This window comes from Lissotriton vulgaris, chromosome 10 (genome assembly GCF_964263255.1).
Source record: "Lissotriton vulgaris chromosome 10, aLisVul1.2, whole genome shotgun sequence".
Classification (NCBI taxonomy): Eukaryota; Metazoa; Chordata; class Amphibia; order Caudata; family Salamandridae; genus Lissotriton; species Lissotriton vulgaris.
Window position 1 is genome coordinate 835107356 of NC_141698.1, and position 60948 is coordinate 835168303.

At 44.6% G+C, this 60948-nt stretch overlaps 1 protein-coding gene across 1 annotated transcript; it reads right to left on the reverse strand.

The window, feature by feature from the left end:
- Nucleotides 1-3911: 3911 nt before the first annotated feature.
- Nucleotides 3912-44023, reverse strand: LOC147688860 (protein QNR-71-like). Its single transcript, XM_086941763.1, has 11 exons — nucleotides 43766-44023; nucleotides 27736-27885; nucleotides 27460-27609; nucleotides 27096-27242; nucleotides 26837-26995; nucleotides 14939-15367; nucleotides 7426-7554; nucleotides 6242-6341; nucleotides 4632-4840; nucleotides 4334-4424; nucleotides 3912-4247 (listed from the first exon to the last, which is right to left on the reverse strand). The coding sequence occupies exons 1-11, from the start codon at nucleotides 43827-43829 to the stop codon at nucleotides 4097-4099; spliced, it is 1779 nt and encodes a 592-aa protein (XP_086797889.1). The 5' UTR covers nucleotides 43830-44023; the 3' UTR covers nucleotides 3912-4096.
- Between the last annotated feature and the right edge of the window lie 16925 nt (nucleotides 44024-60948).

Genomic DNA, 60948 nt, shown 5'->3' on the forward strand with positions numbered 1-60948 from the left:
TGTGGGGAGAGAGATGGTGGCCGGAGGAGTTGGGTCCTGCTCCCATCCCAGTCGCCGAGCTTAAGAACCTCGGGGTCTGGCTGGACCCTTCCCTTACATTTGCATGCCACACTAAATGCACGGCTGCATGCTGCTTCGGCATCTTGCGTGGGCTCCGTCCTGTGCTAAAGTTCTTCGATGCCCCCACCAGGCAACTCATGATCCAAGCTACCGTCATCTCCAGGCTGGATTATGCGAGTTCCTTGCTGGCCGGTTTGAATGTGGCAGAGATCGGACGCCTGCAAAGGATCCAGAACGCCGCAGCGAGAGCGGTGGTAGGCCTCCCAAGATTCTGTCCTACCTCCAGCACCATACGGGCGCTGCATTTATTTATTTATTTATGCAATTTTATATAGCGCGGACTTTACCCGAAGGTGTCAGAGCGCTTCACAATAGGAACAGAAAAGATACAAACTGAGAACGTTACACGAGCAACAGATTGCAGAGGCATTCGCTATGTTACATACGGTAAAGTGATAATTGTGAGCAACCAAGAATACATGAGGTAGTAAAAATTGTGAGAAACCAAAAATACATGAGGTAGACAAGGTAATTGTGACACTTGTGAGCAAACAAAATACATGAGGTAGTAAAAATGTGGGCTACCAAAAATACATGAGGTAGTAAAAAGTGCTCAGGAGGGAAAAGTGACAAGTGTGCAGGCTACAAGAGAAAACAGAGTATAATTTGTGGTATAATACTGCAGTATATGTTACACACTCAAGCACAAGAACAACCGATTACGTAGGCAAAAGTGGCACTTGTGCAAGAATCAAAGGTAAAAAACCTGTGAGAGGAAGCAAACCGTGTGTTACAGGGGCAAAGTGGTGAGTGCAAGTTGCAAGAGGGTACCAAACACAAGTACATGGATAATACTGCAATAAAAGGCAAACACTCTAACCGCAAGAACACACTGGGAAGGCACTTCCATGGACATGAGAAGTAGAAATTATCAGTAGTGGGAGATCTTCCTACAGACAGAAGAGAGTTACTTTTGGAGGTGTCTCTGGAGGAGGAGAGCTTTGAGGTCCCTTTTAAAGGCCTGGGAGGAGGCTGTGGTCCGGAGCTGAGGCGGCAATGAGTTCCAGATTCTCACTGCGTTGCCTGAAAATGATTGGGCCATCGTTCTTTCCTTCTTGAAAGTGGGAGGTTCAAGCAGTAGATTCTCCGCATTGCGTGAAGGTCTAGAACCTCCAGAGAGTTTCAGTTTATTCGCCAGGTAGAGAGGAGAAGAGGAGTGCAGGGCTTTGTGGGTGATACAAGCGGTCTTGTAGATAGCTCTAGCCTCCAAGGGAAGCCAGCGGAGGGTAGATAACATCGGTGTGATGTGATCGCTTCTTTTGGCCCCATAAATGAAACGAGTTGCTGAGTGGAAAACAGACTTAAGTGGGGACACGTGGGATTTGGGGAGGCCAGTAAGAAGAGAATTGCAGTAGTCGAGTCTGGAGAGGACCAGTGCTTGCACCAGGGTTATAAGGTCCCGCTCCGCGAAGAAGCGACGGATTCCCCAAAGAAGGCGCAGTTGGTATCGAGCTGATTTCGCAATGGAATTGATGTGGGGAATTAGATTAAGTTTTTTGTCTAGTATGACACCAAGGGATTTGGCGCTGTTGACAATGATGGGTTTATTGTTTAGTAGATTCATCTGATCCATCCATGATTGAACCGGGGAGGAGTGAGGAGGAGAAGAGGAGGAATTCAGTTGGAGGGATTCAGAATCAGTTGATGAGTTGACATCCAGTTTTGAATGGAGTCGAGAGTGGAGCTTAGGATGGAAAGATCGTGAGTAGAGGCAATCTTGAGGTAGAGTTGAGTGTCGTCAGCATAAAGATGATAGTGAATCCCGGATTTACTTAGGAGATTTCCCAGTGGTTCTAAATAGAGATTGAACAGTGTGGGAGCAAGTATCGAGCCTTGGGGAACACCTTGACCTACCGCCACAGGAGGTGAAAGACTGTTCGCTATTTTGATCATTTGGGATCTGCCAGAAAGGAAGGATGCAAACCATTTAAGCACAGTGCCCTCCATGCCCATTCTCTGTTGAAGAATATTGAGGAGGGTATTGTGATTGACAGTGTCAAAGGCTGCGGAAAGGTCAAGGAGAATTAGCAGACAGGACCCCCCTGAATCGAGTATCCTCAACGCGTCAACCACTTGCAGTAGGGCTGTTTCAGTGCTGCAGTTTTGGATGAAGCCGGACTGACAGTGGTCTAGAAGGTCATTGTCCTCGATATGACAGGAGAGTTGTTTTGCTACACATCTTTCTGTGATCTTCGCCAGAAAGGGAAGGTTAGTGATGGGGCGGAAGTTGTTGAGGTCATTCGCATCAGCAGTGGGTTTTTTCAGAAGAGGGGTGACCTGCCCAGTTTTGAAGGAGGCAGGAATGGAGCCTTGCCAGAGGGAGAGGTTGATCAGAGTGGTCCAATAGGAGAGGGAATGGGTATAGAAGTCAATGGCAATGGCACTGGCTTCCGGTGGCTCAGCGGATTCAGTTTAAGGTCCTCTGCGTCGCCTATAAGATCTTGAAGGGGTCCCCGGCAACTATCCTTACGACCCTCCTGGCCAACTACATCCCAGCACGACCCTTAAGATCGGCAGACCTCGAATTGGCCGTGGTGCCGCACTTTAAGCGAAGTAGGGCCGGTGGACGCTCATTTCGAGTGCGGGCCGCTGCTTTGTGGAACTCCTTACCCCCGGCAATTCGCGCTATGAGCGATTTGCTTTCCTTTCGTCGCGCTGTGAAAACGTTTTTATTCCCTTAGTTGTATGCTTGTGTTGTTTTATTTAGTTGTGTAGCTGCCTTGTCGGGCGCCAGGACGCTCCTTAGCTGGAGCATCTGTGCGCCAAATAAAAACCACATAACATAACATTTCCAAGGCATGGAACACCCTCCCTCACCACCACAAGTTCCTGAAGGACCTCAAGACCTTTCTTTGACGAATCACCAGTAACATCCAGGAGCTGCGCCCCCCAACCCACCCGCGCCCCCCAGCCCCCCCCCCGCGCCCCCCAGCTCCCCCTGCGCCCCCCCCCCCCCCAAGCCACCTTCCGGTTGCGTAGTTGTGCTTTATAAACCATTGATTGAGGTCATACACAAGTCAATCATCATGCACTTCAAGGCAGTCATTGGGCTTAGACTCACACAGCTACATCCTGGCACTTGTCATTCCATTATTCTAAAAAACGTTCCCTACCACTGTAAAAAAGAAAATGTAACTGCTTGATTCTTGCAGGCTTCATCCACCCATTAGTGGTGTCACTAGGACCCCAGTCCCCAGCTATGTGAAGCATCTTCCCCTGCTAGACCAGCAGTGACAAGTGCCTCCAAACCAGGCAGAAGAGCTTTTAAGAGGTAGAGGTAGAGGGGACCCCCCACACAGCCTTGCAAAAGGCCTAGCCAGAAGCACATACATGTACAGCTTTGTTTTTAGGGACTCCGCCTGTGCCTGTAAACACAGGCGAGCCACACCCCAGAGTCAACTTCCCAATGAAAACATCCAGGCTTTCAAGGAACGCCTACAAGGCATCAACGTCAAAGGACTAGCCGGGCCGGTTTTAAAAACCATGTCTTCAACCACGAGGTAGCAGCCACTATTTGTTATGTCACCATCATGGAGACGTACACTAAATAGTTACATGAATACTTCAGGGGCATCATCGCTCGACATTAGCTTTTTTGCAAGTTGAAGGGTTGTATTGGTTCTATACGTATGTAGGCTACTCCGCACGCTGACAGTTACAGCGTCATGACTTCCTGGCAACAGTTTGAGGCACAGTCCCCCACAGCTGTAAGCACTCACACCAAATGACCTTTCCACTCATACCCATTTCCACTATGGACACAAATTTAAGACAAAAAAAATAACCAAGACTTTAAGAAAAGGTTTTACTTTTAACCTCATGAACATTTGGTTCTTAGAGAACCAATTAAGAGTATTCAGTAGTGCAAGTGCTATAGATGCAGGCTGGTTAAGCAGCTTTTGTTTCACGCCAAGCTTGAATTACAGTGCTTCAGTCTGTCCCTCGGTGCTGCAAGTGCAGAATGTCTCCAGGTCTTTTATATGATTCCATCTTTGCCCTTCAGCAGGGGGCGGCTCTCGTTCTTCCGGTTTATGAAGACAGCCTTCATGTTGCTGAAATGCACCCCAAGGCCCTCACCGGGCGTGTTGTCACCAGCACTTTCAATGGGTTTGTATTGTTTGTATCGCCTGCAAGTAGAAAGGCACTTTTAATACCACAAATCAACCAGAAACCACACTGCCAAACGCTGTGAACGTGGATAAGCAACACTTACTTGATCAGTAGGACAGCTACTACTGCAACCAGAACCACCAAGATGGCTAGAGTCAAGAGAGCAGCCGTCGCTGTTCGTGCGCTTCCAGACCCTGAGACAGAATTACATTAGACATTAGTTCAATGCGGCAGTCACCCAGCTATTCCACTCCATGCTATTCACTAGTGAGGTTATTAAAGGAAGCAAAGCCCTCAACCCCACCTCTCAATAAGGCTGCACCTTGCATCACATGGAGTCCCAGCCACCACCGCCCACACTAGTCAAGAATACAATGAGATTGGTCATCTGGAGCACTCACCATCCTGCACAGACACCATTATACCTCCAAGGACCTGGCTCGCATCATCACTTAAGGTAACATTCACGCAGTAGGTGCCAGGTGCGCTGAATGACCGATGCAGAGTCAGCAGACACTCGTCGGTGGTGGGGGCTACCTGGTCACATACTGTTCCCTGAGGCACCATGCACGTGGAGTCCGAAATGACAGTGCAGGCATCCTTGGGAATGCTGAAAAAATATAAGCAAAAATTAAGCATTTGCAATGCAATAGGTCTCACATTTGCGAGAGTTTAAGCTATTGGCATTGTAAATGACAATACCTTTTTATCCATTTTGCTAATCAATACAAATATAAAGCATTGTCATTTACAAAGCCAATAGCTCAAACTCTTGTAAATGCGATACCTATTGAAATAAGCAGCTGCCATTGTCCCGGGCTGCTCAGAAAGCGTGCATGGTGCACTGAATGTTGCAGGAAAGCATGTTATGCCTGCAGTAGGAGAAACTCATTAAAGAAATGAGTGCTTACAGACTAAGACATACCATGTAACAATTGGAATAAAAGGGCAAGTCCTCATGGGAGGTTACAAATAGACGAGGCGGTACGAAGGAGGGACTCACAAGCTTAAGGAATCAGAAGCCAGCATTTACAAAGGCCCATGACAAATATGGCTAGAGCCAAAACAAAAGTGCGCCTTCTTAAGAGAAGAGCAAGGATGAAGAATCAACATTGATTCTTCAGAAAGCCCTCACTCATCAACCTGGTTGGTGACATGCTTCATCAGGCCCCACCAGGAAGGTTGAGTACCTCCCCAGTGTGCTTCAACAGAATTACTGCGGAACGGATTGGTAATGGTCTGAGTGGCAAGTGCAAGTGACTGAAGGGAGTTTAAGTGTCTGGGTTGTGACCCAAAATAATTGTATTAGTCGGCCCACCAGGCACGGATAAAAACAGAGTGAGCGATGTATGCAGTGGATAGATTGTTCAGTGAGACATTGCTGAACAATCTATCCAGCACATACATCGCTCACTGTTTTTATCCGTGCCTGATGGGCAGATAAAAATTTGACCCAACCCAGACACTTTTAAGCTCACTTCAGTCACTTGCCACTCAGAATTACCAACCAGTTCTGCAGTAATTCTGGTGTCCAAAGCACACTGGGGAGGTACTGAACCTTCCTGGTGGGGCCCGATGAAGCATGTCACCAACCAGGTTGGTGAGTGAGGGCTTTCTAAAAAACCAAATTTGATTCTTCATCCTTGCTCTTCTCCTAAGGCACACTCTTGTTTTGAGTACATCTGGGGGACCAAGATTGATCCTTAAAAAAAGTCCCTCACTTGTTTATTTAAATATGGTTGGAGCTTCAATTCTATACAGCATGCAGCAGGCTGGACCTAAATATAACCCTGAATTATAAGTGCTCCATATGTTCTCCATAGTTCTGACTGAGGAACCGCAATCTGCGACATACATCAGGATAAACAGACATGCAGCCCCACTGCCAAGTGACTCCATTAGCAACCAAAACCAGTCCAAGCAGGCAGCTAGTCTCTTGCCCAGGGCAGATGAGGCAGGATTAAGGTCCAGGACTTTACCCAGAGCAGGGCCGGTTTGAATCAGTACATACCTGCCTTGGCAGCGTACAATGAAGACAATATTCGAGTCAACCAGTGCTGTGGCCATCTCAGCTCCAGTGCTTTGAAGGATATTCATTTCCAGAATTCCCTCTACAACAGAAACAAGACAGTCATGAGCAGACACTACTGGCAGCACTACCATGCATCAGAATTCCAGCACCCCTGGTGAGAACAATCCTACAGATGCCTAAACAAGGCATGTGGTACAGTGTAATACAAGCCACAGTAGTACCCACATTGTGTACCACCACAATTTCACCCACCTTACTTTTGATTGGCAGGTAGCATTTTGTAACAGGTGTTACATGTACACTAGTGAGAAGGGCGTTAGTCTACTCTAACTCTTTAGAAAACAAAAGTTGCATCTTTAGAAAACAAGAGTTGCATAAAGACAATTTAGAGTTCACGCTCTAATGTAAATATGATAGTTGCGCCATTTTGAATATTTTTTATCATGCAGGAATGGGGTAGAAAACTATGGAGGGCTACTTGGTGACATACAAATCATGCAACCTTTGAACACATTCAAAATAGTCTATCAGCATCAAAAGGTGGACTATACAGAACTGGCAGCATTAGCCAGTGTCGACTGCTCATTTCATCTGAAGTTATAAACATGCAGAACATTTGATTTACCCTTAGTTAGGTTTTTTTTCTTTTCACAAATCAAAACAGTGAACAGGGCAAACAAGGAGGTAATGAGGCAAAGAATGCTTTTAGTGGATGTGCATAGCCCACCTTTGCCAAGGACACATATATCGTTCAGTCACTAGGCAATCTACTCTCCTTCAGGCCTCAATGGGAAGGGTCAGAATTCTCCCTTACTTAGTTTACCAACCTAAAAAAGCTGTGGTTTGGATGGCTAATTGATAACTTAGTATAAATTCAGTTTATATTAAACCAGTAAACCTAGACTAAAGTTAAAGAAATTAAAGCAGTCAGTACAACTTTAAGTCTTTCTTCCCAAGGTGCAGAATGGTCCATCTAAGAGTCCAGTTTATATTCTATAGCCAATGAAAGACTAGTGACTGCTTAGGGCGGCTCTCCAAGGTCTCCTAGTAGTATCATACCGGCCTCATGTAAACTTATCTGTGAATACTCTTGCTTGCAGCAGCTTGCACCGCTCCTCTAGTCTCAAAGTGCAACCATAACCCACAAGGTCCAGAAGTCGTACCTACAATGGTGATGTTGCTGGAATAATACCCATATCTGTAGATGACGCATTCAACAGCAGGAGTTGAAGGACTGGAGGTTCCAGCTGGTGCAATCTGGACTCTCTCGGGGTTGACCACTTCAAAGAGTTCTAAAATAAAGAGAAGAGCATGCTACCATCATCAACACAGGCAAGTGAGGCTCTTCCATAGGAAGCATGAATCAACAAAATCGCCAAATACCGCCTCCTGTATACAGATCTGAACGTTCAATAGGAGATGTTTGCAAAACAACCCTCCCAAAACGCAAGGAAAGAAATTCTCCCTACAAAAAAGGTACCAGACACCCGAGATCGAAGTATAAGCAAATACTCATTCAAATGAGCATTAGCTTCCAAGAGGGTTCGGTTTATTCCCCAAGTGATTACCCCAGAACACCCAATCCCACCATCCAAGCCCCACCCACTGGTAGGCCTCAGTACAGGATAGCCCAGCACTTACATTTCACCAGTCCACTTTACTTCTAGTGGGCATGATATGTCCTGAAGGTCAGTTACAAGAACATAACACATATGCGCTTATGCCCAATGACAGACGAAGTAGTCCTCACCCCTGAACTGTATCCAGAGTGGCATTCACCATTTCACACTTCTAGCCGAGGGATGCCAGTCACCCAGAGCAACAGGTGAGCAGCCCAATTAAGTTACCAATACTAGAGCTGTGTGGACCCACCAATGGCAATAGAGAAGCAAATCTCTGGTGCAACACAATGGTAGGCTATCACCAAAAGTCAAATGCCAATTATAGTGGTAGAATAAAGTATTATATTTGTAATCCACAGCATGACCCAGCAGCCACGAGTTCAATGCTTCACTCCTAAGGTAACCCCAAGATACAGGTGTGGCTCTTTGAAGCTGGAATCTAACATGACCAATGACACCAATCGGTAAAGTAGGCACATTGTTGCTAGAGAATTCACTACACTGCATGGATAGCAGCACCTACTGTTGGCAATGTAATAACAGGGTACACAAACACTACTGTACCTCAAATGTTACAAGTACCAGTTTGTACATATTTCAAATCTTGGTCTAGTGCAATGCTTGGTTATATATTGCACAAAGGTGTACTAATGCCATAAGGAGACGGGCTTCAAGACAAGGCAGAACAGTGTTGCATTTACACCACACATGCTCTCTACAGAAGCATCAATAGGTGAGTTAGGGTAGCAGGTTACTCTTATGGACATTCCTGAGAAACCCCTAAAAAAAAAACTGCACCTAGTGCCCCAGTGGTTTGCTTTTCCCATCACACCACGTGGAGTAGAATTAAGGGGCTCATCGGCCAAAGATTTAATCGAAGGTGAATGGGACTAAGCTGCCCCAGTGCAGTATCCTTCCTCATTCAGGAATCTCAACGGGTCAGGAGGGAGAGGGGGGTGGGAGGGTGGGAGGGGGGGGGGGGGGGGGGGGAGTAGCTCAGAGGCGCTGAACAAGGACCCAATTAGAAACCCTGGCGATGAGGCTTATAGGACAAGGAGAAAGGTCAGGCGTTTTGAACACATTGAAAAAAGGATCATTGAATGGTTATCAGCCTAATGAACTGCTCAGCAAGGTGTACAAAAGTGACAAAGTCAGGAGCCCAGTCAGTTTAGAAGGCAAGCTCTTTAGGAGCCGACCTTCCCAGGATAAGTCAGTCCTGCAATTTCCAAAGCAGGCTGCTCAAATCAAAGATGGTTCTGCTTTTGCCTGGTTAACGTGTAGCAGCTTAGTAAAATTGTGGGCAGTTGTCACTGTGGGCTCAGTCATATCATACAACAGAATCAGACACCTCGGCTAGATTGTTTTCTAGAGTGCAGCTAGGCAGTGGCATAGGAAGGGGGTGCGGTGGGAGAGGGCCACCCTGGATGTCAATGAGGGGGTGACAAAATTCCGTTCCCCCAGCTCTCACCTGCAGTCTTCAGTGTGGCACTGTCCCCGGGCAGCAATCAGCCTCCAATAACCCCCCCCCCCCCCCAAGGAGTCCCGACGCAGGGCAACAAACGCAGGTACCGCCCAGGGCTGTCTTTGGTCTATCTACGCCACTGCAGCTAGGACAGACCATTTGCACCACTGAACCAAACAGCTTACCACAACTGGGGAGATTTGTCCCAACTCCAGCTCACTCAAAGTGCTCCAAATAATAAAGCTTTAACGAAATAAACTGCAGCAGCTCACTCCTACATACAAACCACCTAGATTGTGCAGTTAGATGCATTCATGCTCAATATCAAGAAACCTTAGCATCAGGTCAGGTTGAATGAAGTTTGCTATATTGAAAAGCTGGTTTCAACAGTTAAGACATGTGCAGTGCTCCTGGATAACCTGTAAGTGTAGGAAAGTGCTCCTTTTTGTATAGTCACCCCCCCACTTTTTGCTCCAAATGCTGTTATGACTGATAGTACACTGAACCTGCTGTCCTGACGCTTGTGCCCACCCCTAAAACTTGTATGAGACGTTTAAATCCCCAAATTGGCAAAGACTTCACCCCCTTCTAAGTCCCTAGAATATGGTACCAGTGATGCCCAAGGCTGCAGCACGGTTTTGTAACACCTTTGGTGACCAAAGCAAACTATTGTCAGCAGGCCTGTCATTGCAGACTGTTGGAGCAGTGCTAACAGAACTAGACTGGCCTTACTATGTGGGGTACATACACAGCCTTTAATATATGTAAGGAACATAGAGGCTGGATGCAGTACATTAAAGGGGAGGACACAAAAGAGCCTATATGTCCCTATAGCGGTGTCAACCATTTGAAACTACTGTAAGTGTTAGCGGTCCATTCAACATGGAATGCCAATTGGTCACTTGATTGGCAGTTCTATTATGGCACCTCTAAAATAAGGCATTTGATACCAAGCAGGACATATCACTCCTGACAATTATGCCCTGGGTGACACCACCTTTGAAGTTGCCCACCTGGTTGTCCTCAGCTGTACTGTGCCCACCTTGTTGTCCTTAGCTGTACTGTGCTCAGAGTAATCAGCACATGCTTTCCCACATCTGCCGTCAAAGAATTGACCTCCTGCCAGGCAGTGTAATCACTCCCAGAAGTCAGACAAGACTTGGAAGGTTATACCCCCCCCTCCCCCCCAAGCAGGCCAGTGGCACAACAAGGAAGTGATCTTCAAAGGCTGCACTGCCTCCGATCTGCATCAGGGTGGCCCCTCAGTGGAAGACATAGCCTTCACCATGCCCTAGGTACATTTGCACCTGGGCAAAGCTTGAAAGGAGCAATGGAACAGTCATACCTCCAGGATGGCTGGCCACACCAAGGAGGGCAGCCGGTTCTATACACCTAAAATCGAATTCGGCCATTAGGAAGGATGAATTAGTGAGTTCTGGGTAGAAAAGGTGACCTACACCACTGGATGTGGTCACCTCGAGCAGATTAGCTGCAGCTTCGCTCCTAGTTCCCACATCGCTAAATCTAGACAGGTGGTCAAGTGCATTGTGGAATCAGTCTTGCCTGCCTCAAAGTTTCAGGCCAATATGTTACTTCCCTGGACCCTGTGACGTTCCAGAAAATGTGCTGTTCTTTTCACTAGAAATGAAAAGAAATCAAAATTGCACTTATATAGCGCGTAACTACCCGGAGGCCTCGCAGCACTTTAGACTGAATGCTAGTGGCGGGCTCAGGGTAGATCAGCACGTTTTTGCCAACAAGTGCGTTTTTAAAGCCTTTCTGAAGGACATGTGGTTATTGATTTCTCAAAGGGAGAGGGGGGGAGTTCCAAAGCTTGGCCGTGGTATGATAAAAGGAACATCCACCCCAACGGGCTTTGTTAATTTTGGTGGCGGTTACAAGTTGTAGAGAACTAGAGCGCAAGGCTCTGGACGGTGCATAGGGTGCAGAATTGCCGGGCCAGTGCGGTGAAAAGATTAGTGCACAACGCACATGGTCTTGAACTGCACTCTGGCCACTACTGGGAGCCAATAAAGTTCTTTCAGAGCTTTCTTAGCTGACTGCCAGCGGGGGATGTTGTACAGTAAACGGGCAGCACAGTTGTGTGACTTGAAGCCTATGGGTCACTGCTGCTGGGGCTCCCATATAAAGGGCATTCCCATAATCCAGGCGAGAGGACCAGGGCCTGGACCATGATCCTCCTAGCCTGGAATTGTAGCAGGGGAAGCACCTTACGGAGCATTTTCATCATCCCGATGCAAGTGGAGGCAGTTTTAGTGGCTTGGGCTGAGAAATCAAGCGCTTTGTCCAGCCAGATTCCCAGGCTCTTAATCTGGGGTTTGGGAGGAGGCGGGCCAAGAGATTGATGCTAGGGCAGATGGAGAGGGGTTGCCCATTGGCATAATATCGGTTTTCTCCCCTTTAAGCTTGAGGTATGAGGATTGCATCCATCTGGCAACAGCCTCTAGGCAGGGACATAAGGTGGAAGATGATCCTGCTGAGCGGTCAAGGGAGACCACCAGTTGGGTGTCATCTGCGTAGGTAACAATACGCACACCGAAGGGATGGACTATCCTCTCTAGCGGCTACATATAGGCGTTAAAAAGAGTGGGGCTCAGGGAGGAGCCCTGGGGTACCCCACAACTAAGGTTGCTTAGGGGAGACCGACTCGCCCTCAAACACCTGGAAGAATCTATCCTCCAGGAAGGAGGTAAGCCATTCCAAGGCTGCGCCCGACACGCCCAGACCACTCAGCCGATGTAATAGTGTAGAGTGGTTGACCGTGTCAAACGCGGCACTGAGGTCAAATAGTATGATGGCAGCCTTACCTCCCTGGTCCAGCACAGCTCTAGCTTCTTCCGTCACCGCCAAAAGAGCCAAAAACTAGCCAAGGATAGTTCTCAAATCTGGGAACCATCCCACACACTCCTCATATAAGCAGTAAAAAATAAATTACTGACTTGTGGCCGTGTCCTGGGGCCTACCTCACTAACTCCAAGGGTTCCAAATAACAGGATCTGCCAGTGACTGATTGTCACTCCGTAACATTGTGGCCGATGGCAAAATCAACTAGTCTATGCGTTTTACAGCATTGATTGAATACTGCTTCAAAAATCTACAACTCCTGTTATATGTAAACTATTCAATTCATTCTGGTGTTTAAAGAAGAGCAGACTATTTTTTTTATAAATGTGTGTCAGATTAAGTTGTGCCAATTACTTCTATTCCATGTTGGTACTCTGAAATGCTTAACAAACGTTACTCCCGTAAAGCGAGACTGCCTTTTGAAACTCCCTAATAAATCCTTAAAAACACTCCTAGGAATCAAAAGAGCATCTTTGGGGTATTGTAATATAACACAACAAGGCTACCTTGCCTTACCACTTTCCTACAGTATCTATGTGAACCCTACATATTTTTCTTGGTGTAAGCATCAGGCAGTGAGGAAAAATAAGAAATCTCAAATGGCCATAAAATATTGAACCAGGTCAGCCTATATAGCCAAACTCATTACTCCCCAGATTACCGCTTTGTGATCGGAGTTGTAATGCTTATGTGTTGAGAAAAAAAAGAAAGAAAAAAAAACAAAGAAATCAAGTGGAAGTTTTGGCTGACAATATACATAAAAAACATTATGGAATATTTGTTATGGCCTCCGTTTCCATCCGAGTAGTAAACGGTCCATAATTAAAAATGTTGACCCCCCCCAAAAAAACGCATTTATGAACAGTCCTCATCAAGAGTAGGGTCAGTGGACACTAACAGAGCACCCTATACCAGACCGCATCTGATACCTGAGGAATAAATAGATTGTAGCAGTTTCTACAGGTTTATTGGCCAACCAGGGTCAAAGGACAAACTAGCTTGAAAGGTTTATGGTATAGATCGGAATCTGGCATGGTGGAAATGCCAATGGAAGCAGCACCACAAATTGACACGTCAAACCACCAGCTCCCCTAATCGCTTGTTTGAACATACTACCATCCATCACCCCTCCAGGCCCTATTCTCAGTTTGGCAGTGTGTCAACTAGAGGATAAACAGGGCTCACTTTGTTCGTCTGTACAAAGAACAGGGGTTAAAGGCAGGGACCAGGGTATCAGCAGCACAAGCTGGAAAAGTGGTTACACAGGGAGTGGGCTAGTAGCTATAACAAGATGGCTCATTAGATACGGTTTCGGGATCCTGTGGCAATTCTGCACAGTAAAAATATATCTAGCAGGGTGAAGTAGAAGGACAACACTTCGTAGCAGGGGGTGGGAGGAACAGTAGTGGCTGCTGTGGAGAGGGGGTAAATGAAGAAAAACCCTAACTTCTCAATACGGTCTGCTTCCTCTGCTTCCTTTGGCGAGTCCAGGAGCAGGAAGGAAGTAGGAACTAGGAAGCTCCCAGGATCCTAGCCAATCAATGCTGTGCTGCAGGAGCATTGTGATTGGTCTGAGCCCAGTGGTTCGGGAGGCTGGGAATGTTCTCCACCCAGGTTGTGTATTACAGCTGGTGGAGAAAACGCAAATGGTGCCAGATTTTTGGCCGACCCAGAAGGCCTGTCATGCGTAGTTACGAGTGCCACCACTCCTCCCCCCCCCTGTTCCCGTGACGTCCAGCCCCGTCAGCCCAACCAGGATCAGAAGATGATAATGTTATTGCATTTCCTTTTTGAACTGCACAGAGCAGTGGGGCAATGCTCCCACTTTGTGGAGGGGTGCAAGGACAACCCTGCTTAGGAAAATTGGATGTGGTAGAGAGGCAAGTTGGACATTTGTTAGAGAACGCCACTACGACCTTCTCAAACTAGAGGGGTTATGTGACCACCCATTGTTAAAGGAAATTGTATTCATGAAAGGTAGATGCGGACACATTCTTTGTGGCTTCATAGCAACCGCCTTCCTTCTCCTCAAACTTAATTTCATGGTGAGATGGAAAGGTGGATAGGGCATAAAGCCAACAGAAAATGGTGGAAGCATTTGAAATCAGCAGGCTGTGCTGTTATTGTGTGGGGGGGGAATGCTAATCAACATAGCAGGGGTAGAGATGGAGTTAGAGAAAGTTAACTGAATAGATCACCGACAGAAATCAGCTGGAAGAGTGAAGAGAAGAATAGTTCAAGTAGGTGTTAAAGTCTCAATGTAGAGGCCTACAATTTACTTAAGCGGAGGTTCCCGATTTATGCACAAAACAAATCTCATGGGTGGACCGCACGCAAATATCCTCAAAAAGAAGGGCCAGCATGCCATGCAAGTAGCAGCACAGATGAACCTGGCATGGTGCATGTCACATTCATGACAGCTACACGAGCTGCGATCTAAATAGACGTCCTGCTCCTGAAATGCTATACAGCGCACACCTTTATGGACAAACATCGGACACCCCTGGACTTGCAGCAAACTGGATGAGGACTGAAATAAGGGGATGTATCATGACTAAGGAATTACCCTGGGCAAGTCACATCTTCACACCTCCAACAAGTGGGAGCTCAAGTTCCACGGGGGCTGTCTTGAGTAACTGCAGCAAGTAATAACTGTAAAACCCTGCACAAATAAAATTTAAGCTGAAGTTACATATGGCAACTCTGAATTCTATGAATATAACCTACCTTCCAGCTCTAGGGAGGATATATTGACAGTGGATGGCACAGGCCCAGAAGTGGTTAATGGTGGCCCAGTAGTGGTTGGCATAGCAGTGGTTGGTGGTGGCCCAGTAGTGGTTGTCGCAGTAGTGGTTGGAGGCGGCACAGTAGTGGTAGTCACAGGCACACATGGTCCTGGAACAGCAGCTTTGATGGTCAAGTTAAGGCTGAAATTCCCTGGAAGGGTGTAGGTGTGCATTGTAAGAGGACTATTTGAATCAAATGTCCCACTGCCATCTCCAAAGTTCCAGTCATAAGAGATAGCCGAAGCATTCAGGTAATGGCTCGGGTCATTGATGTACACAGTGAAGGATATCGGCAAGTCCTTAATAAATATGTTGTCTGTTGCATTACGATCATTCTTCTGAGAGAGACTCACATGGAAAGGAATTTTGTCTGTAACAGAAGAAAACAATGACAAAGTTTAGTTTGATCCAGAGCTAACTTGAAGTAGCAGTTAACTAGCATGGATTAGGAATTAAAACCAAGCACAACTACTAGCAAAACCCGTGGCAGGCCGTTTGATTGTTCCACTGCAGGCATTAGCCACATAAAACGCGAAGTTAGCCGTTGAATTTACATTGTAAAAGGGAACTGCTAGTGCTTTCTGGGAAGCAGACACGCTTAGAACATGTAGAGGCCTATTACTACAGCTATCACACTAACATAGTACTTCTATTGGCTATGACTCAATTTGCTTCCTGCATTGCCCTGGTGTAGTACTAGAGTTGTGCAAACCTCTGCGTTTCCTCCCTGAATCCATTGAAGACACTTACCTTCCACATTACGAAACTAGTGAGCTTGAACAGACAAGTTACAAGGTCGGGAAAAAACCCCTCTAGTCAATCACACAGTGGTGGCAGCCACAAAGAAAGCGGTGGGACGGGTGCAGGGAGCATGGGTGTTTACATTTATTTAATAAGGATCTTACCGTAAGCTGCCAGCCACCTCGGCGTTCTTCCTGGTCCCATCAGGCACTGGGGCAGACTTCCTGTGCAATCCCCACGCTGCCTTCATGCAAGGTTGACGCTCTGCTCAGGACAGTCAACGTTTCTCCAACCCAGCTGTTCAATACAGCCCAGTTGGAGAAACCTAAATGGGCATGTGTGCGTTTGGCCATCCCAAGACGGCTGGCCAAACAGGCGCAAAAAACACAAACCAGTCCTCCCTCCTCCCATGGTCTTGGCCCTCCCTCTGCATGCTGGCTCAGCCAGTGAAAATTAAACTGATGTTAGAACAGGTTTTTTTACCTGCTGGCTTAAGCCAGTGGGCTATGCTCCGCCATTGCGGAGGAGGCACCCCTAAAATCCCATTTTTCAAAAATGGAAAAATATACCAACAGGGCCCATGGATCATAGCTTGAAGTTTTAAGCAGCAGAACTCTACACGTCTTAATACTTTAAAGCCCAATTAGCAACTTTTAATGCTAGTACCTCAAAAACTACTGAATGATGGTTTACCCTCAAACAAAAGCAAGACCCTAGTAATGATCTACTTTCATGCAAAGTTTAGTGTAAATCCTTTTAGCAGTTTGGATTGTAGGAGAAATACATTTCCCATGGAAGCCAAAAATTAGATCATTTCAACCCTTCATGCACCTTTAACTCCCCCACCCCTCCCAATTCATTTCCCCCAAAATAATGGACTTCCAAGTTACACATAATTAGAACAAAATACATTCCAGTTTTTACCCACTGCAATTAAAATTCTACCTAAAGAACGTATATACAGCAAAACCAACCCATAGTGTTACACCACGTGCTCCAAATGCAATTGTTACTGCAAGGACAACCCCATGTCCGATAGATTGGTGGTTCCAATTTTTGACCACCATCTACTCTCGCTGGCTATTCTGATAATGTAGGTGGGACCGAAGTCATCCATGGCAATTCATCTTCAGGTGTACAGCAAGGCACTTGGGGGAGGTATCAGACAAGCTCTGCAAAGGTGGTAAGGCTTGTGGAGAGCAAGTCAAAGGTGTGTAGAAGGTTCCAGGGGACCCACCCATTACTCCCATTTCGGAATTGGGTGCACTGGCTTTGCAGGTGTGTACAAGCAAATCTAGATATTATGCAAAACCTCCTTCAGAGTAGAGATGCAGATTCTATCCCACAGACCAAAACCTTCCAGTCGCGCCATTGTGTTTGATGAAACTCACCCTATGACCAATGAGATCGCTCTAGTCTGTGAAGGGCCATTCACCAGTTTATAAGGACTGCTATAGTGAGATTGGTTCACCATAGAGCAGGACAGTTCCAGTATAGGAGAGAGTTCTAGTTATGCTGGGTCACCCCACGACAGCTTAATTGGGCAGCCCAGTAGTGCAACCGGAATGTTGGCCATGCCCAATCTTCCATCGTTAGTTTGTCAGAATTTGTTCCAGGCAACACTGAGGGAGGAACATCCTGGCCACAAAGCAGATGGCAGAAACTAGCTTCTGGAATCAGGGGGGGGGGGGGGGGGGGGGGGGGAGGAAAACTCGTCTGGGGTGAACGTTTGTAGTTCTGCCTAGTAGTTTCCTGGAAGGTTATCCACCGTTCGAAAATCTCATTTTGGCAAGAAGGTGGGCCAAGACTCCGTGTAAAGTCAGTGTCCTGCAAATTATATAGTCCTAAATATTCAAAGTTCAGACACTTAAGAGGTAGATTGGTTTGCAAGGCGGTAACCTCATTGTATCCCCACATCTGGTCATGAGGGGTATTGGACTATAGGCCCTGTACAGGTAATAGGCACCTGGTGTCAGAGGAACTAGCCAGATTACCACAGCCCTGTGTAAGGGGGCTCCGAAGCAGACCGCATGAGCAGCCAGTGAGGCAATCTGGGGAGGATATCACTGGTAAACCAACTCCAAGGCTGGTCAAGCAAGATTGATGAGCTGTGTTGCCAGTTAGCCCCTCCCTCCCAGTCTTGATCATACAGCGGCAGACCAGGACTCCATTTCCCTTGGTCCAGCCGGCCTTTAAACTCTAGCAGCCTAAAGCTAGCCCGTTGGGACCTCCTTATCAGAGGTGGCCCACCAGCCGTTGGATAGGATCACGAAGGTAGCAGATCCTTTGACGTGTCTGGGCTCGCAACACTGCTTGTTCCACTGTCCAATAGGTGGACTTCAAAACCCTGGGTCTGGAGAAACAAGGGGCTGCCTCTGCTGGGGCCCAGGGTTTGGTGTTGGCATGTCCCAGGGTCAACTGGCCTAGTCAATATAGGAGCCACTCACCACAGCTGCGCAAGTCTTTGCTGCAAGGCAGGGCGGAGGGTATAGCTGCAATACAGCAGGCAGCTTAGGCGACAGGATGAGCTGATTCAAAGTGCTGCCACAGCATTGGCCATTCATGCCAGGTCCCTCCCGTTTATGGATTTTAGTGTAGTCATAGCACTAAACAGTTATGCATAGATTTGCACAGGGTTAAACCAAAAACAAGTCAGCATTATTTAATACAGTTACAGGAGAGTAGCGGACTCCATGTTTAATGAAAGCCCATAATGTCGGGGTCTAAACATAAACATGCAATTAGAACGAAAGTCATTGGGGGTGGTCAGCGCATCTTTAGCAAGAAGTTTATTTGGTCCAGTACAGATACCAAATTGGAGTATCATAAGGTCTAGCTCTACAAGAATACAAATTCTCCTTGGCAGCCCAGCACAGGGGAGCATAGGTGAGATCGTGCGAGTGTGTGTGGGGGGTGAGAAGAGTGCAAGGACCTGGCACAGCAATCTAGCCAAGACAGCCCTTCAAGGAAGACAATTAGGAGAGGACACCGCTTTCTGGGCTTGTACAAGGGTGTCCCAAAGGTCAGACTGGAATACAGTGAAGGCTGCGCTTCTCATGTGCAGGGAGCAGTCTTCAACCTGCGCCAGGACAGCACAGATGGGGCGCAGAAGATGGCCAGCCTCAGGTAATAGTTCAGCACACCAGCTGAGTGGTCCAGGAACCTAGTAGTGAGTTTTGACCTTTCGGGTCAGGGTTTCTCCCCTTCCAAATAAAATAATTCTGCCTGGCCATTCAGCGAAAGCAGACCAGAAGCGGTGACCAGAGCGGTCACAAAGTTAAGCATTCCCAGACCATAGGAGTCAGATGGGCTGTGGTGGTATGGTGACGAGGGCACTCTGGGAAATCTTTTGTATTTTCAGAGGAGTAAATTATGCCCTTTGCAGAATGAAAGTTGGTAAAAAAAATAACTAAAAAAAAGTAAAACTGGTGTTGCGTGGAATCAGATGTCTATTAACCCCTTCCACGCTGATGACGAGCTGGGCTCGTCATGGCGTAGCCTCCTCGCACGCTGATGACGAGCCCAGCTCGTCACGTAAAGTGCGATTTACAAAAACTCATCGCAGGAGCGGAATTCCGCTAGCGCGCATGGAGTTAAAAGCATGACCGGTCATTCTTAGCCTAAGACAGTAGTGCCATCTCAAGGTATGTTTAGGGACGTACAAGGAAACCCTACATGGACCCTGGAGCCCTTTATATAGCAAATTGATTACAGTAGGAAATTGGAGTGTAAAGCAGCAGGCGTAAGAGGTGCTTTAGGTGGAGCCCGTCAGGTCTGCTGGATTGCAAGCTGAAACATCCATAAGAAATTCAAACTGATCACACAAGGCCAAGAAGTCTGAAAGAAAGCCTTCCTCAAGCAGATGTCAATTCAGCAGTCTCCCACTGGGTCAGTTCCTCTAGTGCCAAAAGTCATACTAATTTGTCCAAAGGGTCAAAAGTTTATTTATTATTTTTTTAAACTCCCTTTCAAAAGTGCTTCTGAATAGTGGTGAGCCCTTTGCAATACACAAGTAAATTATAAAGGTTAGATATGTTAAAATAAGTTACCAAATCAGATTTTATCCATCAAGGTGCTCTTAGTCTTTTGACTGGGTGTTTGATTGATTCAGATGCTCCGTCCATCACCACCCCCTTTCGTACCGCTTTTGGCCGTCATAAGTGTGGCAGGGTATGCTCCGACGTGAGTCCCTTGCTCACCTTGCCACTGGATTCAAGCAAGCCGGGCTGAAGACGGCTGGAATGCCAGAAACCGGTCCTCGGAAGCTTGTTTCCAGTCCAGGGAAGACATGGCTTGGCAGTTCGGGCTGGACTGTTCCCATGAGGCACAGGGTCAGACTGATTTGCATATGGCCATGTCTGAAATGGGGTGGCAGGGTGGGCTAAAGAATGGTGATGGATTAAACCCAGATCTTTTGACTGGGTATGAGTGATTGATTCAGATGCTCCGTCCATCAACACCCCCTTTTGTACCCCTCGTACATCAGTAGGCATCACAAGAGTTCAGCTTTAGGTGCTTTCCGTAACCTCGCCTCCAGATCACCTTTCACAAGAGCTTATTGGTTCATCTTCACTAGGGCTGTCAAACTGGACCACATGCACTTTAATCGTAAATATTTCAATTTTTGTTTTATCTGACGGCATATTCATTTAGGGCAATCAGCTTTAAGTAAACAGAAGTGGGCCACAAGTCACCACCCACATGTGGAACCCATGAACCTTTAAGCGGAACCCAAGACATGCCCCAACGGTGTCAAATTAAGTGGTTTTACATTTATCTAAATCCAATTAGCTACAATCGTGCCATGTTGCACCAAGCTTTAGCTGCTGACATTTCAGATTCATAAACGTGCAAACCAATTGCTTCAAATCATTTTTTTCAAAAAGCTAAAGGCTTCCTAGGATCTTTAAAATGCTCCTCCTGCTATTGTGCTTCCTCGCGCCTCCCTCAGTTTAAAGCTTCCATTACGTTGGTCACGATTAGCACTTGTGGCCTTCTGTTACCTTATCTGCCTCTGGTTGGTGGCGGGGAAAATGTGATCTCTTGATTTGAGCTTCAAAATGGTAGGTGTAAATGAGACATTTCATAGTTCATACTTAAGCAGGGCAAACAAAGTGGTCCAAATAATTATATTTTCATTCAAGCATGGCATTTTGAGTTAATCATGGATTTTCAGGTAGTCTACATAAAAAAGGTAGTAATCTCTTCCCTTTGAGAGTCTTAGTAAGATTGATAATTAAATCCAAGGGAAACTAGCCTACTCTTGGAAATGTGATTGGTGAGATGTTTAACTAAATGTGTTAACAAAAGGTGTTACTTGCACAGAACTAAGGAGTTAAAAAATCTCGCAATTAAAAAAAGGGGCTGTAATAGTGTGGTATATAAGGTTAATAAACAAGCATTTGCAATGCAATAGGTCTCATATTAGGATAGTTAGAGCTATTGGTATTGTAAATGACACATTTATTTGATTGTTTTTGAAAATTGCGAAATTAATAGCTTTGTCATTTACAATGCCAATAGTTATAACTCTCGCAAACGTGACACCTATAGCATTTGTAATGCAATATGTGTTGTATTTACATGACTTGCATGTATTGATATTACAAATAACAATGTTTAATAAATACATAAATAAAAGTTATTGTAATTTATAATGGCAATAGCTTAAACTTTTGTAAATAACATTTGTGAAGATTATGTTCAGTGTATTTTATTGTGACGAAAATCCAAGAACATATGTCAAATATTAACATCTTTGTTACATTTGTAATAAAGTTTGAAACATTGAGATAACATATTTGAACCAGTTGTTGAATGGTTGCACAGATTGATGCTGTGGTGGAGCTCAGTGATGTTGTGGTGCCACTGAGAGATGCTGTGGTGGTGCTGTATTGTCCAAACTAGTGGTCAATATTGGAGACTTCAGGTCATGGTGGCTAGTATAATAAGTGCAGAAAGTCCAGTGTGACGGGAAGCTAGTAGGTCCAGGGCTCCACTGCACCCCAATAATGGCTTTTACTTCCCAACCAGTGTACCCAGTTTCCTTTCTTGCTTTTGGTTTCACAGCATCCTTGCTGTACCACTGCTGGGGAGGTGTTGGCAAATTTATGACTAACCATATGTCATCATAACCGTATACGTAATGAACTCATAAGATGTGTACAGCTGCAGGTCATGCAACTGTGTATGTAATAAGGGCAGCCCGTAAATAGCCTGTTGGATTGGTCCTGCAGCTATCTGCACGTCAGATTGTTTCCAAAGGGTAACTAATGCTCTCCATCCCGGCCACGGTCACCTGATCGCATTTGCAAACGGGCAAATGGATATATTCCATCAGCCAATACACTGGTGAATGACTGCCCAGTCCACCAAGAAATGCCTTGGAATGCTCACAGCAGGACTGGCATCCAGTGAATTCTTGCTGCCTTTCATGTCCTGGGTTACTGATGGGTTTTCTTTGTGACGCCTGCCGCCGTGCAAATGTGCCTTTCGCTTTGGGGCAAGTGTGGAGGCTGCCATGAGCGGCCGGCGGATGCAGGGAGCTCGGAGAGCTTTGGGGTCACTAAAGCTCTGTCCTTCATTCTTAGGAGGCTGCTAAACAAATAAAAGAACAAACTAAAGAACCACGTTGCTTGAAAAAATATTCTGCCGGAGTTATACATAGCACAAATGTGACCCGACGGCATCAGAGCGCTTTACATGAGCATCAGTTGCGTTACACAAGGACACATTCGTTTTTGTTAGGCACGGGGGTTTTGATCAGAATCACACGATGGAGTCATTGCCGAGACGCGAACCTGGTTCCCCAGGTTAGAGCTCGGCCGCCCTAGCCGTCAGGCTATATCCTTCCCAGCTGATAGTTTATTGGAGCTTTGTGGTGGCATATTGTTGAAGTGTCTTAGATACCATTAATAACGATAATACGTATAACAAGAGGGCCCTTGAATTAGGTAACAGTAACAACTGTTACACAGGTGCAAAGATGCTGAAACCGTGGAATGTTCTAGAGCAAAAATGTAATGCTATTATTCGTTTTTATTATATTATTGATATTATGATCAAATTTACTGCAGAGACATAGAAGTGAACAGACAGTGAAAGGTAAACAAGAAAAACAGAAGTAGAGAAGGGGTAATAGGAGCAAATATGGGCGGACAATGCAGGAAACAGTGAAAAGAGAGGAGGGTGGATGAGAAGAAAGAATAAAAAGATGGAGGAGAGGATAAAAGGTCGTCAAAGAGATAAAACAGAAAATAGAAAGAACGGACGAAAAACAAGCTGCAATATCGAGAGGTGGTGGGGCAGGGTTAAGGGTAGGGAGAGAAGGCACAGGCTGTGATCTGGACACTTTGATGTGGTGTGCGAGGCGGGCAGAAAGGACGGCCGTGGGAGGTGAAGTATTGAGAGTGGTGCAGGCGGGGGCGTGGAGCAAACCATTTGAAGAGTGTTTGGCTGCCAGGGGGGGGGGGCGGAGAAGCAGATTGCCTTCAAGGCAGGAGGCTCGGGCAAGCTCGTGCACGAGAGCACATGCACTCGTCAAAATCCGGATCGTAAAGGGTCAGCTTTGTGGATTGATGGCATTAGGTCTCTCTATGAGACCTAAAAAGAGAACTGCAAAAAGGGATAATTTAATTGTGGTCAAATGCATACAAAGAATGCACAATGCAAAAAAAAACGTTAAGGATAAACAAAGAAAGGTAATAAATGGGGATGAGCCTAAATAAGGTATACTGTGAAATGAAGACAATACAAGTCTATTATACAAAAAGGTATAAGGCCCAAATGCAAAAATATAACTGGGAACAAATGCTATTTGTAATAAGTAATGCACTGGATTTTTTTAAATTAGTCTCACATGACCAGTAGTACCACTACTTTCTCACAATGCATAGTTACTGAATTAGCCTGTGGGTAGGTTATTTGAAAGAACTCTAGTCAGACAATGGTCTGGCCCCTCAAGACAATCTTTACAAGTGTGAAAGATGCTCTTTTTACCACAACTTTAATATATTCTGTTCCCTTAATCAAGAGCAGCAGCTACAGACCATCTACCTGCAATAATGAAAGCAAAATCTCAGATTGAATAGGTAGGCTTTAAAGGAGGACATGTGGCAACTGGTCACAGTTTTAAACATATTGCCCATGAGGTCACTGAAACTGGTTGCTCCCTTTTTAACTTTCGCACCATATTAGATTTATTTAGCCAAGATATTGTGACTCACGTAGCAACAAATGGAAATTCAAATAATCTTAAGGCTTCTGAAAGAAATACATTTGTTCAACTGGGCCAGGGTAGAGCTTGTTCTACACGACTCAAGAATTCCCATTTAACACTCATAGCGTCAAGGATGTGTCTTAGGGCCTACTCCATTTGCATTGTATCTAGAAAATCTCCTGAATACTACGAAACTCAAGCATTTTTGCCAAAAATGGGTGGGCACTATATACTGGTCTTACCATGCGGATTTGGTGATAACTGATAATACACAAATTGGGTTGCAAAAAGTAAATGGGGTGATAACCATTGTAAATTAGTTATATCTAGAGTGAACAAGAGCCACCTTTGGTTCAAAACAAGTGTTTCACAGGGTCTATTAGGGATTTGAAATTGAGGAAGCTTTATAGATTTGGATACCACTTTGCAAAAAGTTAGTTTTGACACTGCACCCACTCTAAAATCCAGGGCATCATCAATTGGTGAAATTACATTTTGGTGGATCCTCTTTGGTGCCTTAAACAGTTTATAAAACCTTGGCACCACTGCAGATGTTAAGCGGAGTGGAGATTTGAATGAGTGGTAAATTGGATTAGGAGAAGGCAGGCCATTATCTGAAAACGTTGTAAACTCTTCCAAATTGTTCCATGGTACTAGCGGTTAGGGTGGAAGCCAATTTGAAGTCCTGGTGTAGTGTTGCTTTTAACCTTACAGTTCTGAAATAGGCAACTAGCTTCCAACCAGTTAAGTCTAGTTTTCGTAGACAGTAACAGAAAGTTAAGCTGGGAAATAAGTGGAGAACACAACTGCTTGTGAATGGAAGATAATCAATTTAATGACTGGAAACCAGATAGCTCCATAGAAGTAAAGGAGTTGTCTGCTTCTAGGGTTGTGGAATAAAATGAAGGAAACCAGAGATAATAACCTTGAAGAAAAAAAAAAAGATTACATCACTTATGTTCGAGAGATTGGAAAGTAACTTTGCCTTATGTGCATGCTTAACCAAATAAGCCAATGTTTGGTGCCATAACATTTAGATCAGATTTAAAGCCCTTTGTCAATTTTCTGGGTTTAAAAATATTATTGGAGAGTGGTTGGAATTTGTGGCTGTGCTTTTAACAGTTATAGACAAATTAAAATGTAATTTGTTAAGTTTTATTAAATAGGGAATTAAACAATCTGGTTTGGTGGAATATATAGGATAATGGCCCAAGTGGATAGCAGGGACTTATTTCCGATTCAATGTTGTGTAACTTGTGCTTTGGGAACATTTAATGTTTGTAAGTGATTTGTAAACTTTTTTCGAAGTTTAACATTGTGAATGGTTAGGTTTGTGCTTTGAGAATATGGTCTCAAAGGCCTACAGCTACATGCTTAGTTCAGGTTTTTGGTTCCATTTGAAAAATTGCAGGTAAAGCGATATGGACGCCTCAAATCAGAGCTGAAATTCATCAGCAAATTACTGCCCAACACCTTTCTTTGGATCCCATGACTTGCTTAGTTAATGATCCAATCCATGGATCAGGTGTCAAAATATCTAAGAGGTACAGAAGGCTCCCAGTAACTGAAATGTTGGCCCCTATATGCACCATTAGTAAAGTCAGGCGGTTAAACAAACTTCTGTTAGTTAAGTAATTCCATGTTTGGCAAACACCTGACAAATGGGGCACATGACAAGCCAGCCTACGCAAGAAATATTTATTAGCAACTACTTGCCATAGAGGGTGAATTCTTCGACTTCTGGGAGAAGCAGTCCTAGATGCCTACTGAATTTGGAAACCTTAGTATCCAGCAAGTTGATACAGCTTGCAACTTTGTAGCACAATGATGGAGGATACCACCAAGATGGAACCATGAAATGTAGCTGACACTGAAGTCCAGGTCAGACAACTTCCTGCCCAGTTTAAGGATTTAAATGACAGGTTTATAAAGTGCTAACCTGTACCTAGCCCATGTCCCATCTCCACTCTCCACTCAGCACCTGGGGGTGCTAAAGTCCTGGTTCTCCATAGAACTTCAATTGGTGAGCCAAAAAAACTGCAGCCACCCTCATTCCAGCCAGCCTTAAATTGTGCTTAGCAATCAATTGTACCAAGTAGGATCACGGTCTTCCACAGTTTTGCAGACTGGAGAGTGTTGCTTTATTTCCCTACTTGGAGTTACCCAATGTTTTAGATACATTTTCATGGGGTTGGGAAATCTTACGGCTTGTGCCATGCCAAGTGGCGAGCTTGAGATTACTCAGTGAAAGCAGCAATTCCTTCAGGTTTAAAGGAATTGAAGGCCTGCCACTGTACGCATCAGTGATCCTGCTCCCAAAGATCCACAAATTGAGTTATAGCATACAAGTAAAAGTCACAAAATGATTACACTTAATTATGTCCCCGGCACTGCTGCTTAAATTGAGTACTCCGCATACTATACCTCCCTTGCACTCTGCTGAAGTGCCAAAAATTAGCAGAAGCAAGTTTAACCACTTTCATCAGCGCAGAGGGTACTGAGGGCAGACTATTGCCCCCTCTCATGAACATTAAACATAGTTGCTTCTGCTTCCCTCCCATTCCCAGACTCCTCCCCCAAGACAAGTCATTCGCCCATGCCCCCAAGGAACAACTCCGCCTTTAGGCCTAAAAAAAGCTCAACCATGCATTTCCAATCCTAATAAACCAATATCCTGTAGACAAATCATGGATGTCACTATACTGATCTACTTGCCAATCCTTTTTGGAGATTGACACCAATTTTCAAAATGTACGGCACTGCCTTAAACTGTAGCCACGCTGCAAACAATTCTAATATCTGTAAATACAGAGAAGCTACTCCAAGGAGGTCAGGGTTTTATAGCCCACAGGAATTGACACTCATCATTGTGTTTCTCACCTGTTACAAGATAGAGAGCACTTGAGTTTGCGACTGGGGTGTTCTGCCGGCGTCCCCTCCTATATACAGACACTTCCATTTGTTGGGTACCAAGGGGGATATCTGTAGTGTTCAAGGAAAGGACCACCGTAGGCCCTCCCGTTTGCTGGAAATATTGACCTAGAACAAGACAATTAACTTAGCAAGCAGGGCCAAGAGAACAGCAACTTCGACTTTCAGCCAATTAATACAGTTGCCAAGATTCATAAAGCAAAATTACCAAGTGTCTGGAAGATGTAGATAAAGTTGTGCCTCCGCCTGTCGTGGTGGCGAGGGAAAGGCTTGCCATCTGGGAAGTAGCCTGGAGAGCTGTAGTCCAGCCATTGCGTCCAGTTGTACACAAATGTACCTGAGAGCACTGATGGATCTGAAACACATTCAAGAATAGTCACAACATAAGCAACAAGATTCAAACACTTTAACTAGGTCTTCATATCTAAAAAATGGAACACTAAAGAACATAGTTTGCTGCAACTTATACATTGGTTGCATTCCAGCATCATGGAGAGAGGAGCAAGAAGCCCATGGGATGGACTGGGGTGGTGGCAGTCCGGCAATCTTGTTGATAAGCAGTATATTCTTACCATCTCTGCATTTCCCACTGTGATCATACACTATGTCTCCATTCTCATCTTCCTTCTGGCACCTGGGGAACTCCAGTGAGACTACAAACGTCACATTTGATCCCACAAGAGCTGGGCTGTCACTAGTCAAACGTGCCACAACTTTTCCACCTATGAAATGGGAAAAGAAAGAAACCGGTCTCGGATAATGTTTCAACACAGGTCTAGTACAGGACCTTCAGCAAACTGCTGACCAATAGAAGACTAAAATGAATAATGTAACTATCCAGTCGTCACCTTTCCAACTTTTGGCCCATCTCGAGTCCCCCTCTGCCCAGGCTGGATAATTCTTCTCATCCCAAGGGTTGCTGTTTGGAGACCAGCCATCCAGCTTACGGCCATGACCTGGGAAACAGGTTCTTCGCTGTTGGGCCACATCACGAAATCCTAAACGAAAATAAGTGATTTAGTCCACTTAAGGTATGTAGTAGTCCTAAAAGCCAGCAAAATAGAAGTGCAAGCATCCTATTCAGCCACAGCTCCTCGGCTAAGAAGCCTCGCCACATTGAGTTACATGGAAAAATAAAACAACAATGTTACCTTTACATCATCTAATTTTTTGTATGGGACCAGAGCCAGGTTAGGGCAGGGCTTGGCTGTCCTCACATGGAGGAGTGGTTGCTGCACCATAAGTGTGCATGACGGTTTGGCTGGCCACCTTGGTCCTTAGCATGTTCTCCGCCTGGCTGTACTGCAAGGCCAGGTAGAGAACTACCACTCCCCATCTGAGGGACAAACTAGGGTGCTCAGACCAACCACAATTCTGCGGTCATGCTGGTGATCGTGTTGTGATTGACATGGGGAGTCTGTACTTCCTGGAGACTGCAGCAGAGGAGAGGAAGTGGAGACCAGCAGGGTACGTTAGTGATTTTTTTGCTCCCACCACTACATTTCCCTAGCGGCTGCTCCGGATCTTGCATTGTGGGAAAATGTGCTCTGGGTAGCTTGCGTGGCATTGCTAGCCTTGTAGCTGCGACTGTCTGCTTCTCAGGCACATGACTTACCAGCAGTCCTTAGTGAGCACAAAACAGAGGTTTACTTCAGCTTCAGAAGGGGGTGTATAGTGCAGCTAGTTCATGCAGTGTTTACGGGGACAGTAACACAGGACACAGTACACAAACCCTCCCAACCTCACTTAGTAATGCCAAAGTTTAATTGGCAAAATCAAAAGGTCTGGCTTTTATGCCAGTGTGTAAAAAGCATGAGTACAAGTCAGTGTTAAATGATTAAAGCCATACCCATTGATTTGCCAAAGGGTCTTTTTAATCAGAACGAAAATATATTGTTCCATCCCTTGTAGTGCACGTTAGCTGCACGTGAAGGCAAAGGATTTTAAGACGTGGTTAGAATGAAAAGTTCGCCATACACTAAAATCCAAGAGCACACTGCTACACTGATGTAGCGCACCATTTGTCACAATTGAAAAGGAACCCGGTAGAAACGCTCTTTAGTTTAAGATCACATGGTGCACTGCTAGTCAGAGTGATCTGTGCTCATTCCTTCACGGATCTTGCTCTGCTAGGGGAAATACATTTATATTCTAAACTAGCTTACTAGTCGTGCGTTGCTGCAATCTCAGAAGAAAGTAAATTTAACCGCATCGCTGCTGCGGTGGTTTTTGCGCTGTGCTGCAAATTACCATTTTGCTGTTGTCATGACGAGCTCAGCTTGTCATCAGCACACGACACCCGTGGGTGATGACGAGCTGAGCTCGTCATCAGCATCGAAAGGGTTAAGGAAACTTGTTATGACATTCAATTAACATTGTGTCATTTTTATTGAAACTTATTCATTTTAATATGGAAAACATTTTAAAGTGTTTTAATTGTTTATTTATTAGAGTGCTTGTGGATACACGCAATTTTTTGTTTTTCCGTCTGGTGCATACACAAATGTTTTCCGACGTGTGAGCTGGCCACATACAGTTGTCCATGTGAGAAGCACGGATTCTCCAAATCTAGTCCACACACTTGCAGCGATTGTCCTTGTGCTTTGTTGATGGTCATTGCAAATGAGTCGCACCGTAAACTGTAAACGTTCAGTATTGGAAAGATGAGGGCCGATATTTAACAAGTTTTTTTATGGGTCAGAAACCTTCATTGGAGTGTACTCAACTTCCCAAAGTTTCATGACCATCAGATTAATGGTGTAGTAATGCATAGAGGTCAAACACATACTTTTGAATATATATAAATATATAAAAACACCTTTCGTCCCGCATCTGCCCAGGCTTATAGCAGTGGTAGGGTGACCAAGCGTCCCCAGTTTGCCAGGGCGGTCCCAGTTTTTAACCAGCTGTCCAAGCAAATTTCAAGAAATGTAGCTCATTTCCCGGTTTTTAAAGAGGGTCGACTGAAAACGGTGGGAGGTTTTTATGTTTAACAAAGCAGGGATAGTTCATTTCAAGAAAGCAATTCAATTAACAGGCAAGCTACTTGGTTTAAAAATTGCATTTTATGTATGTTTTTACTGCCAGTTCTGTAATTCTCTTGCTCTTGAAGTAAAATTGTAGTCCTATTGGTGACATGTCCCTGTTTTTTTTGGCTTTAAAATTCTGGTCACCCTAAGTAGTGGTCCACTAGTTTAAGAACTTACCCTTTTTGATTTCAGTAATTAAGCTTTCAGGTGGCAACAACCCCCCCCCGCGTAATCCCAAAATGCACAAATTGCGTTTGCAGTCCGAGGCACTAAGGGAACCAACTGTTGAGGGTAATGTGCACCTCGTAAAAAGAACGCCCTCATTAACAGTGAAGTTAGCCAATTGCTGAAGTCGACCCACTGCCCCATGCCATAGTGGGCAGAAGAAAAAGGTGGATGACTGAATAGGCAGAGAATTAAGCGGGCTGGCTGAAACCCCCTAAACATATCAATCTAATTTTAGAGAAATTAAAGTCTTGGCTGACTCTACACTGAAAAAATAATGTGTTTAAAATGTTAGGATTCTGCGCTATATCACGTCTGAATGCACTGACTGAAGCATTTTGGAAAGCGCTCAGCTACTGCGAGTGCGCTTTGGCACCAAGTAAAAGGCCATCAAGAGGATCATAGTAAATTTATTCTATAAACAGAGGGGCTTTTAATGGTTCTTAACAGCTTTTTATCCAGTATACATCTGAGGGGGAGGGGGGGTTAATTCTACTGTTTAGCAGGCAGAACTGCCCCACTGCTTTTGTTTGGCGGTGGGATGGTCGGTAATCAGGCCGACTGAGCTCAGGGATCTTTAGGGGAAATATATGGTCAACCTTTCATGCAAGTAACTGGAATCTCTTGTAGAAAGAGATGTGTTCCTGGCAAGGCTTTAAAAATGACCCTTTTCTTTGCTGGTAGCCAGTGCAACTGGTTATGGTACTGGATGATGGAGCCATGTTTGGGAAGGTTAAATAGGCGGACTGACGTTTCCTCAGCATCCAGATTTGACCACAGCTGAGATCTACGGTACAAGTGGTAAGTGTGTCAATATGTCCCTAGCCACCTCAGTGTGTGTCCATACGGCAAGGTGGGAAAAAAATCACCAGATAGCAGGACCTCAGTTTGAGGGATGCCTTTTAAGGAGTTGGTTCAGAGCCATCCCATCATGGATACCATACAGGCTGCAAATCTATTCTTTGTCTGACCTATTGTTACAATAGGTCAGTAGAGTTCGGGTTTCATTCATGTAGGAGTCCACCTGGATGCCAAAGGATTCAATAAAGTATGTCAGCAGCATCACAAGTGCGAGCCTCAGCCCGGAGCCCTGTGGCACTCCATACTGGATGGTTGGCTTCCATGAAAAACGACTATAGCCATAATGTCTGTTCATGGTGCTCTTGAAAGGGGCCAGGCCAGAGTCTCCCCCCCCCTCCACCCCGATGTGTGCAAGACGTACCAGGATCTCATGAGAAAAATGGTCCTATGCAGCCGAGAGGTCTAAGACAGTTAATGCAGCATTGTGCCCCGCATAAATTTGATGAAGTCTAATCGCCATGAGTGCGGTCTCCATACTATGGAGGGTCCTAAAGCCAGATTGTGATGGTGGAGGAGTTTGAAGGTTTCCAAGAGTGATGTTAGCTGGGTATGAAGGGCTTTTTCTATGTTCTTGAAGACCCCGGGGATCAAGGAGATTGCTTTAGAGTTAGAAAGTTAGGCTCTACATTAGTTTGTCATTTTAAATAGGGGAATGAAGTTTGGATTTTTCCACATGGGGTGGTACTATCCCAGAGTGCAGGGAGGTAGTAAAGAGATCGATAAATAGGGTCTAGGCCATCGCCCATCATCCTCAACTTTTGGGGAGCACCAGCAGGAGCCAGATTTACTTTGTGAAGAAGCTTTCCAAGTCGTCAGAGGGGTAAACTGCAACTATTTGTTCTGCTGCATAGACATGAGTTGACTTAATCACTCATTGGCACATTGTTTTGCATTTTGCATTTTTGCAAGGGTGTCCTAGATTTAAGATTTTATCCTTGCAGTGAGTGCTCAGCTGAGAATATAGGAAGTCACTTGTTTTAAGGGGGTGGTGCCTTTTGTATCCGAATTTACAGATAATTTTTAAATTTTCCTTTGTGTTTTCTTTCCCTAATGTGCTGAAATAAGAGCAACGAGCAAGTTTGATTTGTGTAATATGCGCTCAGAGCGGCTTTGTACTGCTTTTGTCGGCTTCATCATATTCTCTTCTCCATATGCGTTCAAACATTTTACAGTGCTTTCTACTGATAGTCAGCCTGCTGGTTCACACAAGTGAATTATGTCTAGGGGTCCTTTCATCATCTTCTGGGGCAGCTGTAGAAGTGTCCACTACAAGCCAGTCATCCACTCAACTCATGTAGCACCATGTTGCCAATTAGTATAGGTTTGGTGGCATCTGCTGTATCTTTCGATAGGGATAAATCTGCATATTCCAGGTGGAATTCTTAGAGGGCCCCCGCTCTCCTTGGATGCTTTAGAGGGGGCCAGGAGAATGGTAGTATGAAGTGATCTAACCAGAGAACTTCTTTTGGTCTGCCAAGGTGCAGCAGGATGTTCTAGATGACAGCATCTAGAATGTGGCCTGAGTTGTGTGGGACCCTTTAGGGTCATTGAAAGTAAAACGTCCACAAGAGTGATAGTTTTGATACTAGGCTGTCATAAGTGGTCCAACTGAATGTTGAAATCATCCAAGACAGTGAAGCTCGCATAAATAAATAAAAATCTTGTGACCCAGAGCTTGGGAAATGGAGTATATGCAGTCCCCTACATAACCAGGGGGGGGGGGGGAGGGATAATAACCAGACTCCTGCAAAGGAGCATTGAGCGGAGGGTGAGCTGACATACCCCAGAGCTCTCATCCACCAGGTCTTAAGCCTTGAATGTTGTGCATTTTAATGATTTCCTAAAGGCTATGGAAATCCCACCACCCTCTTGGTGTGGATGCAGGGAAGCATAGTATGTGGAGGTTAGGGCAGCCACTTGTAGGTCAGGGTAGGAATCCTCAGTTGTCATGAGAACATCGAATTGTTCTTCCTCAAGTTATATGTCTAAGGCGTGTTTTGGGAGGGAGCGCACATTAGTGAATCTTTTAGCTTCCTGTGGGTATCCAGCGGCTCCTGGTTATCATAGACTCCTTGGTCTAGAGGATGCAGAGGGAGCATTCAAGAGCGACAATAGATAGGACCCTTGCAGTCTGCAAGTATAGGGTTGTTGCGCTGCTTAATGCTGGGGTAATAGATTTCAGCCGAAGGGTAGGCGATCAAGGGTCTCACCTCTGAGCTGGCACCGACATGTAGCAGGCACTGGCTAATCTTTGGTGCACCCACTGGCCATGCTTTTAGGCCACCATTAACTGTGGGGGCCTGAAACACTAGAGCGCTGCCTCTGTACAGTGTACCCGCCGTCTAATCTGACATCACTAAACCATAAAACGCTGCAATATAGTTTGTTCCCCCCCAGAAAGAGAAGCGCAGCTTTGTGGCAGAGGTCACGTTACTATAGAGCCTGCTGCTCACTTGAACAGATCCACCATGGAGGACACCAAAGCAACCCTGAACCAAGCACTAGTGCCTCGCTCTGCAGAGGCATGTACAGTGGTGACAGGCTTTGAGCAGTGGGACTTGGCTGACCCACAGAGGAGCAATACGAAGCACTGGCCCCTGGGCTGGGACAGGCCATTGACTGCAGTGGCTCAAGCACCACCTTGTTTCTGCACAGAACAGCTGCATGGCTTTAGTGCAAGGCATTCAGATGGCAGAGGGACACCAGTACCCAGCTAGGGAGGCGTACACAGAGTACGCTCACAAGGATGCCAGGGACGAGGAGCCGAGAGTTAGGGACAGGCTGTCCCCTACCTCCCACTGCAGGAATATGCAGTCTCCAGTAGAGGAATCAGGCCAGTCTTGAATGGAGCACCGACCAGGGTTTTCAAACCAGCGGCATGTGTGCACCTACGTAGGCCACCAACATGGATGAGGAACTTTTGAAAAATGCATAATGGGTGACTGTAGTGCATGTCCAGTGGCATGTATGAGGGGGCAATAGCACCCAGTGCATGCCGCCCATATGCTGTGGGTGCTGGTTCATTCAAATAGCGATGGTGCCACTTGAACAGCAATTTACTGCTGGTTATGTTGATCTTTAAACTGGTTAACTTCTGGACAATGAAGCTACAGTGTAGTGAAAGATCATGGGAAGGAGCCAATGCCCTCCATCCGGTTTTTAGGTCTGGCTGTCAAGAACGCTTTAGTGGTCTTGCCTGACTTCCTTCACACCCCCTCGCTCCCCCCCCCCCCCCACCCAGAGACACAATTAAAATACATATTGGGAAACTAGTCCGCATCTACTAAGATATTCCTCTCTTCAGTGACATCTAGAAGTGTTTTTTATATTAAGTTTTTGATACTAGCTTTCTTTGCATGCAATTTGTGTGCCTAAATGGTTTACAACCGTTTCAACGCAACTTTTACAACGCATACTGTTTCAACGCACACAATTACAACGCAGGATCCTTTACAACGCATGACATTACATAGCAGATGCTATTACAACGCATGCCATTATAGGTAAGTATTAGGGGTGGGCGGCCAGCTACGCTCCGTGCACGGAGTGTGCGTAGTGCCGCCTACTCCGCATTTTGCGGAGCTGGCGGAGCCAGGCGGCACTACGCACGCTCCGCAGACGGAGCGTAGCTGGCCGCCACCCGCCTCCCTCCCGCCCTCCCTAATACTTTCAAATAAAGGAATCAAATAATTTAAAAAGCACTTACCTTGCCGCCGCTGCCCGCCGCGTCCCCGGGGCTCGCTATCTTCCGTCCGCTTTACTAATGCGCATGCGCGGGCGGCCGCGCATGCGCATTTTCACGAGAGCATGCGCATTAGTAAAGAAGACGGAAGATAGCGAGCCCCGGGGACGCGGCGGGCAGCGGTGGCAAGGTAAGTGCTTTTTAAATTATTTGATTCCTTTATTTGAAAGTATTTAGGGAGGGCGGGAGGCGGGGCTGGCAGCCAGTGGTGTTTGCGGAGTGGGGCTACACGGAGTGCGGAGGTGGGCGTAGTTTCTCGCCCACTTCGCGTAGCTCCGCGAAGCCCCACTCCGCGAACTCCGCCCAGGGTTAGTAAGTATATCATTTTATTTAACCTTTTTTCAATTACAATTTTTTTCAATTAATTTAAAAAATATTACAAATAAATTAAATACATTAATTTACGTAATAAATATATATATATATATATATATATATATAGTTTGGGTTATGGGGTACAGGGGTATTTTTAGGGTTCAGGCTTGGTTTGGGTTATGGGGTACAGGGGTATTTAGGGTTTAGTTTTTAAATAAATAACAAATAAAAAAATAATTTTAATAATTGTATTATTTATTAATAGTTTTTTTTATTAATAATACTTCTTTAAAAAATAAAATTAAAGTCATTTTCTCCCTACACTATCAAGCACTTACCTTACTATTACACTCCCCTGGAGTTAGAATATTATTTATAAACACCTAAACTATTTTTAAAATATATATATTTACAAATAAATGAAATCATTTAATTTATTTAATTCAATATTTATTAATTGCATTTTTAATAAAATATTCTTACCTATACTTATGTTGTAATGGCATGCATTGTATTGGCATCTGCTATGTAATGTCATTCGTTGTAAAGGAATCTGCGTTGTAAAAATTGAGTTGTAATGGTGTGCGATGTAAAGGTATGCGATGTTACGTCATACATCCGCGCCTAAATATGGCAAATGTTCTGTCTCAATTTTATAGTAGCTACTATAAAGTACAAGAGTCGTCAGTGTAGCAGCCTGCTGTTGCAGAGCTTTGTGAGGTGGAAACTTATTCTAGTCTTCACAAATCATAAAAATGAAAGGCACTACTAAAAGTTTGAAAAAATCTCCCTATTAAAATGGCTTCTGCAGCGTATATTTTAAATGGTATTGCAAGAATAAGTCTGCCAAAATGAGGTTATTCCTCCTCGTTTATTTTGACACATGGAGTTGGAAAAAAAAAAAAGTTGTCATTGTTCATGCCTGCTAAAACCAGAACACTAAAACAAAAAAACAAAATAACTGTTACAAGAACCAGTCACTGGTTGCTTATTTTTGGACGTTGCCACGTGATAAGTCTTAAGATAAGCATCTTCATAGGATTCCAGGTAAGAGACCAGTAACCACCCAAAAAAAAAAATTTACAAAAAATTAAAGCAGCCATTTATAAGCCAGTCAGGGTGTAGTGAGTAGCATGCCAGAGAACAATTCACAAATGAGTAGAAGTTTACTTTGCTCAAGACCAACCGCATCTTAATACAAGTGCATCTGTAGAGCACAAGTTCGCTCCTTGGGTGACAATCTGTTAAGCATCGAGTTGGCATGACTCAATGGTACTCGTTTTATTGGCCTCAGAATGCCAAGTAGACCCACCAGGACTCAATCTTGTGACAAGGTTGTAACAGGTCCCTGGATGTGAATGGTCCACTTACCAACCAGAGCCATCTCATCATTTCTAAGCGGGCCAGTAACACTGAAGTTACTGGATCTCATCCCTAACCTCTTACATTATTAGAGTCACCTCATCTACAAATCCTCTGGATCCAACAAGAGCATTCAAAGAAATGATGCTTCATTTCCCTCTATGCAGGACACCCATCTCACTTTTCCTGGAAATCTGAACCTCCTAACATGCAAAGAGGCTATTCATTCCAAAGTTAACATAGTTTATGTCATGAATGCCTCTTCCTCAAGCCAATGCGCAAGTCCCGATAGATTAATCTCACATCACTTCCTATCCACCCTTCGTGCTAACCGTAATACATTTAAAAGAAGGTTTATAACACCCCATGTTTAAGAGCAGGCAGGCAGGCCTACTGGTTTGCTTCCTCCCGAGACAGCATTCCTGTTTATGGTTGTACGATGGTACAAAGCGCTGGTAAATACATCAAATGCCTTTGCCTCGCTTTTAGCACGTGTGTTTACATTTCATACCAATACCAGGCAGTGCTTTTAGATTTAAAAACAATATATGTGTGTGGTGGTAGAGGCATGGTGGGAGACAAACTTACTTTTTACAACGCATGGCAACAACATGTAATTAAGGTAACATGCGTACTAAAAAAAAGTGGGAGGTAAAGGCACGCAATGAATTTACCTCATCGTAAAGACTGTTCCCCATTTTTTATGGGCTGGCCTGACAATGCAGCTGTCCCCAGACAATTGAAATACGAGAGGAGCTTTGGATCAGCAACATGTATGGGGGCGGCGGGAGTACACGTTTTGCATAGCCTGAAGTGGTGTGCCTCCCTAGAACAGTACTTACCCTTCACACAGCTGTGATCACATGTTAATTTATCCAGCTGCCTGAAATTGAACTCAGGGGCACACACATGATATTGCAATGCTATTAAAGTGTTTAAGATAGCTAGATTATGTATAGTGTTTGTCTCTGGCAGTACAACAGATGGGAGGAGGGTAGTCCTTAATTAACGATGTTTAGGTCTGGCTTGAAAGTGCAACTGTCACCTGACCTTTCTCTACACCAATATTATTCTACCCCTCTGCTTCCACACAGAAACATCCGTTCCCATGCGGTTTACTTGTAAATCTTCATATTACCATACAACATTCCTTTAAAGCCAGGCCTGCTGGCATGGTCAATGCTAGTTAAACTTTATGCATGACCCTTTTTAACTCCTTGATTAGGAGTTGTGCTCCTTTAATATTGGGAAGGGTGTGTTCCAAAGTGCGGGAGTTGTTCCCCATCTTCAAAGCTTTAGAACTTAGACTAGATTCCAGTTGTTAGAGTGAGACCCCATTTTGAAAACACCAACTGGCACATTTCACAAATGTCCCGAATTTAGTGGCATCTGCCAGGACAGGTTATGAAAACCCGTAAATGTCCTGGTGAATAAGGACCACCGCGATTCGTGTTTCCCCGGTGGCATAATCGAACATTTAATGTATTTTATTGCCTTTTAGTCCAAATGCTCTAAAAAAGTTTGTTCTTGTCGTTTGCTGAATTTAATGATGCTCATCGCCTGCATATTTGTACACCCTTCGTGTGCCTGAGGCAGCAAGAGTATCTTTTTATTAAATGTGCATCTATTTAAAGCCAATTTTAAGGGCACTGACTGCCCATTTATGGAAATGCGATTGGTTCTTACACTATGCCTTGAAATATTGTTTGCATTTCCTTCAGCATGTTTGACCCTTTCAAAAGCTTGCCTTATACGAGTGGTTCTGTGCATCAAGTGATCTATTTGATGATGAATGGATTAACTGCTCATAGCAGGTTTGGGGCAATTCTTACAAATACCCATTCCAGGCTGCGCCAGCCATCCTTTGTCTAGTGAGGCCTCACAGCAGGCTAGTCTGGCCTGGAACACCCAAAACTGAGGCACAAAGGTGTGAGGTTTTGTACTGGCTAATATAAACCGAACAATGTGATCAAAGACAAAGGCATCCCCTTATGGCCCCATCATCTTGCACAAGAGAATCTGCAGTGCCACCCCATTACCGCCCAGAAGCAGCACCCCTGAAACTCTAATCCACAGCGGCTTCGCAACTGTTTGGATCTTCACCCTCAACCCACAGGAATGCTGGCAATACAATTACACTGTGTAGGGAAGTTTTTAATGCCCTCCATCTTGTGCCATGTCAAACCTAAGGCATCCAAAATGGATCCCTCTTGGCTTTTCAATTAGTGCTCTGAGCCAATCCACCCGCTCCAGCATTCGCAGAATCTTTCAAGCCTCGTGCCAGTCATTGTAAGCTTCCAACCTCTGAGCTGTCCTTGTTGAAGGCGTGGCCTAGCATTGCAGACTGTTGAACGGATTCTAATGAATCCGAAAAGTACTGCACCGTAGCATTATCTTGACACTGAACTACTGTTGCTTCGGTCGGAATTTTGCATCCGAAAATTGCGTGTAGTTACAAAGCGTGCCCTCCATTTATAAAATGCAGCATGAAAACCAGATTCCCTTAAAATCGAGTTAAAACCTCTTTCAAAAGACCTTTTCTTTTCCCCTTCCACTGCATGTCTCCTCTTCATGGGCACAATCTTCTCCAAGTCACGTGCATGCCTGAAGCTATTAAAGCATTTCTGCAACTTCCGCACAGCTCATTTCAAAGATCACAAGCACAACCATCTTGAAAGCCAAACCCCTCATGTGCAACCTCTTCTAGCTCACCTACCAGTCCCAAACATGAACTGCCATACAACCTCCACTCACTAGTGACAACACCCAACTCCTGATAACGTATTCTACCACATTACTTGAATGAAGGCATGAAATGGTTTGCTTTAGTGCCCAAGACTTCCAATAAGACTGCACTAAGCCCTAACCTTTGGGTCTGGAGTAGTGTTGGGGGGGCGGGGAGTATGAGCTATAGAAATGAATGGCACTCCTTAACATTGCAGCAACACCATCGGCACATGCCTGATACAACTCAGACAGCTGTACCATTGCCCAGAGTAGGATTCTGGAAGCAAAATAGAACCAAAAAGTCATTACCCAGATTTAAACAGTAAGAAAATAAACCACTGCCATAGAACACCTGCAGGTGAACCCTCACCAACGACCCCGCCACCGCCAGAGCCAACCTACACGAAGGGATGACAGACGTAGCCAAGTGGATGATGAACAGCTGCCTGAAACTGAACTCGGACAAGACAGAAGTCCTCATCCTGGGATCTTCACCCTCTGCCTGGGACGACTCCTGGTGGCCCCCCACCCTGGGCAGCACACCCAAACCGACAGACCACGCACGCAACCTGGGCTTCATCCTGGACTCCTCCCTCTCCATGACCAGACAAATCAACGCCGTCTCCTCGTCGTGCTTCAACATCCTGCGCATGTTACGCAAGATCTTCCGGTGGATCCCCACCGAGACCAGGAAGACGGTCACCCAGGCCCTCGTCAGCAGCCTTCTGGACTACGGCAACTCCCTCTACGCCGGTACCACCGCCAAACTCCAGAAGAGACTCCAGCGGATCCAGAACGCCTCAGCACGACTCATCCTGGACATCCCCCGTCGCAGCCACATCTCCGGACACCTGAGACCTGCACTGGCTCCCGGTCAACAAGAAAATCACCTTCCGCCTCCTCACCCACGCACACAGAGCCCTACACAACCAAGGCCCAAGATACCTCAACAGCCGCCTCAACTTCTACACTCCCACACGCCAGCTTCGATCGACCGGCCACGCCCTCGCTGCTTCCGAAGAGCCACCAGAGGGGGAATGTCCTTCTACCTGGCCGCCAAGACTTGGAACTCCCTCCTGACCCACCTCCACCCGACCCAGGACCACCTCGCCTTCAGGAAGCAGCTGAAGACCCGGCTGTTCGAGCAGTAGCAGCGCACCCCCCCCCTACCCCCCAGCACCTTGAGACCCTCCGGGTGAGTAGTGCGCTATATAAATGCTTCGATTGATTGATTAACTTGCAATAGTTACACAGCAAGGAGTGCAAGCTTATGAAAGAATTGCCTTACTTAGTGATGGGGCTTCGGAAGCAGCACTTGGCTCTCATCTGTATTTTTAACATTCACTGACCTGATCCAATGATTCTTCAAAGCAACATTCCTAAGCCCTTTCCAAGTGGATGAGCAGAACATAAGCTTAGCAGATTTTTTTTAATAAACACGTTATGGGTGATATGGTTTACAATAATCAGAAACGACAAATGTAGCTCATTGGAAATATGAAACGAGGTCCTACGATACAGGTTGGCACAACGAGCTGCAAGTTACGACTGGTGCAAAAAGCCTCATCGACTTAAAGGAAGGAGGCCATCCAAGTCAAAATGCTCCATCAAGGGCCCCCCAACTCTTCTGGTATTTAGTCAAAACCCTGTATATTTTCCATTTATACAAGGATTTAAGTGGGCCGGGTCCCGACGGTGTTCCGCATTGGCAGGTGCCGAGTGCAGTTCCTATCGGAAAGTAGATCACCCGACCGTGATCCGAATCGGCAGTGCAGGAGGGGTGAAGGGCAGAGGTTCGGCTCTAAATGCAACAGGTCTGCGGCGTTAGAGCCGCTGCATGGACTCCTGGGGTCCCGTCCAATATGAGCAGCTTCTAGACATTTCTCAAGCCCACCATCAATGGAATTAAATATTTTCGAGTTTGATTCAATATCCTTAATTGAGCGTTAGGTATTTCACAGTTTTAGTACTGAAGCATTTTCAATATGATTTACAACAGTCGTTGTTATGCAGCTAACAACCATTGACCAAGCCAATAGTCCTGCGTGTGTCCGATGTATTGTATCTGGATGCAGTAATGAAAAGAGGAAGCAAAATACCAGCCGGGAAACATTTTGGTAAGCACAAAGTTAAGTTGTGCCACCCCTGATAATATAAACAACCCTCCTCAGAGACCCCCCCCTCCAGTTTATTTATGTCACCTGAAGCCCTGCATATATGTGCACGTGTCTGTGTGCTCTGTATGCGGGGGCTTTGCCGCAATCCCAGTAGCTCGCAATGGGCCCTAGCCAAGCGGTACGCCAGCACAGAGTGCCATACGCTCTCAGTCTCCCAAGAGTGTTTCCAGGGGGCGCTCCAAGAGAGGCCCAGCGAACGTGCCAAGGTCGAGGCTACCGACTGCCCTTAACTGCCCTTAACGACCAGCCTCTGGACTGCGCATATTCCGTTTAAAGTCGTATGCCTTCAGAGGCGCAACTAGAGCCAAATTTCGGGAGGGGCTAAGAAAAAATTTCGGGGGGGGCTGAACCTTTAATCAGTAGGCAGAGTGGAGCTGCAGGGGCTCTTAGAAGGGGTGAAACAACCTTCAAGACCTAATTAACATTCAAATGGTCTTTTAAAGACCTGTGAAACGTTCGGGTGCGGCTCTGTGTGTGCCCGGGATCTGTCTCATCCCGGGCTGCCACACACGACGGGGGAGGCTGAAGCCCGGTGAGTTCAATGGGTGTTGCGCGCCTGTATGCCTTTGTCTCCCTCCATCTCATGCCAGCTGCAGTGTGGGCCCTCTAGGTTCTGTATGAACACATTTTCCCATAGACACAGAATGGGTAAAACCCTTGGATACATCTGGACCTAAGTAACTACCTTTGTTAATTTATCAAACTTTGCAAAAGAATGCTTTTTCACTGCTCACTGTTCACTAACAACGTTTATGCTTTTAGGTAGTACGCACTGCACTAACATGATGTATGCCTCTAGACCACAAAAACAAATCCGAGGGTTCTGCATTAACACCAAATTCTTTATGAATACATTCCTACCCTAATTGGGCTAGGCACACGCTTTATAAAACTGGCAATGGTCAGACATTCTCGAACGTTCCTTCGATTGGCGAGCTCAATTTAATGTGCCATCGTCTGCATCAATCATACATGCCAGCTTCTAGATTTAGACTACAGACGCCCGGTTTTAAAGGCAGAATACATGTCATTTTTGTCTTCAAGTGTACAACTGCCTCTACTCCAAAGAAATTGGATAGAAATACAATTCCCATTTCACGGCTTCGCCACCTTTCTAGAGGTTTCAAAATGTTGGTTAGTATTACCATCGTGTAACCTGAAAGAACTCTGCACCTTCAGACCGATTGGGCCACTAAGTTTGTTAAATACTTTATTGGGGTGTAAGGATTCCCCGAAACAAGGGTGTACTAAACCGCAATTTAAACAAGTAAATTGTCAGATCGCTGCTATGCTCTAAAGCAAGTTTAGAAGAGTTCTTTAGTCAATGACCACATACATGGTTTATCAGGTGTTTTTGTTATAAACTTCGAACCTCTCACAAGCTAAGCTCTGGAAAGACGGTTCTTTTGGTGACAGAAATGTAGATACGGTGACCTGGGCTAACACCCAAACTTCCACAGTAGGGGCAGTTACCAGACAAACCCATGCCACCAGGGACATCACTATACCTCACTACAAACTTACAGCGTCAGATGAGTTGCTTCGCTTATAGTTATCCTCCCACAAAACGCGAATTTAAGTAGAAGAGGGTCTCTCTCTCTCTCTCTCCTCGCATCTAATGACTATGGCGGGTCATCCGAGGGCTGGGCTGCTCTTTTCGTTTCCAGGACCAGGACTCCAAGAAGGCGTGGTCTGCCCACCTCTGAAGCAGCAGAGGCCGCGCACCCATTCAACTAAAACCCCACATCATACCGACGAGGACAGGTGCGGGAGAGCCCGTCGTAGGAGCTGCGAGTCCCCGCTAATCTCCCCTCACCGGCAGGGGGCGCACGGCCCTGTAGGACTGATGCTTACAATCAACTACATTAATTCAGGTGCACAGGCGTCTACGATTTGCGAAGGCACACCTGCGTTTCCACCAGCTGTCCGTCAGATTTCAGGGAATACATGTCCAAGTAGTCAGAGATGGTCAAAAGAAAATAAAGAAATGTAAGTTTAACGTATTTAATCCTGCATTATAGAAGGGAGCTCAGAAAAAACAAAAGCGCATTTCAGGCAGTAACATTTTTAAACTGCAGATATGATTGCAGGGGGTCCTAAGAACCGCACACTACAACGGGTTGTTGACTACCCCGCCTGTGTAGAGTACCACGAGACCCAGAGATTGCAGGGACCTCACAGCGCCTACCTGGCGCGCAAGACACCCCACAGCGCCTACCTGGCGCGCCAGACACTGTGGGAGAGAACTTCTAGAACTCGCCTGCCGCACCTGACACTTAGTAGAGCACCCCCCCCACCCCCCGTAGCCCACCTGGCTCTAACACGCAATGCTAACTAAAAGATAAGCGCGGGCCAACTTGCACCGCTGATTTTACGCTCCTCTCTCAGCCACAGCAGCAAATACCGCGCAAACGTCTGTGACCAGCGTGAAACCACTCACTCGTGACAGCTCCCACGCCAAGCACCAGCTGCAGGACCCCGAGCAGCACCACCGCCGGCTTCATGTTGAGACTGAGAGGAAAATGAACTCCCGCCTCCCACGCCCCCTTTAAAGCCCCGCGAGGGGCGGCAGCTGAGGCTGATTAGCAGCCTGCCCCCTCCCGCCCAAGGAGCGCCACTGCTGCGGGGCCCGTCATGTGATGGAATTAGGCCGGGACGCTGCCGCCTCTCTGTACCCCCAGCGATCCCGCGCTCATGTGCCTCTGACTCACTGTCTGGAATCTGAAGAAACAGGCCCTTTGGACGGGTGCAGGCCAGGGATGCTCTCACGTGACGGGCTCTCTTCAGATTAAACTTCCACCGACACCTGCTTTCCCCAGTTCACCTCTCTGGAGCAACGTAAACAAAGTAGGGTCATAAATGCAAAAGGAGAGATCATTAGATGCACCGCACTCCAATATTGTTTTTACCATTTTATTCAGTCTCGCTGCAGCATCCATGCGAGGGCGAGGCCAGGTTTCTAGTTCTGGGCTTCAAGTTGGTTGAAATGGGGCAGAGGGGTCTACAAGTCCCAGAGAGCTATGGTCTATAAAAGGAATAATACGGCACAATCAAAAACTAAGAATCCCTTCAGTACAACGACGAATAATTAGAAAAAATCATCCCTGTTCCTTTCCTGCCAAAAAGAGAAGGCCTCAACAGCAAGGCTTGGAGGTTTGGGGTGTGGTGAGGGTGGGGGTGGGGGAGTGAAAAAGAATTGGCTGAGCTGGTATTGCTTCTTGTCCTCGACGAGTATGCAGAAGTCTAAAAAACATGTCGGCAACTTAATTAATGTACCTAAAAGCACAGGAAGAGAAAAAGCTGGACTGGGCTAGACAGATACCCCTTACATCTCAACAAGTAAAGGTTGTTTGTTCTCAACCACCATTTTAACTATGCGCGAACACAAAACAAATGGAATTAGGCCCGAATTCACCCAAGCCTAACTCAAACTCCAACCATAGGACACTCCTTGCAAAGGAAGACCAATGTCCAAGACTGGCCCTAAAAGAGGAATCAATGAGCGGCAAGCATTGGCAAAACCAATATGCCCGAAATTTGCAAACAAAGGGGGATGACTTCTTTTCACGTTCTTTTTTATTGCACTCATGTGCAACACACATAAACAACTACGTACCTCAATGCCATAATTGTTCAGCCACATGCGTGCAATAACACGTTAAGCTAAAAAACATTCAATTATATAATTGTGGAACAGTACAGGTGGTGCTTCACACAAAGTAGGTGTGCATGATGCCGATATCCCAGCGCCCACCATACACACACTGCCCTGGTTGAAATGCATATACCTATAGACTGAAGACCGTCAGAAAAAAGACAATACCACACCAGTAAGTGTTGGCGAAAACTTTGTTGACGGTTTATTATTTCATATGTAGACAAGGCATCGAGGGGCTGCCAAAAGAGGCTGGCACAAGGTGGCACCAGGTGGCCAGCTTCAGGTATATACATTCCTCTTAGTTGCAATGAACATCACAGCAAAATATCCATATTGGAACAGAGAAAAGGTAGCATTGGCTTTGATTGATTGTAAAGCGACCATGAAGCTGTGATTCGTAATGTTTGCTCTTTCCCTCTTTTTTGCAGTCTTGCTATGGACACCACCATAGCAAGCATACACGGTGCATACAGTGCAGCCTGCGATGGACAGGTAGCTACCTGTCCATACAGGCTGCATTGAATGCAGTACTCCACAGAGCCAATCCTTAACCAACATTGGATTGGATTACTCTAGTGTCAGTCTTAGTTGCCTTGGTTTTATTGGTGGCTTTCCTCCCTTTCTGTGCCTGACCTGCCCAACGGGGGCCTTTTGATTTCTTCAAGGGAGATTAACTCATTTGTCCAGGGACGGGCGCGTTACCTCTCGGCTTAATATTTCTGCTTGTTTACATTCAAAGCCTCTTTAGATATTACTATTTCACAAGATCTTGTGAATGCTTACTGTCGGCCAGGTCATCTTTACCTTTCTATTCCCTATTTACATTTTCAGCCCACGTTAAATATTATGTCAGAGAACTGCCACAAAAAGTGAAGAATGTAGTAAGTCTTCCTTCAAAAAATATAGCATCAGCCTGGCTTCTGGCACTGCGCCGCTAGCCAGTGTGTGAAATGGAAACATATGAAAAGAAAGCATTTGGCTTCAATAACTGAAAATGCCTCATCATTGTAAAAACGACCTATTGCATACACTTGTTATACAACAAACAAACACGTGCGATCACATGCACTCGCGTCCTTCTCTCAAGCCATCCATCCACTATTTTAAAATCTATTATCGATTATAAAATGAAACCCATGGGCTTGTCAATGTTTGCGCATAATGCTCTGATTGCAGCTCAGTAGGCGAATGCACCATCAATGTTTGCGCATAATGCTCTGACTGGAGCTCAGTAGGCGAATGCACCATCAATGTTTGTGCATAATGCGCTGATTGTAGCTCAGTAGGCGAATGCACCTGCTGATGGTCTTCACGCTCCCTGCAGGGCACAGACTCCAGTCTCCATCGGTGAAAATAAAACAAGCACTGCTAATTGGACCAAGGGCTGAAGAACTGCGACAGCATGCATGTTATGAACACACTGTACCATGTGACTTCATGCGGCAGGATAGAGTGGGCTCCCTGCATGTTTTTGTTTTTAGGTCGAAACCTACCAACAGTGCAAATATCTGGTTTGCTAACGACATCTTGGCGACATTCGGAAAGTTTCTCTGGGAATTCATTCCACCCACTGCTTTCTATTGGCTTGGTGGCTTGTAAGTCACATTTGTTTGCTTTAGAATGGATGGCTTTATTTGTTTTTGTTTTTGGCTGTCCAGCTTGAATTCATCCCTTCCCTTACCCAATTCCTATTTACTATATACTTCCACCTGTACTGAGGGCCTCATTTACGAAGTTTTGGGGCAGGGCAGCGCTGCAAGGAATCTTGCTGCGCTGCCCTGCATAAAAAGAAAAAGACAACAATGTGCTGTATCTATGAGATACGCAAAAAGAACAATTGATGGACAGAATGCAGAACAATGTCATACATTCACCCCAGTACAGAGATCTGGGCCTAAATTCATCGTTTTCTTTGCTCACCATGTCATTACAGTTTGGGCAGGGTTGTGCCTGGGGTAGTGTTTTAGGGTAGTGTAGTGTTGTGTAGTGTTTTAGGGCAGTGTTGTGGAGTGTGTGTTATGTAGGCTAGTGTATATAGATGTAGAAATTAGCGTAGTGTTGGGGGTTATTTTTTTTATAAAAAATGCGTTGTAAATCTATGTGGGGAATTAGGATTAGGATCCATTGTAAAGACATTTCATATGCATTTTAAAGCAAATGCGAACTAATGGTATTCGTTATAGAAAATTGCGTTTTAACGGTACTTGCGAACTAAAAAGGATGTTGTAAAAGTATGCGTTGTTTTAGTTTGCGAAGTATCGTCATATATTCACATCTGGGCATAACATCCCACTTAGGGTGAAAAGTGCTACGCAAACAAATGACCTAGGTTGGCAGTTCGGGCTGGACTGTTCCCAGGCGCAGGGTCAAGACTGATTTGCATATGGGTGGGTCTAAACTGGGGTGGCATGGTGAGCAAGAAATGGTGGATTTAACCCAGATCTCTTGACTGGGGGTAAATGTATAATTTATTCAGCATTCTGTCCATCATTTGTTTGGGTAGCACGTATCTATGAGATATGGCGCATTACTGTCCTTTTCTCTTACCAGTGGCGCACAATGAGCTGCCATGGGCCAAGGCAGGCACCCTTGCGCCATGGTGCAAGGGTGCCTGCGTTGCGGAGCTGATTGATTTTGTGTGCAGGAAGGGACACCTTTCTGCACAAAATCAACCAATTGAGGCGATTTCATCTTTTTATGTGTGCTGCACAATGCAGCACATATACAAAGAGGAAAAAAACAAGGAGACATGAAAACATTTCTCCTCATTCTGCTTCCCTAATGCCACCCCTGGAGTGGTAGAATCTGACACATTCCCAGGTACACAATTCCTCATACATGTGGGAATGCTTAAAATTCCATGGGTGTGGCATGGTAGCACCCACAGCAACACCCATGGAATTCCCCTTTCATGCAGTGTTCTGCGTGAATGATGCACATATTTACAAGGCCATGAAAAGCCACGTAAAGTAGCTTTGCGTGGCTTTGTAAATATGCTGCAGCACCTTGTGCCACCGGAGTGCCAAAAAAGTGATGCTCCAGTGGCGTAAAAATGCTGCAAGGGGCCTCGTAAATGAGGCCCTATATTTCTGTACACAGGCCATTAAATCTTGTACTTATCTTGTCACATTTGCTGTGCATTCAAAGACCGAGGTCAGATGTCAGGCTCTGCCTTTCAGGGAGCTTGGTATTTACATTTATTTCTCTGACTTCAAAGAGAGAGTATTTATGTGATATTCCTGCTGAGTACCCATGTGAGGCAGAAAGGCTGTAGGATGTAATTTCTTCTAGCTGGCTGCTCAGGGTGTGCTGTACGATATTATTTTTATTTCTAGCACAAAACAAAATGTATATGTCTGTAAATGAACTGTGGAGCTATTTCAGAATATGGAAAGAACAAATGAAGCACATTTTTGGGTAATTCTGGAGTGTGGTGGAAAAAAAAATGTATACAACCAAAACAAATCATTACTCTAGATGACATTTTCAAACATTTTCATTTGTTCGCTGTATACATATATCAGTACAACTGTATGTCTGTGCAAATGTAATGGTCTTTTCAATTGAGGATATCTTGTCTGTATTGGCAGTGCGCTACCACACCATGCATACTCCACTTTATCCCACTCTACTCTACTCTACTCTAATCTACTCTACTCTACTCTGCACCAGTCCACACAATGCCACTCTACTCCGCCCTGCATCCGTGCACTCTAAGCTGCACCACTCCACCCAATGTCTCTCTACTCTGTGCCAACGCACTCCACCCCACACTACTCTATGATGAACAGCTGGACTCTTCTCCACTGCACTCTACACCAATCCACTCGAAGTCACTCTAATCCACTCTGCACTCTATGGCACTGCAGTCTATAAAACTCTACTGTATTCCACTGCACTCTATGCCACTTCACTCCCCCTGAAACAATCTACTCTACTCCACTCTATTCCACTCTGCGCCATTCCACTCTATGCCACTGCATTCTGTGCCTTCCACTCTACACCACTCCACTCTATGCCACTGCACTCTAAACCACTCTACTCTATGCCACTTTACTCAAAACCAATACGCTCTTCACCACTGCAACCAATGCTAATCTACTCTGCACCACTGCACTCTACACTTCTATACTCTACACTGTGTATTTTTTTTAAATAAAAAAAAAAAAAGCTTGGCTCAGATGATGACTTTCAATAGATCACAGCGAGGTAGCGGTTCTGCTACTTACAAAACCCTCACCCAGAATAAGTCGCCTACAAATTATTTAGCACCACGTGCCCCACAAACATGTGGTGCACTAAGGGCGATGGAGGCGGCCCCTTCCATCTGCGTTCCGGTCCCCAAACGAGCAGCTCTACACACCGGCCCCAATAGGTCGACTATCCCAGGCTAACCAAGGCCCCATGGCACTGTGATATTGTTATAGTTTAGGCGGGAGTCTGACTTAGAGGCGTTCAGTCATAATCCCACAGATGGTAGCTACACCCCATTGGCTCCTCAGCCAAGCACATACACCAAATGTCTGACCATGCTCGTACTGAGCATGATTACTATTGCAACAACACATCATCAGCTTGGAGAAGTGTGGCTCACTGGTTAGAGGAGGCAGACCTGGAAGCAGAGGTCAGCCGTGGACCAGGGTTCAATTCCTGGCTCGGCCGGTTCTTGAGTCATAAAATGTCCATGGACTCGACAATTCTCGCTCCGGTGCCTACTCAATTCACAGGTTCACACTCTGCGACTCTGGGCAATAGCTTGCTTAATCTCCACAACGGCCCCTCGCGGCGAGATGCCTGGCTTTCACCTTGCGGATACCCTGCCGGGGTTAACTCACAGGGGAATACCAGGACGGGTTCCCTAAGCAAGCGCTTAGAGACCAGTTGGTGATTTGCGCTATGTAAATTCCTGTACATTTACAGTAGGATAGAACTAACCTGTCTCACAATAGTCTAAATCCAGCTCACGTTCCTTATTAGTGGGTGAACAATCCAACGCTTGGTGAATTCTGCTTCATAATGACAGTAAGAGCCGACATTAAAGGATCAAAAAGCGGCCTCGCTATCAACGCTTGCCCGCCACAAGCCAGTTATCCCTGTGGTAACATTTCTGACACCGCCTGCTTGAAACCCAAAAAGACAGAAGGATCGTGAGGCCCGCTTTCAGGGGATGTATTCATTCTGAAAATCGAGATCAAGCCAGCTTTTGCCCATGTGCTCCGCGGGCGGTTTCTGTCCTCCCTGAGCACGCCTTAGGACACTTGCATTATTGTTTGACAGGTGTTCCTCCCCAGTCAAACTCCCCACATACTCTGCAAGACTCTACTCAATGCAACTGCACTCTACATCACTCTACTCTGCACCATTTTACTCTACATCACTTTCCCCTGCACCACTCTATGCGACTGCACTCTACACCAATGCACTTTACGCACTCTACACAAGTGGTTCTTAACAATTTAACTTCTCTGGACACTTACCTAATCACTTCTGGAAACTAGGGACTTCCTCTGCATCATTATTGGAATCCGGTAATCTCCACCAAATTATTACTGGCAGCCGGGGACATCAGTCTATGCATTTTCGATCATTTGAACTGCAAATCAATACACAAAAACATACAGAAACAAACGTTCATCAAGCAAAGACTCAAATTATGAAATATTTATTTAATTGACAAACAAATAAAATAAAATAATCACATTTTTAATTTTAATTATAGGTTGGTGTTTTTTGTGAATTCAATTAAGGCCATTCATCATCCATTTTATATCTTTTTTGATGCACCTGCACTGCTCCCACAAATCAATGTAAGGATACTAACTTAATTTTGAGCCTCCAGTTTTTACATTTTGCTTCTTTATTTATATAGTCTTTATTACTCAGTTAATATTATTTCATTTTCTAAGCAGATGCGGACCCCGAGTAGGCTTCGCAGAGCTCCAGGGGGCCCTGGACCACAGGTTAAGAACCACTGCTCTACACCAGTGCACTTTCTGTCACTCCACACTGCAACTCTGCACTCTCTGCCACCCTACGCTACGCCACTTTACACCAAAGCACTTTATGTCAATGCACTCTATGACAATGCACTTTACGCCATTACACTCTATGCCACTACACTCTACATCACTGCACTTCACACCAATCCACTCAATGTCGCTCTAATCAACTGTGCACCACTGCACTTTAACACTGTACTCTATGCTTTGCTACACTACTCTGTACCACTCTACTACACTCTACTATGCACCACTGGACTCTTTGGCACTGTACCACTGTACTCTTCATCCCTCTTCTCTACCTCAATTGACTTTCTTCCACTGCTCTCTACATTACTGCACTCCATGACACTATACTCTGTAAGACTGCACTCTCTGCCACTGAACTCAGTGCTACTGTACTCTAAATCACTCTGCTCTAGACCACTGCACTCTACTTTGCACCATTCAACTCTACATCACTGTACTGCACTTTCTGCCACTCCACGCTACTCTGCATCACTCCACTTCATGCTACTCTAATCTATTCTGCACCATTACACTCCATGCAACTGCACTCTACACCACTCTAATCTGTGTCACTGCACTCTACATCACGCTACACTTCTGCACTCTACCCTGCATACCACTTCACTCTACTCTGAAACAATCTACTCTATGCCACAATACTCTTCACCACTGCTCTCTACGCCACTGCAATCTACTGTACACCACTCTAATCTATGTCACTGCACTCTACGCCAATGGACCCTACACCACTTTACTCAAAGCCAATGCATTCTTTGCTAATCTACTCTGCACCACTGTACTTTTTGCCACTTCACTATAGTCTAATCTTTGACACTACATTCCAAGATACTACACTCCATGATGCTCTATATCTATTAAACTCTACTCCACTCTACTCTACTCCATGACACTATTTCACTCTACGACGCTCTGTGCAGCTTCCTCTGCACCACTACATACCACTATATTTCACTATATTGAGTGACACACTATTCCACTCTACTCCATCCCACTGCTACATCCAACAACACTCCACTCTATGCCACTCCATGCCACTCCACTCTACTCTGCACCACTCTATGCCACTCTATGACATCCCATGACTCTCTATGCCACTCCATAACACTCTACTCTACTCAACTTTACTTTACAGCATTCCACTCTCATTTACCCCACTAACATTTAGCCATGCTGAACAGCAGGCTCGCTGGTGTACAACATGGCTAAATCCTATTGGCAAAGCCAATAGCTCTTTCATAGGCAAGACCTATTGTCTTTGCCAGTTCTTGTTTACCTCGGAAGCCGCTTCGAGCCACATCTATGGAACATTGGCTGATGGCCCATGCAGACTTTTTGATAGAATACGTTAAATCCGGGGTGATCCCAATTGGATTACAAATTCGCAACGAGCCTTGGGTGTTCGTTGAACACAAGAAATTTCAGGAAACTTGGTCTCAGATTTCCAACCGTTGCAGCCGCGACTGCATGTTGCTAACAATTGAGACTGCACAAGAAATGATCATTTTAGAAAGAGAAGCAATTGAAAAGTTGGAAACCGAACTAAGGGGGCAAACAGCTGTAGAAGAGGCGAAATCAAAATTAGAAGAGATTAATTGAGATATTGATGGATATAGGGATTATTTAATAAATAACAAAGCTAATACATTAAAAAAGGACATCAATAGATTTAATTTTGAGCTGGTCTATCCCTTTCTAAGGGAACATTATTAGGATCAAAAAAATTATCAAGGATGGGATAGAAATGCCCCTAGTAGATTTAGATATATCAGGGGTGGGAAGAAGGGAGTTACTTTCTCTGATACCTCGGGATCCCGCAACAAGGAAGACCAAGGGGCAAGAGAGGAATATAATGGCAGAGAACAAAGAGAGGACTACAGTTTTTTTTTTCAGAGCAATAAATGAACAGGAGGGGGCGGTTCGATGGGAACCAGACACGACCCCAACAAACACGGATCCAGCCTCCTCAAGAATATATGCGGATGACGAACAAGAAATACTGGCGCTAGACAAAATCCCTGTGATCAATCTGTCTGGTAGAACTCTGAGTAATGATGAAAAGGAGGTTCTGGATAGAGGATTTAGTTTTGTTCCTACGAGTAAGATTAATACATTTCAACTAGAAAAGGACTTTAGAAGTTTCTTTAGGAAGATCAGACTAAAATTATTTTTTGAGAATAGACCCTTGAGAGACTCCACTAACATAACGGGTCTTAAACCCAAGTCTACTTTCACTCCTTCTATTGCACAGGTTGGAAACAACATTGATGTATTTGAAAAAGCAGTAGACATTGGAATTCGAGATATTATAAAAAAAAAGATCATCCTCAACAATATAATCTCATTGAGAACCAAAGAATAGCAATTAGTTCCTTGAAGGAGGACACCACAATCACCATCAAACCCGCTGATAAAGGGGTGGGGTGGTGATTTTTGATACTGTGGATTATGACAATAGGTTTTTGAAACTACTGAATATACCTGAGCACTATGAGAAAGTTAATGAATCTGAACTATCTATTTTAACTAGTAAATTTGTCGCCTTGATAACAGAGGCAAAAGAGAATGATTTGATCAGTGATGAAGAGTTTAGGTTTTTAAATAATCAAAATCCCAAGAGTCCGTCACTCTATGGATTGCCGAAGGTACATAAGAGCAGTTTTGATCCCCGATGAGACCTATAGTGAGCTGCTTGGGTTCTTTACTCGAACCATTGAGTAAGTATATAGATTTTTTTCTCAAACCGCGAGTGAGTCAATTGAAATCCTATGTGAGGAATTCATCTCATATAATCAGTTTTATTGAAAATAAGCTGTTTGTGGAAGAGACTCAATGTTTAGTAACCCTGGAAATTGAGTCTCTTCAGACAAACATACCCCAGCAAGCAACTGTGGAAGTTGTTGAGAGGATTCTAGTAGACTCAATCACTGAGGGAGCGGATAAAGAATTAATTGTTCAATATACTAATCTTATTCTTTTTAATAACATTTTCCTTTTCAAGGATCACTTATACCGTCAAAAGAAGGGGACCAGTATGGAGGCCACCTGCGCCCCCAGTCTAGCCTGTTTGTATGTAGGCGATTTTGAAGAATGACACATTTACAATGAATTAGCACAATTTTATGAAAATGTACTGGAATGGCATTGTTTTATTGATGATGTTTTTTTCATTTGGGATGGGTCGAGTGAGCTTTTAGATGAATTTCTCATGTGGATAAATTTAGGAGATGAACATTTGAAATTCACTGCCTATCGAAGTAAGGTAAGTGTAGATTATCTGGACATTACAATAAAAACTAGGGGTGGGAAACTGGAGGTAGAATTATTTACTAAGCCTTTGGCGAAAAATACCCTACTTCACTACTCCAGTTTCCACCTTAAGTCCCAGAGGGATAATATTCTGTTTAATCAGTTTCTCCGCTTAAGGAGAAACTGCTCACACCTTACTGATTTTTATGAAGATTCAAATGTACTGAAAAATAAATTAAAGGACAGTGGTTACCCCAAAAAACTCATAACCCATTCTTTTAAGAGAGCCAGGTTTTATAACCGGGATTCCATGCTAAATAAAACCACTAAACAATGTGAGACCTCTAGAGTAGTTTTTGTTAGCCAATTTAACAACTTGAGGAATAAAATAAAAAATGTGGTGAATAAAAACTGGAATATTTTAAATGATCAAGGGGATGTGAGACTGGAAAACCCCTGTTCGCATTTAAGAAAAATAAGAACTTGCGGAATCAGTTAGTCCATACATACAGGGAAGATACTAAAAATTGACAGAGAACATTAGACAATACGATTGCTATAGGAAATATACGTTGTGGCAATTGTCAGATGTGTGACTAATGCTTGGTAACCAAAGAAATTACCCATAATGGAAGGACAATGAGAGCACATTTTGTTAGTAATTGCCGGAGTAAGAATGTTATATACTTCTTGCAGTGTCCTTGTGTGCTGGCCTATATTGGCGAAACTAGTCGCGAGTTGAGTCAGGCTAGCCGAACACAAATCTGCAATCAAAACGAAGAAACTTAATGCTCCATTGGTGTCTCATTATATTGAACATGGACACAGAGAAACTGATTTTGTCTGGTTCATTCTAGAGAGAGTGACCATTAATAAGAGAGGAGGTAATTTAGAAAATAAACGTAAATCAAGAGAGAAATGATATATATCTATATTGAATGAACACCATCAGGCAGGGTTTGAACAGCAGAGAAGAGTGGGAAAGACTGATTACTTAAATTAGTCTCTAGTCTGTTTTAGCCTAATAATTGTATAGTCCCATGGATAATTGATTATGAACATTAGCTGAAACTTTAATATTATGGGTGAAAGGACTGGTGGTCATCTGACCCTCATATTGTTTATATAATATATATGGGTTAGTGATCAATTCTTTACATGTGTGAATATAATGGGGCTTTATGGTTCATCAGCATCAGTTGGTTTTTCTTTCACCGGGAATCTACAAAGTTATTGTGGATTCTCACATACTATAGGCCCAGTAACTTAGAGGAGGGGCGCTGTGATATTCCGCTATCCGCGTACAAAGATAATAAAGGGATATGTAGCTCCATCCCAAGATGGCGGGACTTTTTTGTTATTGTTCGAGGTCCGTCTTTACTTTTGCTTATGGCACTGAATGATGATGATCACGTAAACATGCGTAGTCCATCTTCGATGTTACGATTTTTACTTGTTTTTGGCGAGTACTGTGTAGCCACTCGGGGGTATATATAAAAGCACCGAAAAACGTCTATCTAATCAATTGGTTTCCCAACAAGTTTGCTGTTGCTTGTAGGAGACACAGAGATTACAATATCCCGGTAAGCGATATCACAATTTAGAGGGTGTGGGTCATTATTTTCGTGGCTCATGATCGGATATAATGTTATAATACGTAGATGGGAGGAAAATAGATATATCTCTGCAACCGGTGGCAGTACCATTGATAGGTAGGAAGGTACTATACGTGGATCCATACTTTACCAATGGGGGTTAGCAGGTTAGCGGGCCCGCAGTTATGTTTAAAGCTGCGGGCCATTAACATTGTCAACAAGTGTAGTTGGGGGGTTTTGGGCTGTTTCACAAACCAGTTTCGAATGTAATACAAATGGAGGCCAGCTGAGTATAGCCCTAACAATTGGGGAAGCTAAATGTAGCCACACTCAGGTCCAAATATGGGTATTCATGTGGTTTCAGACGAATTGTATAAGAGCAATAGGAACCTGGTTTTGAAACATTTTGTTCTACTAATAAGACAAGACAGCAAGATCATTGCGTTACATTATATATGTTGTTACAGATATCGATTACCCGAATAATGCTGAAAAAGCTCATTACAAGAGGGAAGACACGCTGACATTAAGTGTTTGAATAACTTTTCTGCCTCATTATAGGAACAACAAAGGTAAATTTATATGTCATAATGTACATATCTTTATTGACGCTGCGCTCTATAAACTAGTTGTGTGTCAACAAACAATAAAATATATCCTCTTGATGTTACTTACAGGGTATATTCCTTGGATCACTCACTTACTACATATTGGCTTTGATTCGATTATTGATTCCGCAAGGTATGTCTGAAAATTGTTTTAGGAACTGTATAGCAAAGCTTACGGTTCACCTGAGACGACAAATATAAGAACACATCCTGTTTTATACTATTTACAGGGCATTTTATTCGGATTATTGAATGACCACGAATGCCTAAACCAGAAGATTTAGCTCATGAGGTATGTGGACTTTAGCTTTATAACTCAAATAGCAGAATCCAAAGTCAGTATATTCACATTAATATTAATGTGGATTATTCCATATCTCAAATAGGAGCTCATATTGGATCTTAAACTGTGACCGGTTGGTCGGGTTGGAAATAGTAGGAGGAGATAGAGATTGACTTCCCTCCCTCTCGATGTCCACACGTTGATATGACGGTGGGTTTTGATTTATCTATCCCGTTCTATAGAAATATATAGGGAACATCTGGAGAAGATTATGTTATCAGGCGCATAATACCCTCTAACCATCAACGGACAGTGTTCTTAGCTGTATTAGAGCTCGAACATTATGGAATATATATATATATATATATATATATATATATATATATATATATATATATATATATATATATATATATATATATATATATATATATACATATATATATATATATTATATATATCACTGAAAAAAACATAGGTTTCACACCAGTTATAGTTAGCTGGAAATTTTACTCGCATAAAACCATTGAAATTCCAACGTTATAGTTAGTTGGACTCACTATAACTTGCACGCCTGCAATGCACTGCTGATGACGTCACATATTACATCACTCATGACATAGTAGTGAGTCCAACTAACTATAACGTTGGAATTTCAATGGTTTTATGCGAGTAAAATTTCCAGCTAACTATAACTGGTGTGAAACCTATGTTTTTTTCAGTGAATTTAATAGGTTTTTAAAATGCTAATTCCTAACTATAACTGGTGTGAAACCTATGTTTTTTTCAGTGAATTTCATAGGTCTTTTAAATGCTAATTCCTAACTATAACTGGTGTAAAACCTATAGATTTTTCAGTGAATTTCATAGGTTTTTTAATAGCTAATCTCTATAGGTATGAAATGTAATATTTTTTATGATGAATTTTATATTTTATAATTATGTAATACTATTTTTTTATGTTTATTTTTTTTTATTTGTTTGTCCCGGAGCGCTTCCGGGGCGCGTACCGATGCGCTCACCGGTGAGCGTATTGCTACGGCGCGCCTCGGGGCGCGTACCGGGGAGCGTCCCGTTAGCGCTAATGCCGCGAACAAAAACATCGTGACGTTTTGCATAGCCGCATCCTCGTGATACACACGGCGTAAGCGCACCCGGAAGCACCCACGCGCATACGAACGCGGTACGTAAGCGCCGCCGGGCGCGCCCGGGGCGTGTAGCGTAAGCGTGTCGGGTCATGTGACCTGAAAATAACACTTTTCATTGGTTCAGAACAGTTTTGTTTTCCAACTGATGAAAGCCCCCACCTTTTTTCCTCATTCTCACTTTATTCTTTGAGTGAAGAAGAGCTGCTTTTTTCTTACAGATATGGCTACTGTACTATCTGCAGCTGGAGCATCTGCCCCACCACCACCACCACCACAAGTACCACCAGAAGATCACATTGGTGGTCAAGAAGAAGAGGAGGAGGAGGAGGAAGAGGAGGAAGGGACAAGGCAGTTCCTGCATGAAGACAATCCCCCATACAAACCAAGAGAGCACTTCATATGGGAGTTTTCAAAATCCCACGGGGTTTTAAAAAAGTAAACGCTGCGAAGGTGACTTGTCTCATCTGTAAAGCTGTGCTGTCCAGGGGGAACCCTGCTAAAAAATATTCCTTTGGGAATCATACTATGATACGACACATGCAGCGTTTACACCCTAATAACTATTCTGCAGCAGAGGTGAGGGAAATTTGCAGTAACCTACCCCAATCATCATCCAGAACCTCTACAACTCAAGAACCCACTCCATCGGGTCCAGAAGCAAGTGAAGTGATTCCAAATATACAAACAAAGTTTGGGCGATACAAAATTGTTTGTATTTATTGTAACAAAACCATTAGCTATGGTGAAAAAAGCATTACACTAATCACTGTTGCTATGGATCAACACAAATGCCCGAGGAAACCATAATTTTTCCTGGTTTTTTTTCGTGTTCCAGTTGAGCCATTTTCAATTCCCTTTTTTTTGTTTCTCCCCATAAAAAAATACAAAAAATATATAAAACTGTTCAGAAAAGCCAAAAAAAGAAAAAACAAAAAGAATTAAAAAAACAGTTCTTTTTAGAACTACCTCCAATTTATAAAAAAAGGCTTCATTTTTAAAAAACTCTGTCATTCTTTTTTCCTCATGGTACGCTCCCCGGTCCGCTCCCCGGTGCGCGTACCGGGCGCTCCCCCCGCAAAAATCGAAAAAAAATGAAAAAAATGTTTTGCCCCGCGGGGCCCTTTTATAGCCCCCACATCAAACCTATGAGGTCAGGGGGGGTGTACTCTGCCCCCTTTGTTTTTGCCACCTCTTGTGTCTCGATCCTACCGAGACACAAGATGGTGGCCGCTCCAGACTGTTTGGAATGTTTACAGACACCCGAGAGCCAATAAGCTTTCCGCGCGCAAGTCGCGTAGCGCGCCCGGAGCGCTCCCCGGTGCGCGAACCGGGGCGCCACCATAGATATATATATTTTTTTTAACCTAAATTACTCAAAATCCACTGGAGCACATATCTTGAGACATAGCAAAGGCACATCGGGCTACCACTCCCTACAATTTTGCCAAGTTTGGTGGAAATCCATTCAGCCGTTCTGGCTAAAATGAGGTCGACCGCCCTATGGAAATTAACATGGGAAAACACGTTTTGGGACCCCCCTTTTATTTCGACCCCGCTTGACAAATCCCCCCCGAACTTTCAGGGAAGGACCGGGGCGCCGCGAGGCAAATTTGAGGACATTTTCAGGCAGATTCCTCAACCGACGCCAAAGTAATTACAATAGAATGCTGAGATTTTCTATTGAAAATAATCCTAACTATTTATTTATTGTCATTTTTTAAGCGCGGCGAATACCCGTAGGCGTCTCGGCGCTGGCTGAGGGCATAGGTCAATATCCAGGAGAACCAACGGAAGCTTCCTAACTATTGGTCAAACAACCACGTCTTGAGTTGTTTACGGAATATTAGCAGGGATGGGCTGGTCTTGATATAAGAAGGTAGGGAGTTCCAGAGTTTTGGGGCGGCAACCAGAAAGCGTCTGTCGCCCCAGGTGACTGTTCTAGTACGTGGTACTACTAGATGATTGTGATGAGTGGATCGGAAAGCACGAGTTGGTGTGTAACGTACAAGATTATGTTTAAGAAAGTGGGGACCTTGATTGTTAAGTGCCTTGTAGACAATACACAGCGATTTAAACTTAATTCGGCTGCGTATCGGGAGCCAATGAAGTTTCCTGATGGTGTTGGAAACAGGTGCGAATTTGGGGAGTCCCGAAAGCAGCCGGGCTGCTGCGTTTTGAATTGACTGCATCTTGTTTGTCACTCGATTTTGGCCATGTAAGAAGAGGGCGTTACAGTAATCCAAGGCGGACAACACCAATGAACTGATCAAGGTTTTCCTGACTGAATGCGCCATGAAGTTAAGGCCCACATCGAAAGTGACGCCAAGATTCCTGACTTTAAGAGCTGGGCTAGGAGGTGTTCCAAAAGACGTAGGCCACCAGATTGGTGACCAACCAGGAGAAAGGTGACCGAAGATGACCACTTTGGTCTTTTCTGAATTAAGCTTCAGACAATTAGTGGCCATCCAGTCACCTATGGCCACCATCCCCCTTGTGAAGCGGGAGGCCACCTCATCACCATCGCCCTTAATGGCCAATACCAATTGGGTGTCATCAGCATAGGAGGTTAGGCTCATCCCAAATGCTTTATTGACAATAGCAAGGTCCGACACGTAGATATTAAACAGTGTCGGACTTAGGGATGAGCCTTGCGGAACCCCGCACGGAACTGGCGACAATATATATATATATATATATATATATATATATATATATATATATATATATATATATATATATATATATATATATATATATATATGTATGTGTATGTATATATGTATGTATATATATATATATATATATATATATATATATTTATATATATATATATATATATATTTCACCACCAAATAAAATTATACTGGCACTCCACTTGGAGTGCGAGTGTAATTTCATTTGGTGGTGAAATATTTACAGGGAAAGCCCGTCCCTGGAACCCGCACCAGCTGTGAAAAGTGTGCCCTCGGTAACGGGATTACTTTGGTGGTTAAAAAAAAAAATATGTGTATATATATATATATATATATATATATATTCCTGGATTGCATGATGTG

Bases quoted from the DNA above. Each gene is read 5' to 3' on its own strand.
- LOC147688860 (XM_086941763.1), bottom strand. From the start codon at position 43,829: ATGAAGCCGGCGGTGGTGCTGCTCGGGGTCCTGCAGCTGGTGCTTGGC. The intron at 26,996-27,095 runs GTAATTTTGCTT...GTCTTGTTCTAG, and splicing joins CTACATCTTCCAGACACTTG to GTCAATATTTCCAGCAAACG. The intron at 15,368-26,836 runs GTGAGAAACACA...CTTCTGTTACAG, and splicing joins TGCTCTCTATCTTGTAACAG to ACAAAATTCCTTTCCATGTG.